The sequence below is a fragment of the Rattus norvegicus genome, chromosome 1 (assembly GCF_036323735.1).
Source record: "Rattus norvegicus strain BN/NHsdMcwi chromosome 1, GRCr8, whole genome shotgun sequence".
Taxonomy (NCBI): Eukaryota; Metazoa; Chordata; class Mammalia; order Rodentia; family Muridae; genus Rattus; species Rattus norvegicus.
Window position 1 is genome coordinate 32,894,719 of NC_086019.1, and position 72,089 is coordinate 32,966,807.

Genomic DNA, 72,089 nt, shown 5'->3' on the forward strand with positions numbered 1-72,089 from the left:
GAGCCGACCAGCAGAGCCACAGCAGGCCAGGGGTTTCCTGCAGCTGGAGTACTTGTTACTTTTTCTTCAGTGTGATATTAAACAAGTTCTAGAATAGAAACTTAACAAAGCCTAAACGTGTCTTTTGAAAACTTTGCTTACAGAGTCCAGGTAAAAAGAAACCACAGTTCTTCAAGTCTGGAGTCTGGCAAGGTAATCCTGGCCTGGCTGCAGATATAACTGAAAAAGGACTTCCCAGGAGGGATCCGCATCCATGAGTACTGTCTTCCTGTGTGTGTCCATGGGTGTAACATCCCAGGTGAGATGTCCCTGCTGGGTCTCTCCAGTCCTCACCCTCACCCCTGCAGAGGAAACTTCAGTTCTCTCTGTTGATTAGCTGGGGCTTCTTCCAGGGTGTGACCTGGACCAGGAGCAGAAGTGCTGATTCCTGCTGGAGGGTGAAGGAAAGGGAGGTGGAAGGCAGACACTGCAAGCAGTAATTACCATGTAATGAAGTTAATGTTTTGTAGGATTTACGGCCTGATAGCAACATGGCTGCACACCCTCCCTTCCTTTACTTCTTGTCATCCAGATTTAAAAAAAAACAAACCAACAACAACAAAGGAAACAGGACAATATGCAAAGGCTCATTAATTCTCTTCAGTCTTGATTTTGCCTTCTCTTTGGCTGTCTTCCTCTGGAGGTTAAATAAGAGGCTGTCACCAGGCCTTTCCATAAACTGCGGTTCATGGGAGGGTGAAAGTTACAGCAGCTTTCAGAAGCTATCTGAAGGGCTCCCCTTTCAATTTCCCAGGCCTTTCAACTGCCCGCAGTTTTATGGCCCTCAGATCACCGGTTACAGCACCAAGAACAATGGGCCCACTGCCGGAGTGACCAGGTCTCAAATTTGCCTTGATTTGCCTGTGTGTCTTAGCAACAGCTTCTTTTCAAATCCAGAGCCCAGTTGCACGAATGAAGATGGATGGGGGTGTGGATGGTCTCACTGCTGGGACAACACGCTCACTCGGCTCTCAGCCCTGTCCCGGATCATCTCATCCTGACCCTGCCGCCCTGCAGGCACTCCATCTAACCCTGGTGTCTGAAAGGAAGTGATGGTATCCTCCTCAAAACCTACTTGTCAGGGGGTGTGCTGAGTCATCAACTAGATTGCAATCTAGGAAACAAGGAATAAGACAGGACCCTGCTCCTGACTGAGCCCAGTTCGGACAAAGGTGGAGGTGGGGGTGGGGGTGGGGTAGGGGAGACAAGGCCATCACACTCCCCCTGTGCAAGTAGCTTTCAAACTACTCCTTTCCCACTGGGATACTGGAAGAGTGGAGGGAAAACAAATATTTTACTCCCAAAGCAAGGAGGCTCATTCACAAAGCAGGGACACAATGCACCCCACTGATTCAAGGAACATATCTTCCAGACACCACTCATGGGTTTGATTATTCTCCTTACTAAGCTGATGACTGGAAAGCTAAAGGTGGCTCGTCTTTAGGACACACTCCTTTTGGTTTAGGAAATGACAGTGATGTTCAGAAACAGGATGTGCCAGGCTGGGCAGCTGGTGCAGGATGGAAAGCAAATCCCCTCACCCCACCTTCAGCAGGAAAGAGGCAATTCAGTGCTTTGTCACCTCACAATACATGTTTCTGGAGCCCATCTCTAGGATGCTGGCACAATGACCAGGATCTTGATGGCTTAAAGCAAGACATATCTTCCTAAAGTTCTGGAAACAAGGTGTCCTGGACCTGGGGAGAAGCTCCTTCCATCATCATCTGCAACTGCCTATGGCCTCAGACCTCTTCAGTCCCCTCTGCCCCTCTGTCACACAGCATGCTCCCTATGTGGCTGTGTTGTTGTGTTCCCTTTACAAAGCCACCGGGCACAGAATTCAATTTTCAAGCAAAATCGTATCCTTGGTTCCAGGGACAGGATTAGAATAGATCTTTAGGGAGCATGTACTCCAGCACATAGCAAGTCCCAAACACGGATGCTAAATAATAGATTGTTTTTATGATGATAATAACTTCTATAGAGAGGTCTTCCCACACGAAGGCTAACTACCTGGGCCGGCCTCCAAGCCTGTGTTGTGCTGACAGTATGTCTGGGGTGCTGTCAATAAAATTCTATTCACCCCAGAAAGGGAATCAGTGCTAGAACACAGTGATAGTACTATTAAAATCCAAGCTCGTGTACACATGAGGAAGCATTATTTACAAGAATATGGGTAAAGGATTGCTGCAGGAACAGGGGCTGCTTTAAGACAAGGCTTGCAGAAAGCTGCATAGGTTGAAGAGTCTTTTCTGGGCAGCTCAGCCGGTGGGAGTCTCCTCATCAATCTTTACAGCTTATAGAATGGAGTGGACAGAGTGGTCAGCTTCGGTGACTCCTGAGACTATGAGCTATTCATTTCCTGTGTCTTAAGGAGCCTGCGGTTTTAACCTTCTATGGAGTATCCCCTGAGGGTGGAGTGTTTTGATGTACAGGAAACTCTTCAACATAAGACTTGCTATGGGAGCTCTACACTATGGAAGCTTCTTTCTGTCCTGTTTACCCTAATCCTTCAAATTAGGCCACTTGGAAGACCAGGGCCACTCTGTGTGAGCCCACACAGGCCTATAGCACTGTTCATGGCTGTCACCCATGGCTTAGGACACACACAGTGTTACAAGGGGATCTTTTCTTCTAAAGAAACTATCAGGGAGAAACTGATGGTGACCCCACACAGTTATAAATATTGGCAAGAAAGCTATGCCCCCTTACTTGTTTCCTCACTGTCTTTCTGCCTTGTGAAAGCAGAAGAAGCAACATGAATTGTGCTTTGACACCGAGAGAGCAGCAGGCTGACATAGTCATAGCTCACATGACCTAGCTGCATTCCTGAGTCCCATGGGGTACTCAAAATCTCCAAGCTTGGAAGAACACATCTAGTTGGCACGGTGAGGCAGTGATGGAAACAGAATAGGACATCTTTTTCTGTGATGGAAGCTTAGTGGCCCTGCAAGACAGGTTGATATCCATGAAGAAAAGCAAATGGGACAGAAACATAGTGGTAAGTACTCTGCTACCCTTTTGATAAGGTTTACTTGAGGACCCTGTTACTCTGTCCTCATAACCCAAGAACCAGGTGACATAAACTGGAATACATCCTATGTCCCATGGTCTATCGGAACCATTTACACTCACCACACCATTATACCTGCCCTGTCTCAATTATCCATTCCCATAGAAGCCCCCAAAAGGCTTTGTCTCACTTCCCCACTCCACCTGCTCCTGTTATTCCCCATGTCGCTTTGTGTGATATGCTAGATATGAGAATAAGGTCCTCTTATGTGATTGTTTGTATATGCTCAGCTTAGTGTGTGGCACTGTTAGAAGGTGTGGCCTTGTTGGATTAGGTGTGTCACTGTGAGTGTGGGCTTTAAGACCCTCGTCCTAGCTGCCTGGAAGTCAATATTCTGCTAGCAGCCTTTAGATGAAGATTTAGAACTCTCAACTCTTCCTACACCATGCCGGCCTGGATGTTGCCATTTCCTACCTTCATGACAATGGACTGAACCTATAAACCAGTCTCAATAAACGTTGTCCTTTTAAGAGTTGTCTTGGCCATGGTATCTCTTTACAACAGTAAAAACATAACCAAGACACCTTATGAGTGTCATTTCCAGTTCTGTGAATCTTAAGGAACCCAAACAGAAGTGGTTAATGGGAAATGGAGTGACCTCTTTAATGAGTCACACACAATTATCTGAAGACAAATTCCTTTGCTAGTTGTCTTAGTATGGGTTTTATTTCTGTGAGGAGGTACTGTGATCGAGGAAACTCTTCATTGGGGCTTGCTTCCAGTTTCAGAGGTTCAATTCATTATCATCATGGCAGGAGGCATGGCAGATTTGGTTCTGAAAGAGTTGAGAGTTCTGCATCTTCATATGAAGACAGCCAGAAGGAGACTATCTCTCACTATCTCTGGACAGAGTAGAGTTGTATATGAGACCCCAAAGCCCACCTCCAAAATGACACACTTCCTCCTACAAGGCCACCCCCACTCCAACGAAGTCATAATTCCTAATAGTGCCACTCTATATAGCCAAGCCTTTGAACATATAAATCTAAGGAGACAAAATCTTTCAAAACACTGCACCACTAACTATAGGATCTTAGGTTAAACCCTCTGTTCATCTCAGCCGAGCACAAGAGGTGATCCCAGAGGCAGGGGGGTGAGCACAGGTCCAAAACAGGCTTTCAATTATTGCCATTCTCACTTTTGGAAATAGGATTGGTCGTGTCTGGAGAGTACATCAGATAGACGTGACATTTGTACTCCTAGGGAACCAACAAACGAGGCTCACCATTCCTGAATGCAGAAAACTTTCCACGAGATTCCTGTTTCCTCTTCGGCTTTCACCTACCTTGGTGTAAAATAATGATTTCCATGAGGACCAGGATCAAGAAAATGATCTGTCAACCTCCTGAGTGTACTGAACAGAATCATGAAGGTAGGCCCCAAGTTCTTTGGTTGTAGATTCCAGAGTAAGCTAGCAGTCCCATGAACATCCTTGTCATACACAGACACCAGGCCAGGAAGTTGAGGCCTCACATACTACCACAGGTATAATTCTATCTCTGTGAATAGCTCTCTCAACCCTGAATAGTTCCATTCTACTCTGAGTCACCCTGTTGGTGAACAGGCTATGAGAAAGCAGTCAGGATAGAAAGGACAGACCACTAACTCTATGAACAGTTTCATGCAAACATTCAAGGCATCCTTAGCTCTGCTTGCGTTTAGTTTCTCTCAGACTTCAGTGGGATTAGAAGAGTTTTTTGTTTTTTTTTTTTAAATCTTGGAGGGATTCTGTCAACTAAAATGGGCTTGAATGATGTTTTAGGGGAAGGGGTTCCCATTTCATTTATGCATACTAGTTACCTTCTCTCTGTTTTTAGCATCTTTTGGACACCTGCTTCTGAGAGCTCCTCCCTGTCTTGCAAGCTGTGAGCTGGTCCCGTCTTTGTGAATAGGTAGGGAGTTGATTACTGAAGCTAAGAAAAATGTAACCTTATCAAGATAACAGTCTGGGGCCTCATTTGCTTGGAAGAGCAGCTAAAAATAAAAGACACTCGTTAAGCAGACAAAGTGTGGAACGGTGCACTCTCCAGCCCAACAATGCAAAGCACGCCAGTGAGTGGGTGTCTGCGCTGTTCTTTGAAACTTGAGCCCAGGTCTTTATTAAATAGCCCGCAGATTACTGCCTGGAATCATCGTACATGTCTAAGAACACCTCCAGGTCTTGTGTCACCAGGCAGGAATGCAAGCACCTCTCTGGGCAAATGTGCTCCATCTAAGCCCTACAAAAAAAAGACAAGGGGATAAGAATCATACCAGTAGTGATTTGGTGGGCATGGTTAATCATTTCTCATCTTTATGTACATATCAGGAGCTGGCGATGCCCGTTGGCAGCAGATCGGAAGGCAGCCTGCCATCAACAACAATAAATCATTTGTGAGCACATGTAGCAATTATCGTCTGAAATAAAGGTGTTCAGTCCCAGTCCTGGGGAGCACCTAGGATGGATCTTAACAAACTTGCTGAGGAGCCTCGAGCCTGAGGCTTCAGTGACTCACTCTGCTGAGTATCTGGCTCATGGTTAGACAACGGGATCAGAAGTGCCCACGTCCCACGCACCACATGAAAACAATGGGCATGTGAAACCCATGCTGTCAGCCCGCCTAGGAACAATAAAGCTCTTTATATCGCCCACCTTGGGGGAGATTTAGTAATGTTTTGATTTATGAAAGGCAAGCAGGAGCAGGCAGCAAGCAAGGCTGTGAATATCTAAGAAAGCCTTTTGGTATAGTTGTTGTGAAAGTAATGTAGCCTTCAGACAAATTGTCCTGGGGAGCAGGGACAGTCCCTGAGGACTGCTGCCCCCACCCCAAAATATTCAGTGCCCACACACTCAGTTCCAATAACTTTCTGTTAGAAATATACTGTCTTCTGCCAGTGACCACATAGCACCCTTTTCCCATAATGTGCTGTGCAGGAAGGCATTGTTTTTACTTGGTAGCTCTCCTAGTGGTGGTTACCATAAAAAAGGAGGAGCCCTGGAGATGTTTCCTCCTGATACTTCCTGTGCTGGGAATTGGTTGAGACAATGATGTCAACTTGAGCAAAAAGTGATATGTGGTCATGCTTGCTAGATTGCAAAGGAATGCAGAATTTGTGGGGTTCAACCTTGGTTTTCAATTGTTCAGTTGTCCCCAGGCCCCAGATACCTCTCTTCATCTCCCCGATCTCCCCATATATACAGAGCTTCAGACAAACCTAATTTGTAAAGATTGCTTTCAAACAGCTGTGCTCTGGGTCCCACTGTGTGTCCCTTCATTAATGGGTAACTCACATCTCACAATCATTTAGATTGGAAAAAAAGTTAGAAAGTGAAACAACTTCCATCACCATCTCTTTCACCTATTTCTCAATAGTGGCCCTAATAACTAACGTAGATAGATAGATAGATAGATAGATAGATAGATAGATAGATAGATAGATGATAGATAGGCAGGCAGATAGATACATGATAGATAGCAGATAAATAAATGATAGATGTATAGATGGAACATAGGTTATAAGTAGGTGATAGATAGGTACTTGATAAATAATAAATAAATAATAGAGAGATGATGCATAGATAGAAGATAGATGATAGATAGATAGATAGATAGATAGATAGATGATAGATAGGCAGGCAGATAGATACATGATAGATAGCTGATAAATAAATGATAGATGTATAGATGGAACATAGGTTATAAGTAGGTGATAGATAGGTACTTGATAAATAATAAATAAATAATAGAGAGATGATACATAGATAGAAGATAGATGATAGATAGATAGATAGATGATAGGTAGATGATACATCAAAGATAGTAAATAGATGATAGACAGATGACAGATATATGCATGATAGATACATGATAGATAGTAGACAAATGACAGATAGATAGATAGATAGATAGATAGATGATAGAAAGCTTCCTCTATTTCTAATCCACATTCTGCCTCTTTAGCACCATTGTGCTCTCTCTCTCTCTCTCTCTCTCTCTCTCTCTCTCTCTCTTTCTCTCTCTCCATCTCTCCCAACTTTGGGGAATCAGACCTAGAGGACAAGTTAATATAGATGACCATACCCATATTGTAGTGGATTGACACAATTTCATTTTGGTGGGAATCTAAGCAGATTGACTAACCCTAAGTTATCTTTATATTTTCCTTATCACTAAATACTTACATGTCCTAGAAGAAATCTTAGATGCTTACATAGACCTAGGACCTTGTGAAAAGCAAGGTCTGCCTGCACTTCTTCTACGAAGGTGGGGTATTCCATGCCCATGGTAGGTTTCTGGACAGTCACAAAAGCTGTCAAGGTGAAGACATATGGTCCTTGGTGGAACCCCTTTCCCCATAGCAGCTCCTCCCTCTACAATGTGCTAGCCTCAGAACAGATCTCTTGGGAAATTATTGATTTGTGACTTTCTCTCTATCACATTTAATTGATTTTGGACTCTTGACAGTCCCTCAGACATGCTTTTACCAAAGTTAACATTGTGTCAGAGTTCTGCTCAAACATGGATATTCCATAGTTAGTTTGCTCTCCCGCTCTCTTGGCCATTCATTGCAGCACTATTGATAGGGAAAATTATCTACCACTATGTGTCTTCTTGGAAAGAATTGAATTACAGTAACACTGGCCTTGACCACGGACCAGTGTATCCAAACAAAAGAACAGGTACACAGGGCAGAGCTGTGCTAGAGAAGGACATTGGGAACTACAGACAGCTGGGCCTAGATTGTAACTTTTATAGGACAAGGAGGCCAACCATAGCTCCGTTCCCCAAATGCTGCTCTGTTCACTCACAGCCAGTGTCTATGGCTTAGGGTAGTTGTGGTTTGGGCTTGTCTGATGAAATAAAAATCTGTTTGCCTGGGAAGAGAAAGTCACCAGTCAGGTCTATATCTGCCTTGCATTTGTCAGCAGATGGATACTGGTAGGATAAAGTCAAGCAGCCTCTCTTGAGTCATTAGGGCTTGAGCATCCCTTGTTTTCCAAAGAGATGATGAGATTCCCAAGGGTTGGAGTGGTTTGTTTACCTTAGCAGACTTAGCACATGGCAATCTACAGTGGTTGACATAGAGAACATCTATCTATCCCCCACAAGCAGTATGCATAGTCTCCACAAAGCTACATGCAATCTGCATACAGGTCACATGCAAGGTTCCCTGTGTTTACACTACTGAGCCACAAACTCAGCCCTCCCTGTTTAGTTTATTGGCCTCACCAGGACCTTTCCAAGGGATCTCAGAGTCAAGTTCCTGTCCACATAGTGGTGAAAAGGCTCTGCTCTCATGGGACTCCCTTCTGTTCCAGAAGGAGGTGACAGAACCCTATCTCCCAAGAACATTTTTCCTCCAGAAGTTTGCAAAGCCTTGTCTTACAGGACTTCTTATGTTGGAAGTGATTATCTCTGTACATTCAGGTGGTATGGTGGGCGGAGGAGGCAGTATCTGGCCATGTGGGGAAAGAAGTTCTGTTGTAGAGTATCAGAGTTGACTCCTAGAGAATTGGGATACAGCCTTACAAGGAACTGGAGAAGTGTTTCATGGACACAGAGGGGCTCTGGTTAGGAGCCTGGTGGGAACAACTCTCTTGTTGCTAGCACCAAGCCTATGGTAGGAGACACTACAGTGACCGTGGTGAAGGCTTCCTCTTGAGCATGAAAGCAGACTTTGGGAATCAGTTTTCTGTAATTCATAGACCACATTTGAGTGTTTAGATTCTAAAAAGCGAAGTTGGAAACAAAGACAATTTTTCTGTATTTCACCACATTATTTATCTCTTCATGCATGCAGTATTCCTAATAACAATGTCAGGGCTCCCCAATGATGTTGAAATAATATTAAATAAATGATGGATAGACATATAGACATACAAGTAGAAAGGTAGGTAGGGATATAAATTTATAAATAAACATAAAGACAGAAAGATAGAAATGGATAGATACATAATCAATAAATGTTACATTGATGATTACTTGATAGAAATATGACAAATAGTGACAGATGAATCATAGGTTGACAAGAAAATAGGTAATAGTATATCAGTTCTGGAGATATGATGTATTGGTGACAGTGATAGATTATTCATAGAAAAATTATCTAGAAAAATGATAGGGAGATTGATAGATAAATGACAAATCAATGTAAAATGGATAAGGTGCAAGTGGATAGATGATGGATAAAACTAGATAGATGGTATACATATGATAGATGGTTGTTTATAAATAGGTAATAGATGGTAGGTAGGTAGATGGCAGGTTATGGATGATAGATGATAGAGATAGAGGGATGGGTAGATAGATGTGAGATTGATAGATAGATAGATGACAGATAAATAGATAAACAAATAGATGATAGATAAATAGATAAATAGATGATAGATGATAAATAGATGATAGATAGTAGATAGATATTGTGGTAAATATTAAAAAATGGCTAAACCCTTTGACCCACTCCATCACTGGCACTCATAGGTCCACATGGCACTGTGGGATACTTTTATCTCAGTGGTTCTATGCTGACCCCAAGTACTTTCTGACCCAGGCAGTCCTTGAGCTGTTCCAGCATGGCATCTTGTCATGCTGGTCTCTGGAGTTAGTTCCATCACTTGTGGGGCCATATGGAACAAACCATAAATTATCTCTGTTAATAGCTCTCCTGGAGCTCTCTACTAGCCGTGAACTCTCAGGGTCCAGCTACCCGGTAAAATCGTGGCTCTAGAAGACCAGCGTGGGCTGGCCTATTATGGACACAGACTCTGCTCACATTCCCAATTACCTGGTGAAATCAGGACTTAATAAACTGTAATTTTTCAATCAGAGTTATATGTGAAATTATGTTAATTCTCGATCCGATACATCCACACAATAAACTCACAACCAATTGATAAAGATATAAATTGCCCACCTAGATGAGATACATTGACTTATAGAAATCCATCCCTTAAGAAATATACGTAACTACTTAGAGCGATTTAAGACCACCTGGATCTGGATTTTCCTTCTCCATCTCCATCTTGATTTTCCTTCTCCTTCCCCTTCTCTCCCTCCTTACAAAAGCTTGGTCCCTGCCTTTTTTTTTTTTTTTTTACTGTCTAATCATGACCTTGATCTAACTTGTTCCAGTCATCACCTGCATATAGACATCAACCTATAGATAGATAGATAGATAGATAGATAGATAGATAGATAGATAGATAGACAGACAAATGGATTTATTAGTATAATTAACTCGTGGTTTGGAGGCCACGATGCCTCAGAGTCTACCACTTGTACTTTGGAGAATGAGGAGAGCTGAGAATGTGGTTAAATCCAGGGTTATTGCTGGTGTGAAAAACAAGGAACTGTGGAACCTCTCTCAGCACTAGGCCAATGATCTTGTAGTGGGTTAGGAGCAAGGGAGTGATCTGAAGTAGGTGCCAAATCAAGGGCACCCAAAAATGCTGAGACCCCAGTATAGCCCAAGAATAATCAAAGAGATATGTCCCTCCCAGCTACTAGCTCATTGGGTCCTCCGTGGATTGGTTAGTTCTCACTCACAAAGTTGAGGGCAGATATTTACCTTATACATTGAGTTGTATTCTTCCAGATATTCCCTCCTCCATACTCAATGAGCACTTCATCTCAATTCAGATATCATAACTGGCTACCATGTACTGACATTGTCACTGAGCCGTACTTACACTTTATACTAGGGTTTCATCTGTGTGGTACCCTTTATGGGTTTTAAAAAAACCTAGTAATATATCCACTACTGCAGAACTCATGGAGGTGTTTTCTGGTTCAAATTTGTTTTCTACCTTCTTATCCACTGTTCTCCCAACCATTAGCTATGATTATTTTTCTCCTGGTTTTTCCAGAGCCTCATTTTTCTGGAACCACACAATTTGCAGCATTTGTAGACTAGTACCTCCCACCCAGCCACACTCACCTTTGATTCCTTTACATCTTCTGTTTTGCCAGCATATTTCTGACGAATGTTCCACTACATGGATGCACTTCAGTGTATTTGCCAAGTCTCTCTCTGGAGGGCATCTTACTCTTCCACAGTGTGACATTAGAATGAAGATTTTTTTTGGCATTCATGCAAGGAGGAGGCTCAGTCAGCCATGTGATTGCCCGTCAAGTGTGAAGCCATGAACTCATTCCCCAGAACCCATGGGTAGGTAGTGCAGTTGGTAATCTCAGTAACAATAAAGTCAAAGTGATCAGATCCTGGAACTCACCAGCTAGTTAGCCTACTGTGTGAGCTCCAAGACAGTGAGGCACTGTGCTTCAGTTTTAAAATTTTGGATGGTACCTGAGGAAAAAACACCTGAGGTTGTACTCTGGCTTCTACACATATGTATACATCCACATATATATTTGCTTTTGCATACACATAAACATGCATAAGTACACACAAAACATTGAAGCATATGCATAAATGCACATGCACATATATATACATCAAGCATACATGACTCACACATGCAAAGTAGAATAAACACATAGCACACGTACATACCGGTACATATATACACATACACACATGCATGCTCATACATATGCATGTACATGAATGTACATACCTACACATACATACATGTACACACAAACCCCACATTTAGATGTAGGTCTTGGATAACCACAGTTGTTCTGCTCATTTAATAACTGCAGGGAGCTCATTCTTCCACTGTAAATCTGTTTATAGAATTACTGTGTTCTAGTCTCTCAGAAACTGCCTGTTTTCTGTATAACACTAGTGGCTCATGTATTTGTTGGTGTCCACTGTGGTCAGCATTCTGAACTTTGGCCATTCAGATGGGTGTGTGGTGGCCTATGAGGCTATTTAATCATCAGAGTTACACAGATTGATTGACACTTGAAAAGATGATGATCTATTCAGAGGGCTCGTGAATGATAAAAACAAAAAATGCCTTATAACCAGCCAGGTAGTGTGAGCAAGGACAGAACATGGAGTAGGAAGTCACATGATCTGTGCAAGGAGAGAAATCAGCAGCACTTAATACTTCCGGAGACACAGAACATGGAAGTCTGTCCTATCATGTTGAGCTTCAGTCTTCTTTAGGAAATCAGGAAGGTGTCATGAAAGGTTAGTGACTTTCCACTTAAAAGAGAGCGAGAATAATTTGTCCCAGGAATCTGGGGTCATTTTGATGCGTCTTCCACCTTGCTTTGACTTTCTCAGGGAGCCCTCCTCTCTCCCTGTGTTCATGCAGGCACACACACCCTCTCCTCTGGTGTCCTCTGGATCTCACTGATTTGACTGCACAGTGTGCATATACATAGTATGCATTGCAACATTTATTTTTTCAAAGCTTATTTTTAATGATGGTTCTTAAATGCTTTAACCTCCCTTTAAGCCCACTACCAACCAGAGGTAGTAGGAAAGAAGGGGTACAGGGGGGAAAATGGATCTGTTTAGAAAGGTTCTTTGGAGCACCCCCATATTTGTTGTCTGGAAATTGGCAGTTCAGTTTACAGGTTAACAGTGCCAGCTGGATCTACTTGAAAACATTTCACAGATACACTAGCAGTCCACTTCAGTAAAGTTGGGATAGAGTCAGTAACATGACCTAGCAAAGACATCTAGGCCTTGGCACAAGTCAGCAGAGTCAGCCAGGAGGAATGCCAAGAGCTCTCAGCTGTGCCTCTCTGAGGGAAGCAACGATCAGAAACGACTCGACACCCACAAGCACTGCACAGCTAGCTCTATAAGCAACTAAATGAGAAATCTAGCTCAATCTCCATCACTGTCTGTTGTTTACACCCTCCACACCTCAGGTCCCCTCACCTGTTTTGCCTCAGCTGACATCACTAAGTTTGCCTAAGAACCAGCCTAAGTTTGCAGAAGCAACAGGAAACTGTAGCACAGTTTTTTTGGTGTATTTCTATGAAGTCCCAGCAAGTGCAGCTCAGCTATGCAAAGTAAGGCAGGCCAATACATGGATGTTGTTAGCAAAGACTCCTTTATTTTATGTTCTTTCATGTGCTTGCTTTAGCAGAACATCCTTTCTCCTGTGTCTGCTTCAGCTAAATGTTCCTTCACGAGTCTGCCTTAGTCTTTCACCTGTATTTACTTCAAGAAAATATTCCCTCACATGTTTGCTCCAGCAAAACACCATCCAACCAACTTTCCAAAGAAAGTTTCTACTTCAATGCATAGCCTTTTGTGCTGTGAGGGTCCCTGGCAGGTCTTTCATACACCTCTCATGTTGTTTCTAGAGCCTGTTTATATTTTGTCATTCCAAGAAAATGCGTCAATAAACAAAGCCACTGGGGTGTCACCAGGGTAATCATTTTTCCTATAAGCACTAGTGGGTTTTATGTTGCAACCGCCCTAATAATTGTCACTGAGCAGTAGACGAGTACCTCAGTTCCACCCCCACTTCTTGTTCTCTAAGCAGATGTGTTTGAGGGAAGTTCAGGTTCCAAAAACACTCAGTTTTCCTCTTCACTTGAATGTCAGGAAAAGAGACTCAGCAGAACTCAAACAGTGGGAATAGAAGTTGGAAAGGTGACCCCAGAGCAGAAGACACTGTTAAGCGTCTTTAATGGATGCTTTCAAGTTTAAAACCCCAGCATCATGATAACCTGCTAACTAAAAGTGTGCCTGAAACACATGCCCATTGCTTTACCCCATGAAAGCCATCTGCAGAATCCAGTCTGAGCTCCTACAGACCTGAGATCTGGTTCTGCAGCAGAAGGCAGATGTGCCAGGCTTCTTACACAATCCCTGCTCCTCGTGGATCTGGCCTTACACCGCCAGGATCATGAAGATAAGCCTCTGAATGGCATCCTCACCACGTGGCTCCCTTCCTGGGTCCAGTGTGTTTATAAGACTGTTTCTATTGTACTCCCAAACCTATCTCAATACAAACATCAATTAGCTCGTGCTGGCCTAATGCTAATGATCTTGATGCATATTAGAGTCAGCTGATATGTCCCTAATTAGAGGCGCCTATAATTACATCTAAACCAGAGGTCAGATTCTTGGCCTGCAGGGCAAGGGCGTTATTGGCACTGGTGTGCGGTGTCCTGGTGAGACCTCTGCCGCTAAAGGCACTGCTGGGAGAGAAACTTTGCATTTTCTACCGGAACTTCCAGATCCTGGGTGGGATTCTGGGCTTGCTCTCTACCTGGTAGCGGAAGACATTTCTTCTCTACCTACTTCTCAGAAGCCACACCATTTTTTCCTTCCTCCATGCATATGAGCAGCATTACTCTCAGTAAATTGTTTTGCAAAGCTGTTTCCCAAAATGCTGTAGCAAGTAGGAAACCTCAATGAATTAGTTATAAATATTTTTATAATTATAGAATGTTCCCGATTCCAATTTGTTGAATGTGACTTCCTGCTTTGTGGGTCTATCTGTGATGAGCTAATCTACTCATCTACTCATTTCCTTTCTCCACCAGCTGGCACACCATTCTGTCAGAAACATCTACTGAGACTAGACCACCAAGGACATGTATTATGCAAAAGTTCCCTTGACCCTCAAGGTGGGCAGTTACAAGCCATGCCAGTAGTGTCCAGTCTCTGTGAAATACATTTTGGTCATACACACACACACACACACACACACACACACACACACACACAATGCTGAACAACTGTATTAGAAATGGGGATGAGAGAGCACGTTATAAAACTATACACTCCTTCTCTGATAGGAACATTGTATTTTGCTAATAGGACTGTGGCTGGGTACTGGGAATCAATCCCTCTCTCCCTCCTTATCTCTCTATCCCTGTCTCTCCCTTCCCTCCCTCACTGTTGCTGTGTGCACACATGCACATACATGTGCACACATTGAAAATAAAACTAACGTGGGTGTGACTGGAATTTTCAAGTTCTTCTGCCCAGAGAGTTTTGTTCTAGAAGCATTTCCACCTGGTAAGTTTGTGTCCCAAAGTTCAGAGTTTCTCAACAGGTGGTACAATTTTTGGACTTAGGAGAGAGTGTAGCACAAAGTTTCTCCAAAGCTAAAAGTCTCTATCATGAAAACGCCTGACCACAGAGTGTCTCTGTGCCAAATATGCTTCATATAGTCCAGGAGTATTGGCAAGTGCGCTTACTGTGAGCCTGTCCTCAAATGCCAGTTAGATGATTCTGATAGTAAAAACAATCTGTCTGAGAACTCATCTACAAATGCCACTTGAATCTCAGCTCTGAGCAGTGCCCTGGCTTCGGGCAGGCCTCTTCCATTGCTGATCTGTTACTGGGACTGTTTTTGCTTCAAGAGGACTTCCACCTAAGAAACAAGGTAACAGCTTATGGAGAAAATACTCAAGGGATTATAGAGGTGGAGAAAAATGGAGCTATGCTGCAATGTGGTCAACAGAAACCCAAGCTACTGGTAGAGGTTCTAAACCGTCTATTAACACCAAATGACCCTGAAAGGCCCTGTGGACCATTCATCCTTGAGGTTATTGAAATCATTGCCCATCAAAATTATTTGTGTACATGTGCCCCAGTTAGTCCATTGCTTATGATCTGTTAAAACACCCAGAAGAATCATGGGTAAGTCAAGATCTTAAAAAATCCATCTATCAATCATCAATCCATATCTTCCCCAACCCCAAATCTGATGCTTTTGCCTCTGTGTTTCATCTAGACTTGGACATGCAGTATGACTGGATGAAAGTTTTTATCTTTTTGAAAATATTGATGGTAAGTCTCTATTTTTCTTATTGAACAGGAAACCCCAGAGAGACAAACCTAATATGTTTTGTGTCAAGCTCATAGACTGTTCTTGAGGAGTTTCAAGGCAAGAATGATGGTAAGCACTAATGTAGGTGGTAAATTCCAAGATTCATGATTATTTCCAGATGTTTTCCAGCGTACACAGGATCCAGAAAGGGGTCTATATGAGTGACAAGCTTGATCTATAGAGGGAAGGAATGGCTCTTTATGTTGGTTTTCACTGACTGGATGATTCAACCATAATTAATGCTTGCAGCATGAGCTTTCTTCAGCTATGGAAAGGTTGGCTTCTAAGACATCATTGTCCAGTTTTAAACTGTGACCTTTGTATACAACCATGTTTTGAGAAGACAGGCTTCATGTGATGGAACCAGTTTGCTTTCCTCAATATAAGTGAAGAGAACTAGACCACTGACAGGATTCTGCATTCAAAACACAGCAGGTCTGCCTCCTCCTTTCTCCAAATTCTTGTGTCTGTCTGTCCTTTCCAGAGGATGACATCATGCTCAGACATGGACACCACTGAGTCTTTCTGGGCATACGGGTGAGCCTTGCACAGCAAACCAGCGACTTGAGCATCAGGTTGGCACACAGAATGTCACTCTCTCAGGGTGAGATGATGGCTAGCAGCTGCTTTGGTTATCTTAGCAGCAAATGGAGCAACACAGATCATAAGCTAATCTACTGAGGAGCTTCTTCAGGACCTCAGCCCCACAGGAGCCTGTAATTTTGAAAGAAGCACAAAAATCTGCTCACCCTCTCCCAGAATGAATAGAGAAATTGGTTTACTTGAGAAGGTGAGTACCTGACAGCAGTTCGCAGACACACGTGTTGGCCACGTGCTCTAACACTTCTCAGGGTTCCCTTGTGAGGTTGTGAGATGTAAGGGAGCCTGGGCACCATTTGATGCTTGAGATGCACTGTCCCTTGACTCTTGTCTTGTTTTCACTGAGGCTTGCAGTAATTGTCATGCCCAGGTGCAGCCAAGGAGGCTCTCCTGATTTACACTTCCGGTGCTACTGTGTATCAGCTCACCTGTTTCATGCATACAGAACTACTCAGTCTTCAGAAGCCCACTCCAGGTAAGTACTCAATAAAGCATGTGGGTTCCGAAGAGTCGTGTCTTTGTAGACACATGAAAGACATGGACAGAGATTTCTGTTGAGAAAGATAAAATGAATGTTTCAAGACTTGGAGGGATGGAATTTTTTTGCAAACCAGGAGACTCCTCTGAGTCAGCGCCTGTCTTGCTGATGAGTGTAATACCACAAACCTGAGACGCAAAGAGAGGAGGCACAACAAACCCCTCCTCTGTGTTTTGTGACACTCTTAACTCCACTGATTTTAAGTCTTTGATGGGATCAACGTGTAGGGCCAGTAGCTCCACTTAGAGATGCAACTTCCCGGTTGGTTATCAGTGCAGTCAATGGTTTAAAGATTGCATGTTATTGCTGGTTTAATAAATTCTCCAGTAAGTAAAACATTGTTCATAACAAAACTGGAGCTGTCTCTTCCATGTGCTTTATAGCCAGTCACTATCTTTTAAAATTAGTAGCTAAAGATCAAGGGAGACTCGGGAGCAGTAGCAGCCAGGAGGGTCTCATGATGAGCACTGACTGGCTACCTGCAAATCACACCATCTGTTGGCTCTCACTTTGGGTTCTGCCATCTGCAAGCTGCACCCGCATCATGTACTGATGACTTACATGAGTTGTGAGCAGAATGGTGAGACATACTCTATTTGTGAAGCAAGGCACAAGCCCCTGTGTCTTACAGAGCCTGTCATAGGCCATCATGATGGACAGCAAGGACAGGAAAACTGATGAAGCTGAAGTACAAGAAGACAGATCAAGCTGACCACACACATTCCTGGCAAGAACGGAACAATTGCAAGGAGAGGGTGGCGAACTCTGGAGCAAGACTGTTTCTTCAGAGCAGAGCTAACTCCCTGCGACAGCTTGAAGGGGACCAGCACAAGAGGCACCGGGATTTCACCCACCTAGACAGTATGGTGGTTTTGTACTTTCTCTTTGTGGTGTGAATGATGTGTGAACATAATTTGAGGAATGGAGTGTAGCTGGTTGCTTACATGTGGTGTGTATATGTAGATGGCATTGTGCTCAGGTAATTGGACCAGGAAGCCTTCCTGAGCACACGAATGCCACATAGACTAAACCAACCCCTGAGACCAATAATGTAGCAAGCAAAATGTCACTCTGAGGGGTGAGATGACAGCCCACAGCTTTGGTTATCTTGTTAGCACATGGACTAACACTGATCAGAAGCCAATCCTCTGAGTGTTACATATGATGTACACATGATACATATGGGATTTGTGTTGTGTTAGTGTGTATGTAATTCATATGCTACATGTATATATGATGTATGAATAGGAATACAGGGATAAGTTGCAAGTTCTGGTATGTCCGGGCTATGTACACTGTATAATACATGTGGAATCTACAGTAAGTGTGGTATGAATGTGACATGTTCTGTGTATGAATATATGCTGTATACATGATACATATATGTTTTGTATAGTATGTGTTCTATAAGTCTGTCTTACAGTGTGTATGTGAGGCTGCTATGGTCTGAGAAGTATATTGTATGCATTGTGTGTGTGCCAGTTGTGCTATTTATACGGTGTGTAAGCCACATGGTCTGTGCAGTGTGTGGTAATATTTTGGGTAGGGCCTCAGGGAGACTGTTCTCAGCTTCTGTATCTCCATATTTGGGATATGGATATGACATATGGCTATTTTCCTTGGAGAAACATTTGTCCTGCCATGATGTTTCACTGACAGAACATTCATTTTAGTTTTTTCCACCCACTACCCTCAATGGGTTGCTCTCCTGGGTTCAAGTCTACAATTGTACCTGCCTCCCCTGCAATATCAGGAGGACATCCCCTGACCTGTCTCAGACTCACCTTACAGGAACAGGGTTAGGGTTAGGGTTAGAGTCTCTATGAAGCCTCAGGGAGGGGAGGTCAGGAGGAGCTGGGGAGAGGAGCAGGGACAGCTCTGGCACCAGCTAGCATCTTGCTGAGCATCACCCTGGTGCTGAGGGTGGCTTCCCCTTGCAACAGTACAGTTCCTGTACTTGTCAGTGTTTCTCACAGAGATGCCACAGTAACCCAGGTCGTATGTCTCTGGGGACCTTTCCACAGGTCCTAGTCTGCTCCACACTGAGGCCTTAGGAGGTGAATCTAAGATCAAAGGGGGAGACTTCCAGACATGAGTCAACACTAGACTTCTTTCTTTGCTTGTAGATTGTGTAGATAGAAGCCAAGAACCCAATCCTCTTTGTCCCTAGCTCCTTTGGTCCACCGTTTGGTGCTAACAGGTAGCTAGGCTTTGCCTTTGTCTAGCACTCTTCTAGGCTGGATGTCCTTAGCTGAGCCTGTTGTGAACCAGGATATCACCCGAATCTCCTTAGGCTATGAGTATCAAGTGCGCTTTCTATATCCACCCAAGTGCCCTTTCACCCAGTGAAGAGCCACAGCTCTCCCATCACACGTGTCAGTGGGATTCTTATGGATGTCTGTGATTCTATAACTCTTGAAAAAATAAAGCCAGCAGGTCTTCGTGTGGTGACAAGGGTCACAGGTCAGCAACAACACAGAATGAAATCTTTCCCAATCTCTTGGAAAGGCTCCGGACAGTGTTACATAACACACAGAGGTCAACCCTCCCTATCAGAGGCTCAGGGGTGTGTGCGTTGAGTAACAAAGACTGCTGTCCTTCTTCAGACCCCCTCCCCCACACAGAGCCAGCAAGGTACGTGAAGGAATTTCCATATTTCTGTGAATGCACAAAGGACTAGACACTCGCCTTCATATTTAATAAAGATCTCTGCCGTCAGCTGCAGCCTGAGATAAGTGTAATATCCTTAAATGGTTAATCCAGGGCTCAGGGCTCAAGTGTTTTCTGCGGGTTGAGGCAGGAGGCTGTTGGAGCTGCCGTGTGCATTTCATAAACCCACAGGAAAAAAAAATGTCTTTGCTCTGGCTTTTTACTCTATCTTAAATGCTTTATTTTTTTCCTGGGCTAGATAAGGACTGGTTCTTCACAGAACACCAGAGCTTAGCTGCTGCTCCGTCTCTCTCCGTTAAGGAAAAGGTCCTGTCTGCGCCCAGATGTCTCAGATTAAATTGTATCTCAGCGTCCTCACAGTGCTCAGCTCTAGATGAACTGCCAAAAAGGCCGTAGGCAAGAACTAAATTGCTTTGGTTTCAGTACACAGAGAATTTGGCTCAGACAAGCTGAATCAGTACATTAAATGCGAATCCCTCACAGATTTGAAAGCAGCCCTTAGCACAATTATTGACTGTGAGTGATGATTATGTCTAATTGAAGGAGACTTGAGCTACCTGTAGCTCTGCTGGAGTCCACCCGAGCCGAGGCAAGCGCTGCCTCTTAATTCAATGTTCCGTCTTGGTAGCCTCAATTGAAGTGGGATCCTGAAGTGTCCACACATGGTCGATAAACTTTAATAAACTTCACAGGCCCAGTAACTAGGCAGAGTGTATAATTCAATTTTTTAATTCGGGAGAGGAAAATGGCTAACTAGTATGTTGGGCTACAATAATGCGTGCATCTCCTGCACACTGTGACCCCCCCCCCCCCAGAAAGGGAAGAATGTGTCCTTGGGTCCTGAAGGTCTGATGTCACCCTGGAATCTGCCTCTTTATTCAGGGCTGTCCCCGTTTCTTGGGACAGAACAAGCTTCTGGCAAATTTAGGACGACGACAAAATTGTGTGACTATTCTATTTTATACCTTTGCCTGAGGAGATGACACAAACAAAAGGAGATGTGCACCGGGTCTCCTAATGGATCCCTTATGCCTGTCCGGTCAGCCAACTCTGACTCATTCCACAGCCCAGGGGCAGTCACTCATGGCTATGAGGAAGTTCCTCCCTGCAATAGACCTAGAGACTTTCTTCTCTAAAGGAAGGGTCTTTTTCTCAATAGCCTATGTTCAGAATCTGATTTTTCAAGTGTTCTTTGAATAGGACACAAGGTCATATAGCCACATATGCCTTCAGTGCACTCCTCCCACACACACACACACTTAACTCATTGACCATTTTCCTACCATTGTAAATTCGTTCTAAATGAGCTTTTGGGCCACTTGTAATTACTGGAGGGTGTTTTATGACAGGATTTGTGACTAAAGTGCTTCCCTTTGCTATGCACTCGGCTCATCCACATTCCCCCAAATTGTTCCTTATCTGTTGCACAGTCCTAGTCACCAGACACATTTCTTTGTGAGGAACGATGTGTGCTCTGACTTTTTGTGACTTGGATCATGTGCAAAACAAAGACCACACCTTAGCAGTCCTAGCTGATGCAAATCGATGAAGTGGGAGTTCACATTCTTAGCACAGATGGGATGTTGAGAGAATCTGATGGATACCCAGCACAGCTATATGGCTGCATCATTAGCTAGGATCCTGTCTGTCTCTCAGAACATGCAGGTGACACAGTTCTTGGCTACAGGCATAGCCCACACACCTTTCCCTGGGCCTCAGAAAAATGCAACATGAAGCCATGTGCCAGTTCTACTGAAATCCCTAACATTTTGTTCAGTGTGCAAGTTGAGGCCAAAATGCCAATGGGAGCATCTGGATATTGGCCTTTCTTGTCCCTGCAGGTCTTGTTAAAAACTCACCTTGGAGACAACATGGAATCACTGTTGGCATCTGCAAGTCACCATGGCACTGAGAACAGCGCGAGTGTCTGACATCTTCATGTACTTTATCTCTGTATCCCAGGTGATTCCTTGAAAGACACCACTGACATCTTTTAAAGATTATCATGAACACTGCTTCTCAAGAGGCTGAGGCAGGGGGATCATTTTAAGCCCTGGAGCTTGAGGACAGCTGGAGCAATATAGCAAAACCTTGTCTCAAAAAAAAGTTTATCAAATACAGTAAGAATAAAAAAAGATTCTCTTTATGACTTCAAAACTCCAATAGCAACAAAACCAGAAGACTTACAAGCCACTGCCCACTGCCTCCTTTTGTGACTGTCACATGGCATTAGGATTCCAAGGATTGTTCCTAGACATGTTAATGTGTCCAGATCTTCCAAATGGCCTATGGATATGATAAAGTTTGAGGCTGAGGCTCTAATGATAAATTAGTGCATTTGTGAGAGAAAAGACTAGAGAGTTTGTCCCTCTTGTTGTCACAGAGGACGCAGAGAAGGTGGCATACAGCACAACACGAAGACAGGCCCTTTTAGGTCCTGGCTGCACTACCTTTTGCTCATGGACTTTGAGTACCCAGGTCCCATGAGGATAAATAATCTGGTGACCACATCCCCAAGAAAAGGAATGCTTGCTGGACTAGCCTGAGTTATCAAATTCAATATTGCTAGTACTACAGAGGCTGTGGAGAAACAGAGAGAATCACAGACTTCTCTCACATGTTCTGGATTGCCAAGATGAGGTGCTGGTGATGTTAACTCATAGCTAGATAATCTACTGTTCTTTTCATAAATCACTGTCATGTCCTAAAGGACAAGCTTTACCGTAACAAGGCCCAACCCTGTAATATGCCTGTTTACAGGAATAGGAAGTGTTCTGGAACTGTGGACATCCAGTACTCACATCAGTCCCATGGTGACTGTTAACTGCAAAAGCATGTGTCTGTAGAAAATATGGCTTTTCTTGTTCAAAATGCTGTGGACATGAAGCCATGATCCTTGTAACTTACGTCTTGACATTCAAACAATTCCAGTAATATACTCTCTAGATCTTCTGACTATCCACCTGCTCTTCTGACCCTCCACCTACTCATCTGCTCACCCACCTGCTCTTCCAAATACCCACTTGCTCATCCAATCACCTGTCTGCTCAACTCATCAGGCACCTGTACACCCCCTTGTCACTGAGAAGCAAAGGTGAAATGGCACCCATGTAGGAAGAAATGCTGCCTAGTCTGAGTTCTAGGCCATGTGGCTGCTTGCCGAGCTTCCCACAGAGCCATGTACCTACAGCTGCTTACTATCAGGTACTTTAATAAGTTTTATCTTATTGCATTTTTGGGGCTACAAAACCTCAAGCAAACAAACAACTGAAAAGACAACTGGAATGACATGCAAACACTCAGCAAGAAAAAACAAATGACAGCCATTAAGTTTAGGAAAGAGTAGATAAGTAAAGGATATAGTAGGTCATGTGACAGAAAGTTTGTCTTCCTATGTCATGCAGGGACTCTTACTACTGCCTCGAGTCGTCCTCAATATCTTCAGAAGATTGACACTTTGGTGTGACATCCTGATTTCTTTTGCCAGAGACCTTAATGGGCATTGAGTCACATCATTTTTAAAACCAGTAACTGTAAAAACTGGGCTATTGAAATATGCCCAAATATCTCTGGTTCCAGAGGGTATTGTGAATCCTTCCCCTAAGCATAAACAAACATCACCGAGTCTGAAATTTGATATCCTGCCTTCAGCAGGTTTATAGAAGCTGAAGGGTGAACAAGGTTTGGACTACATCTTGTCATCTTGGTGCTCAATGTACCCTCCCACTCTTTGTCTTGTTGGCGTGTAGCCAAGAGAGAATCAGTAAACCAGTTCATTCTGTACTCAACATCAAGATTCACCAATCCTCTCTCTGACTTTCACAGAGTCAGAGAACCCAGAATATCCCAATAGAGTCTGAAGAAAAGAAAGTCCAAACAAATCAACTTCAACAGATTCATAAAACATGACAAAGCAATACACACACACACAGACACACACACACACAGACACACACACACACACACACACACACACACATTATTAACTAAAAAACATAGATGATATTTCCAAGAGATTTGGACACATTCAAGGAGCCAACCTTATGGGAATTTATAGAATAGCAGCAACAACAGGAGTAAAATCAATTATAAAAAATGATAATTTAGTGAAATTATAGCAGAAAACTTTCTAAACACATAAAAAGAAGTAGGCTTCAAGACACAAGGGACATATAGAATTCCAAATAGGCATATCTAGAGAACTAACTCTCCAGAACATATTATAATCAGCAAGAGTGCAAAGTTAAGAACTCAGCCTAGAGTTGGCCTTTCCTTGTCCAACATCTTAGCATGGCTATGGTGAAGTTACCACTTGCTGAGGTTCACTAACCATCCTGTCTTAGTTAGGGTTTTACTGCTGTGAACAGACACCATGACCAAGGCAACTCTTACAAGCACAACATTTAGTTGGGGCTGGCTTACAGGTGCAGAGGTTCAGTCCAGTATCATCAAGGTGGGAACATGGCAACATCCAGGCAGGCATGGTGCAGGAAGAGTTGAGAGAGTTCTACATCTTCGTCTGATGGCTTCTAGCAGAATACTAGCTTCCAGGCAGCTAGTATGAGGATCTTAAAGCCCACACCCACAGTGACACACCTATTCCAACAAGGCCACACCTACTCTAACAGGCCCACACCTTCCAATAGTGCCACTCCCAGGGCTGAGCATATACAAACCATCGCATTCCACTCTCTGGTCCCCATAGGCTTGTTCAAACATATGAGTCTATGGGGGTCATATCTAAATATAGTATAATTCAACATATATTTAGTTCAACTTCCAAAGTTTCCATAGTTTATAGGAGTCTCAATAATGTTAAAAGTACAAAGTTCAAAGTGTCTTCTGAGATTCATCCAATCACTGAACTGTAATCCCCAAAGCAAAACAGGAAACCAGCTGGGCAAACTTCAAACTCTGCATCTCCATATCTGATGTCAAAGCTGTCTTCAGATCTCTTACTTCTTTTTCATCTTTGTTGACTGCAACAAACTTCTTTCTCTTGGGCTGGTTTCACTTCCTGTTAGCAGCATTTCTCAGCAGTTAGTCCATGGCTCTGGTATCTCAGACTTCTTGGGGTCTTCAAGGCAACTTTAATGTTATAGCTTCTTGTTTCAATGTCTGGATCCACATATGACCTTCTAGTCTCCTCCAAAGAGCTGGCATCATTTCTCAAGCTCTGCCCTCTGTAGCACTGTAAGCTCAAGTTGATCCACTTCACTGCCACTGCAGTTCTTGTTGATCATTTCCAATACACTGGGGTCTTCTGCTGTGGCTAGGCTTCACCAATAGGCTGTCATAGGCTCTCCTCAGGGTGTCAAGCTTCAACTCCTTTTCATGACCCCATCTGTCCTGGGCCATCAACTGCAATTGAGGATGCACCTTTACCAATGGCTTTCCAGGGCCTCTAATAGTGCCCAGCCTCGGGTGCTCTTCATAACCCCTTCATTTCTTCAAAATCAACACCATTTGGGTGGGGTGACTCTCAGACATTACCAAGGACAGCTGCAGCATGAGGCTCTGGCTCATGAAACACAGCCTCTTTCTACTCCCAGAAAACACTTCCCAGAAGATTTCACCTCAGTGATGCTGGTCTCAATCACCACTAATTTTTTAGATCCAACTAACCAGCATCAATTGTCCCAGTAGTCCCTTGTGTCATTTACTCTAAAGCCAGAGCCACATGGCCAAAGCTGCATGGCCCCCTTGTTCTATTACATTGTCACTAGCTTTCTGATTTTCCAACTGCTTCACTGCCTAAGTTTGGATGTCCTGGATCTTGCCCTGTAGATGGATCTTGAACTCAGATATCTGCAAGTCTGTCTCCTGGGATTAAAGGTGCATGCCACCACACCTGGACTTGAAGCATTTCTTCACCTAGAACTTTCTCTGTCCCAGGATTTTACTGCTGTGAACAGACACCATGACCAAGGCAACTCATAAGGACAACATTTAATTGGGGGTGGCTTACATGTTCAGTCCATTGTCATCAATGCTGTCATACGTCAGCATCCAGACAGACATGGTGCAAGAGGAGTTAAGAGTTCTACATCTTCCTCTGAAGGTTTTTAGCAGAATACTGGCTTCCAGGCAGCTAGAATGAGGGTCTTAAAGCTCACACCCACAATGACACACCTACTCTAACAGGGCCACAACTTCTAATAGTGCCACTCCCTGGGCTTAGTACATATAAACCATCACACGCTTGATGATGATGTTGATGTTGATGATGTTGTTGTTGTTGTTGTTGTTGTTGTTGTTGTTGATGATGATGATGATGATGACGACGACAACAATCATGACAATGGTGACAGAAAGTCAGCCAAAGAAGGAAAAATTAATAAGGTTGGAAATAAGATAAAAAAGAAGTGGCCCAAAAGCAAAGTCCAGGACAAGTTCATCCGTCTTTTATTGTTTGAGAAAGCTACATAGGACAAACTCTGTAAGAAGTTTGAGAATATAAGCTTAACACTTCGGCTGTGGTCTCTGAGAGATTCACTGTTCCTTAGCTATGGCATCCCTTCAGGAGCTACTTAGCCAAGAATTTATCAAGCTGGTTCCAGAGCAGTCTTAAGTAATTTACAGGACAAGATAAAGAGTAGAGATACCCCAGTTGCTGATGAAAATGCAAGAACAGGTTCAATTGACTGTACATTTGGAAAAATAAGTTTATTAAGTTGGGAAGAAATAAAAAAGAAAGAAGCTTAAAACTAGCAAGAGAACAATAGCAACTCACATACAAAGGCAAAAACACCACAATTACTCAGTTTTCACCAACAGCCATAAAAGCCAGGAGACATCGGAACATAACATTTGAATCTTTAAAAGCAAATAACTGTGAACCAGGCCTTTTATTCCCTGCAAAAATATTGATGGAGAAATAAAAATATTCAGAGACAGAAACAAGGTAAGGAACTTATGACAATCAAGCCAGAGCTGTAGAAATTCTTAATGAAATACTTTATGGAAGGAAGAGGAAAGCTAGCCTAATGACAGACAGGCAAACTAGACATGAAAAAGAAATAGCACATCATGTTGGAGCACAGCAACTCATCAAACCCTCAAAACTACTATGGGAGCAAAAAATATAATAATAATAATAAAGATAAAATAGCACCCCAGTTCAAATAGATAAAATAGAACATCACCCAACAAATGTACAGGAAGTAGCAACTTTCATTTTATAACACCCTTGACTGTAAATGGCCTCCACTCACCACTCAAAAGATAAGGAGTAATGGACTGGATTAAACGAATGAGGACCAACTGTATTTTGAAGCACACTTAACCAGAAAAGTTACAAAAACTTAATATCGAAGATGGAGAAGGAACTTCAGTGCAAGCTGGAAACGTAAACAAGGTTTACTATCCTCACATTAGACAAAGTAAACTCCAAACTAAGCTGATTAAAAGAGAGAAAAAGAAATAATACACTTTAATAGAAGAATGTTTCATTAAAAAATATATCAAATGTAAACATTTCTTTGCCAACTATTGGAACCCTAGACCTCATAATGAAAATATTAAAAGACATAAAGACCATATAGGTCCTGACACAATAATAATGGGGAACTTCAATACTCTACTCTCAAATTCAGGTACATTTTTCAAACTGTTGTGGTTGGAATAGGTATGGTCCCTATAGATTTATGTTATTGAATGTTTGGCCACAGGGAATGGCACTATTGGGAGGGTGGCCTTTTTAGAGGAAGTGTGTCACTGTGGAGGCGGGGATTTGAAGTCTGAAATGCTCAAGCTATATGTCCAGTGTGATGCACACATCCAACTGCCGTCCATCAGATCTAGATGTAGAACTCCCAGCTCCCCCAGCACCTTGTCTGCCTGAGGGCTGACATACTTTCCACCATGACAGTAATGGACTGAGCCTCCGAAACTGTAAGCCATCCCCATTTAAATGTCTTCCTTTATAAGAGTTGTCTTGGTCATGGTGTTTCTTCGCAGTAATTAACACAAACTAAGACACAAAATAAAAGAAATTAAAGATATTTAAGAACTAAAAATATTGAAAGGCTGAGCTGAGTTTAACAGGTAATTACAGAGGAACAGATACTTTTCCCTCCATAATGCATGGGACTTTCTTTCTCCAAAATTCATCACATACTAAATAAGCCAAATCTACATAAATGGTACATACAAAAAATAATTCCTTACCTTCAACCATACCATAATAAAATAAAACTAGAAATCGATTATAAGATAAAATACAGAAATCACAAAATACTTAGTAAACAGTATACTTTACAGAGAACATGGAGTCATGGAAGAAACCAGGGAGAATATTTAAAAATTCCTATGGACAAAGAAATACAAAAACACATCTTATCAGATGCTCCTGTATGCAGACAGGTCAGTTCTAAGAGGAAAGTTTATAGTAAGTTTTCCTATTAAAAATCTGAGTTATGAAATAACCTAATGATGCACCTCTATACTCTCAAAAATAGCAACCAGCTAATTCCAAACACAGTAGATGATGACAAAAATAAAAATTTGGAAAGAAATGAAAGAACTGAAAGAACAGCAAGCAAATTCAAAGAGCTGGGTTTTCTTTTAAGTTAATAAAAGTTAGAAACCCATAACTTATTTGACAAAAAGAATGGGTAAGATTGTACAACTTATTAAATTAGATACCAAAAAGATGCCGCAGAAACTGTTTCCCTTGAAATTCAGAAGACATCATTAGAAATTACTATGAAAACATATACACCAAGAAGCTGGGTAATACATAAAAACTGGAATTACAAAAGCATGCCATGGCCTTCTCCTTCTAAGAGGACTGGGGGAATGACTTATGTGAGGGGTACTGTGAGACAAGGAAGGTGTTGTAAGTGAATAAATAAATTAATTTAATTTAAAAAAGAAAAGGGACATGACAAAAGATACTAGAGATGGTAAAATATTCCACGTTCACCGATAGGATGAATTAACCTTGTGAAAATATCTATAATATCCTATTTAGTATACAGACTCCATGTAATACCTATCAAAAAGCATTTCTTTCCAGTTTAGAGAAAACAGTAAGAGAATTTATATTAAACCTCAAATGACCATGCCTAGCCAACGAAATCCTCAGGGGTAAGAGCAGAGTTGGACGTGTTCTAACTCCCCGACTTTAAAGTATACTAGATAGCAATAGGGATAAAGGCAGCCTGCTGCTGACACAGAAATAGAATAGACAATGGAATGGAATATGGTAGCCATAAAACATCAGAGCTATACTCACTTAATTTTTGACAAAGGAGACAAAACAATTTGGGAGCAAAAGGTAGCTGACTTGACAAATGGTGCTGGCAAAGCTAGATTCCACCTACAGAAGAATGGAATTTGATTCTTTTCTTCATCTTGTACAAAAAATCAATTCAAAATGGGTCAAAAGTTTAAATTCTAAATTTCAAATGTGAAACTTTTAGACGGAAAACAAGGGTATTGGACTGGAAAGACCTTTTTAAGTAGAACACCAGTAGAACAGAAACCAACTCCAAGTATCAGATGGGATGACATAAATGTGAGTTTCTGTACAGCAAAGGAAGCAACTGGAAGAGGAAATAGATAACCTAGAGAATGGGGGAAATCTTTACCAGCTACACTTCAGAAAAATGGCAAATATCCAGGATTTATAAAGACTTGCAGACGTGAAATACTAAGCAAATGCAACTGGTGATCAACCAATGGGCAAAAAACCCTGAATAGACAGATTTAAGAAAAAAAAAAGAAACAAAAATGGCAAAAACTACTCTCAAAAGTGTGAATATCCTTCACCATCAGAAAATATAATTTTAAACTACTCTGAGATACAGCATCATCGAAGTAAGAATAGTTATCAAGAAATCTGATAATTAAGTGTTCAAGAAGACGTGCAGAGGAAGGTACCCTTAGTCACTGTTCATAGGGGCTCCAGTAAAGTGCTGTTGTGGAAATCAGTTTGGATATTGTTCAAAAACTTAAAAATAAAACTACCATATGACTGGGATCTTTCACTCTTGGGCACGTATCCAGAAAATTCCATGCTCTACTATAGAGACCTGTGCATTCCACATTTACTGCTGCTTTATTCACCATAGTACAAACTGGAGTTCTTACTAATTATCAACAGTTAAGTGGATAATTAAATGTCCATGCATACAATTTTATATGCACTCACATACACATACATATGCATTAATGCACACACATATATATACACCTACGCACTGATGCACACACACAGACACACATGCACAACTTTATATGTACATATACACATATACAAGTACACAATATGCACTAATACATATACATTCACATGCATACACATACACATCTAGACACACACACAACTTTATATGTACATTCACATATACACACACACATATGCACTAGGCACATACATTATATACACATGCACACACATACATATACACACATACACAACTTTATATGTGTACATACACACACATACACACATACATACATACACACACAGTAATATACATATACACATGCACAAATAAATAGTATTTAGCTCTAAAGACAAATGAAGCTCAAAAACCTGCAGGGAAATAGATGGACTTAGAATATAAATATTAAACCAAGATCACACAATCTTATTTAATTTAGAAAGCATCATTTGCTTTCCCTCATATGCAGAATCAGCCAATAATATATGTCTATCTGTAAGAACACATATATGGTGTAGTATAGCAGTAGAATGGGGAATAAGAAGGTAGAAACATTAAAGGAGGAAGGAAGGAGCAACTATGGGTGACAGGCAAGAGCTGATTAGGAGAATATGAAGCTAATGGCTTTCCTAGTTTTTATTGTGCATATTTTTTTGTTTTTATGGATAATTACATAAAATGTATCTAATACTGAAAGTGTAAGATTTTATGTAATGGTCCACAGCTTCCACTGAGACTGTATAGAAGGTTCATTGAGGTATACAGACTTTGGGTATGGTTAATTTTGGTGTATGCTGTTTTTATTTATTTGTAATTTTTAATAATAAAGCTTATTTAAGAAAAGAGTTGGAGAGAGAGATAGAAAAGCTGCTTTGATAGAAATTGTAAATTTTTACTTTTGAAGAAATTTGAATAACTAAAAAAACTGTTTCTTTCATGAGATCATAGTTTGGGCCACTTCTGGCCTTCTGGGGCAGTTGTGTGGTCGTTGGGGCCAAAAGGTCGAAAAAGATCAGACAGGGTCATGTGTCCCATTCCCATCTGCCCCCTTAGAAATTTCTCAGGAAGGCTGAAGGTCAGCCTTAGAATATTCCCATGTCTCTTCATTAGTATGTGAGACTTCCCACTTAAGACCTCTGCTGGCTTCTAAATCAAACCTTCTGGCCTCTGGCCGTGAAGTCCAGAGTGATCTGTCACAGCATGCTTTCCTGCATGGGCTCAGGAGTGGGCCGTTTGGGAGGCTGCAGGGATCCACTTTGTTGTTCAGGATCAGGACCTGTCTCAGGATTCCATTCACGATCTTCTTAGATCCAGGGCTAAGTCAGACAATGTACAGAAGAGCAGGTTTCATCACATGCTTGAAAATATTTGCTGAATGCATTGTCAGAAGCTGTGTCTTCTTGGGAAAGCAGCTAGCAGGGCCCTGTTAAACAGGAAGAATCAGATGCTAAAATGTTGTGGTTCAGGCCCATGAGGATTGACGGTTGCATGAAGTTGATCGACAAAGCCTGTGCAGACAGACACACTTGCATATTTGTGCATTGGGCCAGGGTTAACCTGTTCTGATGTGATGGACTTGAGGCTGAGGTGCCTGAAGTGGGATGGGGGTGGGAAGCCATACTTGAATGGGTGAGAACCATAAAGGCTCTACACAGGGAACTGCTTAGGACAACTTGCTGTCAACCACTGTGTTGTAGACTGTTGTTTTTTTCTGTTCCCCCAAAAGGGGTGACTGTACTCAGATAAGGTCACATGAAATCTTAACTGGCCACTTAAGGCTAGAGCCTATGATTGGGTAGTGGAAGGAAAAGGCAGGGCTGAAAGTTTTAGAGAGAGACGGAGAGACAAGAAGATGGAGGACCGAAGAAGATGGAAAGAGAAGAAGATAAACCAGAACCACGTGGTCTGGACAAGTCATAAGTCACCAGGAATTTAATAGATAGACAATAGGGTAGTATAGAGAGCATTTGCCCAGTCTAGATGTACAGCTTGTATTTATATCAATTGAGTTTTGTGTTCTTTGCACTGGCATTTTGGGGCTGGAGATTTACTGTTTATAAATATGGTTGACACATTGCAAGTCTCTAGTGTTATCATTTTATGGGGCTAAGGGAATCTGAGTGGGTGGTAACTGTCTTTCACAGGCTAGCCACAGTGGGTGGATGACCTGGGAAGTGTGAGCAGCTCAACAGCAGGCTGGCCTCAGGCACCATCGAGGTGGGTGAGACCTCCCATGCCAGTATATAGCCGGTTTACCATGGTTTGTTTTTTAAAACTACATGTTACACCATCACAAGCCCATCAGCCACACCACGTTCCAGAGATGGTAGTAAGTGCCACCAAGTGCCTGCATGTTGCTTCTGAAAACAGTCCATGGAACCTTCCATCTTCCTTCTTTCATTTGGTCCTAGGGCTTATCCTAAGAAGAAAACATTTCCTTATTGAATGTCTGTTTATTTTGTTGTTTCACTTTTAGAAAAAAGTTATTGAGGATTGAAAAAGTTAGTACACACCATTTTCTTATAATACCTGTGTTACATTTTGTGTATAATCACGTAATCGCTGTGGTACCTGGTGAGTGTAGATATGTACACAAATCCTTGGTCTTATCACGAGAGGAGAAACTTTCATCACCTCCAGGACTCTGCTGCTACCTTAGTCATATTGTCTAAATAGAACTTTGCATATATTGAATATGGATGGATCTTTAGTCATGATGGGGCTGTATTTCTGTAATCTGAAAATATAAGTCAAAATGCATTTTATGCACTAAAGTGACTTAATAGCCTCTGAATTTTAAGGGGTCATTTGGATCAGGCAATGCTTTCATCTAAGAGAGTCTGGCATGGAATTCAGGAGCTGGCTTCTGTGTGGAAAGAAAGTCACCCACGTTCCAGCCTTGTGCTAATGACGTTTAATTGAAGGTTCTCTCATGGTAGCTGTGTCTAGGGGTGGGGGGGCGTTGTCTATTGCCACTGGGTGAGTATATTAAAATGTCTCTATTTGTAAAGTTCTGCTGACTAGTTGCATGAAGTTTACAGAGGAGTTCCCCCAAACAGTACTTGAACATCTCAAAGCTATCACACGTTGAGATTAGGATCTGGCTGGTCCATGTCACAAGCATGCACAGGGCAGACATTCAGATTGCCCTCCATAGTGGAATGGCTTGACAGTGTAAGCAAAGCGCTTGCTCCCTTCAGGCCAGTAGCTATGAAAATGTCATCTAATGGTTAAAAGCATAACACACAGGGACTGAAGTGGGGCCACCAGCCACACAGTGTTAACACACTAGTGAGGCCTCTCACCTGCATGTCTGTCTGTCTGTCCATCTGACTGTCCATCTTCACCTAGGAAGCAGGTAACTTCCCACTATGGTCTCCACAGGAAACTCTCTAGAGCAAACCCTGAGGTGCCACAAACAAAAGAAAACAAAGCCATGCTGTGCGGTGGTTGTGCCTTTGTTCAGAAGCCAAATCAATATGCTTCATGATGGCAGCCTTAGTCCCATTCAGGACACTTTCCTCACTGCCTACAGATGCAAAAGCCCAGAAGCCATAATGTGTTGCTGACAAGAAATGTCCCAGTATTCCACAGGCCTCTCTATTTTGCTGAACTCTCAGACATCAGCCAGTTGAAGAATACCTGAACAAACATGTACTCATCCATAAATTATACTCTTTAACATATACTACGTATCCCACATTATACCAACATTGTATATATTTACATAGATATGTAAATATTCTATATAAAACCATGCACACATATATTTGCATATTAATCTTTGCCATATCTATAGTATGTTGGGTATATACACTTACTATAAAAATTATATCTGTATGTATATGTGTATATATATATCATATATATTTCATATTCACATGCACACACATATATATGTAGATTTCATACAAGCTACACACCAACTACTGTATATTGTCCTATAGCCACCCAATTGCATACAATGTGTATATTTTCCTAACCTTTGAGAGGGTGAACTGCTATGCTTCTTCCAGTGTAAATAATGCATGGGAGTAAAATATGGACTGCCAAACTCAGGCAACAATTAATTATACAGAGGATAAATCCTTCCTTCCAAATGACTAATGCCTAGTCCTTTGTGCATAAATGTTTCTCTGGATTCTGTTTGAACTGCTAGCCTCATAACATCAGATGGCGCAGTCAGAATAATTTTCATTAGAAAAATAATTATAGGTTAAATATGGTTAATAAAACATTAACTATAAATTTGAATATTTTAAAAGCATGTCCACCTAGAAGCAGGTTCTAATGAATTTTGATGAAAATACCATGATTACTTAAGAAAAAATAAACAGCCCCGGTTATTACACACAATTGTGAGATGGACGAATTACAGAAAACAATTTTAACTCAGAAATAATTATTCTGGGAAATCGGCTTGGTAAAAATGAATGATAATAGGAAAAAATGTGGGAGGGAAATCTTCAGGGATGATGGAACATTCTAGGCCCATGAATCTGTAGGTCCCTCAGGACGGAAAGTTCAAAATCATATGAAAACGCACACTTTTGTTCAGCCTTGCTGTTAGGCTCCCGCTGACTCAGAGTAATGCATCCGATGGTGCAGAGGCTCCAGTCCAACACCAAGGCTGGCCTGGCTGTAGAGGGAACTCCCTCTTGTCTTTTCTCCACCTACATGCTTGCTCTCCACATTGGCTGAGGGCTTACCATTGAGACTTCTCCAGTTTACATTGTCTGTCTTTCACTTCTTTCATGAAGCCTCAACTCTGACCCTCAGGTCGGCTTCTGATTTCCATCACTTTGGAGACTTGGTGTTGGAGTCTCCATGATGGCAGCTAGCTTCCTGGATACGCTGACCTAGGCTGCTTTCCATGCTGACTCTCCTCAGTAGTATGTCCTCTTCCCCCTTACTCTCCTGTCAATCACAAAGCCAGTGAGGGCATTAGCACTCCTAGGTGTGTCAGAAGTATCTTACAAGGTGTGTGTGTGTGTGTGTGTGTGTGTGTGTGTGTGTGTGTGTGTACGCGTAGAGAGGTGGCTTGCTTATCTCTCATAATTTCTTAGTTTTCCAAGTCTCCTTTTGAGCTCTTGCCTGTGCTTAAAGCAGACCACAGGACTCCTCCTTGGGAAACAGAACTTTCTTTCACACAATGGCCTGTCTTCAAACTCTGCTCCCCCTTTCCTGTCTGTCTTAAATCCCCCCCCCCATCACTTCACACTCTAGTGGGAAAGACTTCCTTTCTCCAAGGCCTTTTACTAGGCTGTCTGGAACATTTTCCTCGTTTGGACTTTTACTATCCTTTCAAGGCAATTTAAAACGAATAGCTATTTCATTTTACTTTATTCTTTATTTGGTGTGTCAAGATGTGCCCGCTGGTCCAACAGGGGTATAGGCATTCTGTAGCAACCAACCACTTTCTGACTGGATTGAAAGCCCACTCTTCTAACCACCTTGGGTTTTTATTCTATTTACTTTAAAAAAAATTCATGACTAGTCATGGGTATCCAAAGTCTGTATCTTGTCAAGGTCAACGGTGTTTGACCACCATGGCAAGGACTCTGTGTTTGCCACATCCATCTGTACTTATGGATGCCACACTGCACCTGAGATCAGCCAGCTGTGCAGGGAGAAGGTGTTCATGCTGAGGTGGGTGGACACCAAGCTGTGAGAGGCAGCTTCCTTCATGATCAACTGACCCTCACAAGTCTTCCTGTGCAAACCCTACTGCAAAAAACAAACAAACAAACAAAACAAAACAAAAAACCAAAACAACCTTTGACCTGTGTCCCATGCAGCACCTGTGCTCCCCAGCTCTGCCATCACGCAAGCCTCAGGAAGTACCTACATGGAGAGACACACACACTCCCAAGTACCACACAAGACCCTAAAGGATGCAAGTCCGTTAAAAAGTAAAGTCACCCAGCCAAAGTCTCTGAGAACAGGAAAAGGATGGATTCTTCCTGTGCCTCCTGTTCTGTGAGGTAGAAAAAGGACGAGACTCATGCTTTCCCCTATTTCTGGGCAAGAAACAAAGTCAAGAGTCAGGACATTCCTGCACAGGAGGAAGCAGCAGGCTGGTAGGGATGTCTACTGCAATGGAACCCAGGGTCTTGCACAGAATGCCTCTTATCCCACAGAGTGCCAGAATTATCTGTCCAAGAATGCTGAATTCAGGGCTTGCAAATCCTGAATCCGATCTTCAATCCGATTGCTTTAGGGATGCCCGTTTTCAATGGGAATGCCTTACCCAATTCCCGCAGAACGAGAGACTTAAACTTAGGTGACGAAAGCTCTTTGTTTTGCAAGATCAGGCCAAGGAAGATGGTAGGTGACCTTAAACAGGCCAAGGAACTCTCGGGTGTGGTTAGGTGGGTTCATAACTACAGATCTAACTCAGTGCTCATCTGTTCCACAGCTCCCCAAGATGAACCTGCAAACAACAACTGCCCCACCCATGTCTCCTAGAGTAAGTGAAAACAGCGGCAGACTTGGCAGTGGAGAAGACTTATTGGGCAAGACTTGCACACAGACTCCTGCCTCCTAAAACATCTCACCAAGCGTGGGTGTGCAGGTGAGGGTGTGGGTGGGTAGGTGGGGTGTGGGTGTGCAGGTTGGGGTGAGGATAGATAGGTCAGGTTGTTTAATAGACTAGTTGGGGTGGTGGGTCATTAGATGAAAGTTTGAGAAGGCAAGGAAGTTAGTACCCATATTCTCATGGTCTTAGCCTATATCAGTGGTTCTCAACTAGTGGTTCTTGGTCCCTTGGGGAGTTGTATATCAGATATCCTGCATATCAGATATTTACATTACAGTTCATAACAGTAACAAAATTGCAGTTATGACATAGCAAGGAAAAAAGGTTATGGTTGCAGTCACCACAGCATGAGGAATTGTGTTAAAGGATCACAGCATTAGGGATGTTGAGAACTACTGGTCTACATACTTTTAAATAGGAGTTAGATGTGAGAATTCATTTTGGTCATCTAGCAACTCTGGTTCATTAACCCATCCCTACTCAGACTTCTAATAGTCACAAACACCGTCCAGGAGACAGTGCTTCCGTAACTTTACAGTGCTGTACTGGGATGTGGGAGCGAGCTTCTGGGCCATGCCTTTGTTTCAGGATCATCCTGGCAGGAGAACTGAGAAGGAAACATGTTCAGAAAGTTCATGGCAGGGAGCAGGGCACAAACAAGATACAGAGCCTCATCATACTGGTCTTAAAAGTACACTGAGTATCATGTTTTGCATTTGTGTGTTTTCTTCTGTGTGTTTGTGTATCTGAATGTCTGGGTCTGAAACAGTAGATGCTGAAGACACTTAGAGAGGCATGGAAATATCCACAGTTTAGTTGCCAATTTTTTTTTTTTTGGTTATTTTATTGTCAGGCAATCAGAAGCATATGACTTAAATTACCATAAAATTCATGTTTAGAATTTAATGAAAACTGTCTTTGGCAAGGATTTGCTTGGTGCAATCAGAGAGGAGGCTGGATGCAGACCTACAAGAGACAAGCATGCAGCCCCCAAATGCTGGCAGCAGGAGGCATAGCTCAGCTGCCTGTCTGCCCCATGCTTCCAGTCTCCTGCCCAGTGACAGGGCTTTACCTGGCTGGGCTCCCACTTACCATCATCAAGAATTTCTGCTCTGCTGCCCCCTTCTGGGAGCCTCCAGCCCCAAACATTCATTTGTGGGTCCCACAGGAGAGATGTATATAGTGACCACACACCCTCATTCGTGGGATCTTAGTAGAACACACTGATAAGTCCTTCTGGGTTGCCATAGTTCCCTATTTTTCTGGACACTGTTTGTGGTAGCTGTGTATTCTAGAACTCTGTATAGCTCCCAAGAGCCTATATTCTCCCTAGGGGATCACAAAGCCTGTATCCTATTGTACTTCCCTTATATCTAATGAAGATACAATGGGAGGCCAACTGCTGTGCCTATCTCAGTCCAAACCCCATCATTCAGAGTGGTCACTATATAAACAAGAATCAAAAGACCTCACTCCATGGATTAAAAAAATAAATGAGGCCCAAACATGTCATCCAAACCTTCACAGAGATGCTTGCTTATAGCACCCAGGTACATTTCGATGCTCACAGATGTTCAATTTCCCTCTCACCTGCTGTTTTAAGTTGTCCCCTCCCATAGCACAAGCTCTCTGAGACCTTGTGGGAGCTGCCCAGAGCATGGAGTCTTTATGCTGCCCAATCTCCTTGTTCTCATAAGTTAAGCCTGGCCTGCACACCGCATCATCTATTTTCCTGTACTGTTCAGCAGGATCATGGGCAGGCTCCATTGCTACCATGGTGACTTGCTATGTTGAATTAAGCTTTCACCTCTAATCAGGAGTTGCCTTATGACATAGGTGCTCTACCTGTTCCCGCCTAGGCAGGAGGTGCTCTGTCAGGGATTGGCAGCACTCACTCCAATGAAGCATATCTAGAAACGCAGGACTACTCCCACAGGCAAGCTACATGGACAAACAGATCTCACTAAACCCTTCTCTATTCATTGCTGGTAACATCATAAGAAGGTCCCACGGGGTGAGCTCATTTCAGTTCCAGTGACAAACACTAAGGCTGGACCCTGACTGCAGAAGACTTACTGAAAGAGAATAGAGATGATGGCCAAGTCATCAAGTCATCCCAGTCAGCTGACTAAACAAGGAAACTCTTCAACAACCAGCTCTTGCTCCTACAGTGTTTGCTATTTGTGGTTCTGGAAGTGTTAGCAAGAGTGACCTTGACATTGTCAGCAACCGCATGTGGCCACCAAGGAGTGTGATATTGTATGGATCCTACTTAGTTTGGAACATGGGTAAGGAAGAGGATCTTCAGTTTGCTTAAATCTTCTCTACATGTGACGTCTTGATCTTCACAGTAAAATTAATGAATTTGCTAAAGGCAAGAACAGGTTGTTTTTATGAAATGGACTAATTGTTTGTTCACATAATTCTGCCAGGTGGTTCACAGTCCACCTAGATATGCATGATATATCAATAATGGGGATACACAGAGGGCATGATAACTCATAATAACAAACATTTTATTTTACTTTGTAATATTATTATTTAAGATCAGGATACATTAGTTATCATTACAATGCCATAAGGAATTCCTGGCTGAAACTTATGGATTAAATGTATATTTCAGCTAATGGCTTGAGAGAGTTAAAGTCTATTGTGACAAGAAGTAAAGAGAAGACTGGCTTAGCCTCCAACAGCAAGATTTCCTTGACATGGCTGTTCACATAATAGAAGACCAGGAGACCCGCAGCAACCACATGGCAAGTATAAGCCCCAAAACCTTTTCCTGGCAGCCTGCTTTAACTGCTTTATTAAATGCCACAGGGATGCAGTCGGGATACATGCGGCACACACACTCAGTGCAAACAAACTGCAATAAAGTCCTACAGTCAGGTGCCATGCCAGGCTCTATGGATTGTTGTGTGAGAGTGTGGGTGAGACTAGAAGAGTGGCACTTAGGAGAGGAGGCTAGGACTCCAGCATCCCCTAGTACACACAATCTTTGCTTGACTGTCAGTGTCCTCCAGAGGACTCTGGGGCTGACCTAACCAGGCTACAGAGTTCTTCATGATTTCAGAGATGGAAGGGGATAGCCCAATGGAGTGACAACCTCTGCCTTTGGCACTCTCAGTTTGCAGCCTGAATGTAGCTCTCTAGTCCCCTTGTAAGGTGGCCCCTCTAGAAGAAAGGCCACCTGGAAGCCACATCAGGCTGTTTTTCTGGTTGGCTGTTACAAGCTCTGCAGTTACACTTTAATATGCCACATGCCATAAACATGTGATAATAATGTAAAGGACCACATGTATTGTAATTAGTGGCAAACCAAAACTTACCACTAAATTGCTCTCCTTTTAACTTGTTGTTTAGAATGATCCTTTCTTTCTTCCCTGTTGGAAAGCCATTTTCTGAGTGAAAGTTGCCTCTTCCCATCAAGTTTATCCATTTCACTCTTCTTAATTCAGAGAGTTCTCTCTACAGAACAGAGAATCCTTGTCTGGGTCTTCAATCACATTTGCAAGCCCTGAAGTTCTAGTGGAATTATCTAACATCTTGCCCTGGCCAGAGCATAAGACCTTCAGGAGTGTGGAGTATCTGCGTGGCTGGTTCTCAGCGTTCTCCATATATTCGCTCTCAGCGTGGAGTTTCACTGAATTCAACGAAGACACCTGAAACACCTGCCCTGTGCCATGTGTGGACATGATGCCTCTGCATGATCTGAAGAGGTAAGCAGGTGAGCTTCAGCAACGCTGTGAACAGAGCTTCCTGTGTAGGCTGAAAGGGCCATCCTACGACAAAGCAATGATACCCCACCCCAAAATACAAACAAGCATGTCTCATGACTCCCTGAGCTACCATTCACATTTTTTCTGTAGGGAAAGCGATGACTTGACTGTGCCCCTTCCTGCTTGTAACATCCATACTCTGTCCCACAACCTAGGGCCCTGTGTGCCTTGCACCTTGAAGCTTCTGGAAAGAGGGTGAAGGATGAGTGAGCACTGTGAAGATGGTATGAGTGAAACCAAGCCAGATTCTTACCCATCTGACACAGCTAGACTCTTGCTGGCTCATTGCTAAATAGATGGTGGCATTGTCTTCTCTGCAAGCTTCCTTTCAGCTTTGTAAGAGAAGCCCCAGGAGGCTGAGCATCTTAAAGAGACTGAGGGGAAAACAAAAAACAATGGAAGGTGCCTTGCTTTATAAATGGCCATATTATTCTTAGTGTGAGCCTCTGTCCTGGAGCCCTGGAAGGTGCTGATTTGACACAACTTAATGAGGCAAGATCAATGGCCCTTGGAGTTACCAAGTGCTGGACAGATGTTCCTGGTGGCCTTACCGTGAGTCAGAGTCCAGGTGGGACTTGCTACTGCTTGGGGCTTGACTGAAAAATTTCCTTAACAATAGCTGAGAGTGAAGAAAAACCCTGAAGTAGGAAATGAAAATAGTGGTAAACAAAGGAACCATGGTTTTAAAGAAAGGGAGACAGTCTGCTAAGTGTGGTCTGGGTCAATCTGTTTCTATTTCCAAAGGGAGGATGGTATGTATGATGTCATCTCCATCACCTTATAGGAGTTGACACTCAAATCGCAAGTGATTCCAATTGAGAAGCTAATTTCTAAATAAGCATGCCAAACAAAACATCCTTCCCATCCACTCACTGAGCAGACTAAACACGGGACACTTCAGATAGCCAAGCCCGGTAACGAAGGCCCTTATAACCAGGGAGGGTCTTTAGCTTCTGATGAAGTTCTATAGTGAGCGCCAACAGACACATTGGCCCTCAAGACTTGTGTCTCAGATCTGCTGTTGTGTGAATCCCAGAATGTCAGGTCTCATTGCCAAGGCCCCAGGAAAGGTGCACTGTGTCATCATAATGATGTTGGAATCATGATGATGTGGCCATTATCGTCAGTTCCTCAGACAGATGCAGGAAGGTAGAGTACTAAGGTCTGTAAATCTGTCCGATGAAGCTGTTTATCCTCATGGTGATGATCCACAAAGAGACCATCTATCATGAGAGGTGTTCCCTGTACCTACCTCCTGGAGTACAATGAAGAAATGTATGTAGCCTTCTCTGTGGTTCAGAGTGCATGTGTGATCTTGACCTCTAGCCAGTGTGTCTGACAGACAGTAACCCTCATCCCAAACATTTTCATTCTATCAACCCAGCGCCCTCAGTTTTGAGAGACATATGGAGTACCCCTTCACCAGGCGCACACAGCTCTATGCATGTATGTCTGCATACAGGCCTCTGCATGTACTCTACATGTCAAGTGTAAACATGGGTCTCTGCACAGAGACATTTGCACACAACCCATGCACAGAACCCAACACATACATCCCTGCCTATACATATTCGCATATAACCATATACATTTAACATACATACTTGGACACAAAGCTCCCAAAACAGCCCTGGACACACTCGGGTAAAACTCGTCTTCATATAAACCTCATCACACATCTCTTGCCACTCACAACATCACAGATTCTGCTCTTTGTGACTTCCCCAGGACTCCTAACCGCCACACACTTAGGCAGGTAGAGATAGTCTCATGGCTCATTCTCTCAGGAAGCAAGGTAACTTGGCATCAGACATATGCTCCTGAAGTTCAACAATGGCCACATCACCATGATTCCAACATCATTATGAGGACACAGTGCACCTTTCCCGGGTCCTTGACAATGAGACCTGACATTCTGGATGCACCCAACAGCAGATCTGAGACACAAGCCTTGAAGGCCCAGCTGAGATGTCTCTGGCTGAAGCGTGAGGGTAGTATCATCTGACAAGTCCAGTAAACACAGTTTCAGTGATACCTCGAGAGGTGAATGGGAGACTTCCCAGAACTCAGGCATTTAGAGTGACCTTTTCATCCCCAAGCCATTCACTCAAATGTCTAGACTCATGGCACCAGTTTCAGCTGGCAAAATCGATTACTAGTAAGTCTCTTTCCGTACAGTCACTGTCAGGGCTGCTCCGATACCACTAGCAAGTGGTTAGGGGCCTCTCCATACAAGCTTCAACAGAGTTCAGGGATTGGGAGGAAAATCAGTTCCAGATGATCTTGGACAGAACTCAAAAGCAGACCCAGGTCTCCTAAAGTGCCCTGCGTGTGCCTTCACCTGATTTTCCCTGTGGCTTCATCTATCAGCTTCTAAAGTCCCTTGGTCCTATACAGAACTCTCTCAAGAGCCTTGCTCCAGTAACAGAGGCTATCTGAATACTAGCAGCTTCTAAGAAAGCAAAAGTATGTCTCTCTTTTAGTCTCTCAGATCCGGAACAAACCTGTCGCCCCTGGGGCGTGAGAAATCTTTATTGGTGACTTATATTTCTCACACCTCCTGCCATCTCCTCCTGTATTTTCTCCCCAGAGCAAGACCAAGGTGTGAAAAGCATAGAGGCCCCGTGCCATTCTCTCAAGAGTGAGCCAGCCTGCTAATGTGTCAGACAGGCCTGTCTCTGATGTGGCTGCTGGATTAGGAGAGGGCTCACCTGACTGGTGTCACAACAGTGGTCAGTCTGTGGAGTAGACAACACTACTCTATGCTTGGAATAGGGCAGCCCAGTATTCAGGCTGCTTCTTCCTGGGTTCAGGGTCTGAGGCCCTCATAGCAGGTAATAAGGACTCACTCCTCAGAGCAGGACATTCTTAGCACAGAATCAGTTGTTCTAGATAGTTCCCTTAATGTATAGATCATTGTGAGGCAGGAATGGTCACTAACCAGGGACGAAACATCAAATGCCACCTGTCTCAACATCCTATGTACACAGGCTAACAGATGTAATCTGCCTGATGTTTACCCAGATGTTGGCCAAGGTGTGTGTGTGTGTGTGTGTGTGTGTGTGTGTGTGTGTGTGTGTGTGTATTCTGTAGGGTGTGGCTCTGAAGGAAAATTTAAACTGAATTCTGGGAACAGTTCTCCAGGGATTATCTCCTTGGAGACCCCAGCCAGTTTCTTTGAAAACAGCAATGTACAAAGCCCAGGGGCACCTTGAATAAAAGCCAAGCCTCTCTATCTGTGAGTTCCAAGCCTCTCTATCTGTGAGTTCCATCTTCACATAAAGTTTCCAAGATAGTTCTCAAAGCTTCTCATTAAGTACAGCATTAACAGGGACTTACATCAAGAGATACTGTATGTAAAGAGCTAATTTTCACTGAACCCATATTCCCAGTGACAAAGGTTACCTGGCAGTGGGTCCCAGAATGTCACTTAACTGTGTATAACTGTGCTGTTTCCATGTCCTTGGCTACCATGGAAAGTCATCAGAAGCCTTGAAGCTCAAAGCGACCAGATATAGTCTTTCATGGTCACAGAAGTCCAGACTCATGGTTTCTGCAGGACTATACCTCCATAGGCACCTTCTTTATCTCTGTTTAACTCTGGTGGCTCCAAGTGCTCCTGGGCTTACGTTGATCATACTTCAGTCTCTGCTACTGCAATTCCCCAGCATCTATTCTGTGTGTCTGTCTGTTATATGTCTTCTTACCTGTCAGTTTGGAGGCTATGTAGGCTATCTCCCCTCCTTTTCACAATATACCTATTTCTGACTGCTGGACAAGTTGAGTCCCCCTCTAGCTCTATTTGTGACATGAAGGTAAGAAGCCATTGATGTTGGATGCCCTCAGATCAAGTTCTTTGATAATTAGTGTCCTCTGGAAGAGGCTTTCTCAAAATTGAGTCCAAAGGATTCTGTCACCATCTCTCTGAGGTCACAATTCAGCCACCAGGTCTGTACACATAAGGACCAACATAGTGTACATGCCATGATATGTCCAAAACATCTTCAGTATTGTCCCTTTCTTTGTCCCCTCTATAGGATAGCACCTTCTTTGGAATGCACAGTTGGGGAAGTGAGGCAAGCACAAGTGTATTGGGACTGCTAGGGAAAAACAGCCTCCTCTGTAGTTTTCGCTGTTTTCAAATACTTATCAATTATACAACAAGGTTGTCTATGCTTGACACATGAATGCCTGACTGTTAAAGACGGAGGGTGTCTGGAACTCCCAGAGTAAAAGAGGGTCTGAGCTGGAAGAGGGGCTGAAGACCCCTGTGTGTGGAGAGTAAACATGGATGGCTGTTCTCGGGCAGCCACTGCTAAACTGGACATCAGATTCTCCAGCCTCATGAAGGGAGTTTTACACCTGGGATGCTACATGCCAGGTATGCCCCTGGTTATTCATGACTATCAAGAACCACTGGGGACAGATGTGGGGTATACCCCACATTACCTTTCAACAGCAACTCAGATTCTTCTGGGAAACCAGAAGTGGAAGAGTGTGACAGACAGAAGAGCCCAGAATCCCCTGGGAGCATGAAAAACAAGCTGGGAGAAGTATGAGTAATTAGGACTTGGAGTTGGCAGAAAGATGCTGCCAAGCAATTCATTAATATCCTGAGTCTGAACAGTGTCTTTTCTCAGTACCTGGAAAGACCCATGGGGCTGGAGGAGGGATAAGAAAAGACATCAGGCTGAGGGACTGAAGGTGGTCTTGCTGTTGACTTTTATTCTCGCAACTGAACACAAGCTCTGGAGCACTGTCAAGGTGAGAATGAGGGTGTGAAGTCTAGTTCTGCCTACCTCATAGCTTCAGCATACGGAGATGTCTGTCGATCACAAGGAGTCACAGGGAAGTCTGTGGCAAAACTGGATGGCCATAATTAAAATACTTGTAGTTAAGCCTTGAGATCTCAGAATGAGCCCTTCATCTGCCCTAAACTGAAAGGCTAGGGAACCTGGAACTCTACCTTACTGATGTGAATGCTGTTTGATTGCAGACCTTTCCAGACACTGAGGTTCAGAGACACTTGGAGGTCAGTGGGAGTGCCTTTTCACCTCTCATGTTATATATAAATGTTTCACTATTGATATTTAAACCTCCCAGAATTTGAAAGTATCTTAGAATACAAGAGGGTCTTTTGTTGTTGTTGTTGTCGTTGTTGTGTTGTTGTTGTTGTATTTGTTTTATTCACATTTCAAATGTTGTCCCCCTTCCCAATCTCCTCTCTGCAAAGCCCCCATCCCATCCTCTCTCCCCTTTCCCTCTATGATGGTGCTCCCCTCCCCACCCACCCACTCCCACCTCACTGCTTTAGCATCTTCCTTCATTGGGGCATCATTCCTTCACAGGACCAAGGCCCCTGCCCTGTCCCATTGATGCTAGATAAGGCAATCTTCTGCTACATCTGTAGCTGGAGCCATGGACCCATCCATGCATACTCTTGGGTTGGAGCTCTGGGGAGTCTAGTTAGTTTATATCGCTCTTTCTATGGGGTTGCAATCCCCTTCAGTTCCTTCAGTCCTTCTCCTAACACTTCCATTGGGGTCCCATCTTTATAAAAGGCATGAGTAAGTTGAATAATGTTCTTGATGAACAGCCACCCCTCCAAGGAGCTATGCTGGCATGTGTGAAGATGTATTGGCTCTGCCCATCTGGGTCTCAGCTGCTTCTCTGCAGGACTTCTGTGACTCCGGCAGGCTTGGGTGTCCAACACCACTGAGCAGGACACCTGTAGGTCAGTCTCTAAAGACAACAAGATTTACCTGACACGTTCTGGGACTGAGCTACTGTAGGAGTGGGGCTGCTACATCTGCAAGAACCCAGCTGACAAGTGAACTGGAGGGCTCACTCACTGTCTAGTGGTGTTAGTGTATGCTTGCTATTTTGAGATAAACTATCTCTCAGTAGACTAGCTGGCCTAGATTTGATGTGTAGCCTTAGCTATAACATTCTCTAGCCTCAGCCTGTAGTGTTCTAGTATCACAGATATGCATCATTCTACCCTTCTGGCTTCCAGATGATTTTGTGAGTGAGTAGTGAGTGTGAGCCACAATGGAGGTGCGAGCTTCCCACCTGAGTCTACTAAGGAGTGGCTTCAGTCCTCATGACTGTTTGCCTTTCTGCTTTCCTTAAAGTAAATGCTACAGGTAGACATTCTTCTTAGGTGATGGTTAATTTGGAAGAAATTGAAATTTGTATTCAGTCACAATCCGGCTAGAGCTATTAGGATCCAGAAATTGCACCCTCAAGTGCACACAGAACACTCCTGATGTGCACTTCATGGGCCATGTCAGGCTTCCTTCAGGGTTGAGTCTCAGCCAGAGCTGTCTGATCAGCCACATTGCTGCTGGCTGGATTTTGGGTTTGAGTAAAATGAGTTTCCAAGAAAGACAAACTTTCACTAGTGCATGAAAGCTACTTCTCTGCTTGGCACCTCCATAAGTCTTGCTTCAGAGGGAGGCAGCTCTATAAGGGTTGAATTTCTCCTGATGTCTACACTGTCTCTGACAAGGACTCTGGGCTTAGACCCATCCCTAATTCCACCATGGAGCCACAATGGAGGTGCGAGCTTCCCACATGAATCTATGTTCCCTGTCCACAAAAGTGTACATTTGGGTAGCACAACACACTAGAACTTTTCCAATTGCCATGAGAAACATCTAACAGAAGCAACTAAGGAAAGGAAGGGTTTGATATAGCTTAGTCTATGGGCAGTCCATCATGGAGGAAAGTAATAATAGTGGAGGCAGGAGACAACTGGTGACATTACATCTAAAATCAGGAAACAGAGAGATGAATGCTGATAGATGAAGCTTGCTTGCTTGTCTCCTCTTCCCCCTCTTCCTCTTCTTCCTCCTCTTTCTCCTCCTTCTCTTCCCCCTACTTTCCCTCTTCCTCCTCCTCTTCCTCCTTTCTCCTCCTCTTCCTCCTACTTTCCCTCTTCCTACTCCTCTTTCTCCTTTCTCCTCCTCCTTCCTCTTCCTCCTTCTCCTCTTCCCCCTACTTTTCATCTTCCTCCTCCACTTCCTCCTCCCCTTCCTCATTTTTCCTCCTCCTCTTCCTCCTCTTCCTCCTCTTTCTCCTCCTTTCTCCTTCTGCTGCTCTTCCTCCTCCTTTCCCTCCTCCTTTTCTTCTTCCTCTTCCTTCTATTTCTCCTCTTCCTCCTCCTCTTCCTCCTTCTCCACCTCTTATTTCTCCTTCTACTCCTACTTCTGGAACTCCAGGCCAGAGAATGGTGCCAACACATTTAGAATAAATCTAGAAACTCCTTCCTAGACATATCCAGAGGTTTATCTCCTAGGTAACTCTAGATGCTATGGAGTTGTTAACATTCACCATCACAGATGGGTTCAGAAATGATCTGCATATATTTCAAGGAGTGTCCAAGTATTCATATAAGATAAAGGACCATAAGTTTTCTGTACATAAGATAAGGCCTGTGGTGGTTTGAATAGATATGGCCCCCATAGACTCATGTGTTTAAATATGTGGCTCAGAGTGAGTAGGTGCTATTAAGAGGTGTGGTGCTGTTGAGTAGGTATGGTCTTGTTGGAGGAAGTGTGCCATTGTGAGGTCTCCTATGTGCAAGATACACCCAGTGTAACTAACACAAAGTCTCCTGCTGTCTGCGGGTCAAGATACTGAACTCTCAGCTCCTTCTCAGCACCATGTCTATCTGTGTGCTGTTATTGCTTCCTGCCATGATGTGATAATGATGGATGAACCCTCTGAAATTGTAAGGCAGCCCCAATTCAGTGTTTTCCTTTATAAGAGTTGCCATGTTCATGGTGTCTCTTCACAGCAGTAAAACCCTAACTAAGACAAGGCCTCAGAAGCTCTAAGTTATGTCTTAATTTTGAATGCAACGTAGCAATCTCCATCTAAAGATGAGAGAGCATAGTGATGTCTTTGAATATTGAGTACTTCCCAAAAGCATACTTGGCTCTCTAAAGGTGGTGAGGCACAATGGAATGTCTTTAGGCCTTTAATGATATGTTAACCAGTTAGTTCTTATGGTTATACTTACATGACAGGGCCACCAGGTAACAGAGAAGTGGCTTTAAATAGTCTATGTATGTTCATGACAGTGCTTGTAAGTAAGATTAATGTTTGAAGCAGCAGAACAGTAAAGCAAGGGGTTTTCCCTATGGTTCTCACCTCACCTAGTTGTTGAGGGACTGAGTCTCATGAAAGGCTAGAGCTATGTTATGAATTCTCCAGTTGTGACTATCTTTGAATTGGGATATTGTCTTTTATTGCCTACTTAAACTGGGACTAGAACTTAGGTCATCAGCTTTTTTGGATTTCCAGTTTTCTAACTGCATGACTAGGGACCTCCCTCCCAACATTCAAGGGTAGGTAAATTGGTTGGTCTTACTAAGATTCTTCATATGGGTTTATCATATACAGAGTTTGGCTCCCCAGTGCACTTGTGTGTGGAGGTAACCTTTCCCTGACAGGAGAGGAAATGGGTGAGCTCCCATATCTCTGTGTGTATGTCTCTCTGCTTTTGTCTCTCTGTCTGTCTATGACTCTCTCTCTTCTCTATCTCCCCCTCTCATTCAATTTCTCCTGGTCTTGGAACTCCTGCCCTTGTTGAAAAAGCAGGGCAATGGACCTGAAAGTATATATATATATATATATATATATATATATATATATATATATATATATATATATATATATATGCTTTGCTCCTCAAGGAGGAGACTATGTATATCAGCCAGATTTTTGTCACTATAAAGTTACCTATAAAGACATATACCTAAAAAGTTATCTGTAAAGACACATACCTACAAAGAAACTATAAAGTCATAAGTAAAGTTGGAAAGAAGCAAGGTTTATTTTGGCACATGGACTTGGAGGTCTGTGTCTGATATTGAGGCCCTGGTGTTTATCATGCCATAGTGGGAATACATGGCTTGAGTAATGCTCATCTCATAGTCTAGAAAAGAAAATGGAAAAGAAGAGAGCAGTGTCTTGTAACCTGCTTCAGTTCATGCCTCTAATGACTCAAATGACCCCCACTGTGGCCTGTCAAAGGTTCTATCACCCTCTCCTAAGTTCTGTCACATTTAGGATATTCTTCCCACCCTACTTCTACGTAGAAATTCCTTCTCTTTGGAGAACATTCCAGATGCAAGCAACAGTTTCAGAAATTCCTATCTTTAAGATGGATATGACATTTTTATAGGAAAATTCAACTGTAAGGAACAACTTAAAAGGTATTCTGGCTGCTAAATGTGCATCTGTACACTACAGCAAAGATAGAGTCACGGCCATTGTGCTTCTATCACTGAGGCTAGGGAACCATCCCAAACATTGACACTTGACATGCACATTCAGAAGAGGTCCTGACCTCTTGGAAGTTATCTTTTCCAGTGTCTTCCAAATTACCAACTTTTAACATTAATCAGACCACCCCCTTATAAAGAAGAGACGATGATTTTTCATATGACTTTATGTCCTTTCAACAGAAAGATTCTAGACTTCCAAAAATCTCCATTCCTGTTTGATAGTACTCAGGCCTTCCAATCTACACAGGGTTATTAATATGTGGTTTCAGATAATTGTATAAAACAGGAGCTTGCCGGCTTTTAATTTCTGAAAAAGAAACTGGGCGAGGCTGCCTTTCTGCAGAGATCCTGTCTGCCTAGAGCTTTGCATCATGCAGACTTCAAAGAAGCCCCATATGAAGGAGTTCTTGGGTGGCTCAGGCACCTCAATGTCTTTAGCACCAGAGCGGCTGTATTAGCATTGTGCTGGCTGTGAATTCCTAATTGTATAAATTGCAATGCAGAGTGGACAAGTGCTAGGGAAAATTGGGATTTTTGCATTCTTCGAAGAACCCAAATATGTAAACAGCCCATCATGTAGAAGGAAGTGTGTGTGCCTCTTATTGAAAAGGGAAAAATAATTTAGAGAGATGAGAGGATCGCACGAGGGAAAGCTGATATTCTTCTGCTATAACGGATAGCCCCCAAGTTGTAGAGGCCATTATTTCATGCATTTTCAGAGCAAATGAACTTGACAGATGGCCGTGTCACCCAAACCCCCACCTACCAACTTGATTATGCAGAAAACAATACAATAGAAAAGAAATCATTACTGAAGGAACCTGGTTAGTCCACAGAGGGCCGGGGAATGCAGAAGAACAGAATTACAGTGGTGGAATTGAACAGCAAGAATGCATTTAACATAAAGTGGGTTACTGCAAGGCAATCAGTCATGGCTGAAGCTATTGTCTGGGCTTGCTTGCATGGTATATGAAGTAATCCGTCATCTCCCACAGAATTTATGCTTAGTTTATAGGAGAGAACTACAAAGGTTGCACCAGGACATGTCTGGGTAGTCGTAAGTGCCTCAAGTGTGGGCCCCAGAAGTGAAACAGTGAGCCCTTTAGGATGTTCTAGTGTCTCCTGTGTCACAAGATGTTTCTAGCTGACATCTGCATGACAGTGCTGCTTGGGAGAGTGCAGGAATCAGCTCCAGCCTGTGTGCAGCCAACAAGCACATCGAAGTACCAATGGAGGAAATGGGGTCAGGGTCAGGGCTTTCCAGAGGTTAAAAAACAAGACTGCTGTAAATTTAGGGTAATCACATTGTCTGTGCCAGTATATGTTCTTAGAATGGTTGACTATAAATACACAAGGATTGTCCCTGAGTAACAATCACAGGTAAATTGCTCAATTGTGTTATGCTGCACAAAGGGCAATATTACCTAGTGTATAAGATAGTCCAGAAAGCCTATTGACGGAGCTGTTGGCAGTTGGTGACTCCCAAGGGAGGAAGATTCTTTTTCCTTTGGAGGAATAGCCACTGCTAGGACTATGTCCCACTAAAGAACCAACACTGACTTTTTAAGAACTTTTTATTTCTCCTGCTGCCTTCCTGAAAACTGGTGGAATTTAACCACATTTATTCCCTTCAGAATGGTTTCTCTCCCATTTCAAATACCCTCACTGATGCTCCTTAGAGGAAGCCAGCAACATTGATGCAGTTTGTGCATAGCTCCGGAAAACAAAAGGCCACCTATGCACTTTGCATTTCCGCTGTTCCAGAACCCTCTCCTAGTGGAGATGGAGTCAAGTCAGTCAGTCTGAGGTCTCCTAGGAGATGATATACTTCCATAGCAAGAGACTGGGTTAGTCTCTCATATGTTGATATTTAATACAGTTAACAGTTTGGTATGTTCAGCTAAGTATCAATTATTATTATTATTGGGCTTTTTAATCAGTCTCACATAGCTCAGGCTGACTTAGAATCTGCTGTGTGGCTGAGGATGGCCTTGAACTCCTGATCTTCCTGTCTCATCTTTTCAGGTGGAATTCCAGTGAAATTACAGATGTTCACTGCTATGGGCAAGTCTTAGGAATTATTTACAATCTGGAGAACATTAAAAGAATTTTTTTTCTTTTCTTTTTTTCGTAGCTGGGGATCGAACCCAGGCCTTGCGCTTGCTAGGCAAGCGCTCTACCGCTGAGCTAAATCCCCAACCCCTAAAAGAATTTTTGAAAGCATTATGAACCTTCCATTTGTGTCTCTTCTTTCAGAGGCAATCAGTGGTACTGGTTTCCTCCCACACTTATCTAAGGAGAGATCTCTTGATCCTATGATGACAGCCATTAATATCCATGTCACAGTAAAGAGAACAAAATTTGTTCTAGATTTTTTTCTGTCACCGAAATAGCCCTGTTTTGAAATGCTAGTCATCCAGGCATCTGTAAGAGGTATCTCCAGATCCAGAGCTCAATACAGAGTAGAGTCAGTGTTCTCCTCAGCAGCCCACAGGAAACTGCATTTGCTATTCATTCTGAACTGTGTGTATGTGCATGCGCATTTGCAAAGTGGAAACGCTGCCTGCTGTGCCAACAAAATAGTAGGACCTGGAGACACGGGATCCTAAGGCTGTCTGATACTAGAGAGATCTCCCTAAACTCTGGCAACTGATGGTTTCACAGACATTCCATATACATGGCTCTGAGACCATGTAGGAACAGCATCTTCATGCAGAGAAACACTGGAACTTCGGACCAGGTGGAAAGGGACCCAAACCCTACATGGAGAGTCATCTGGGTGGACTTCCACTATTGAGAACAACCTTAGATCTTCAACGGGGCTGAAACTCCAGTCCTCCTGTTTTAGCCTTCAGGATGGTAGACTATCCTGATATACCACTCCTGGTTATCAGGGAGTTTATCCATGGTTCCCAGAGTAAACATTCTTTACTTCCATACAGGCCAGATGCTGAGTTCATCAGCCTGATTTCTGGGGGACTATGGGAAACACAGCTTCACTGCCTACTTACTGCATGCCCCACGTTTACCACAGACCTCACCCCGAAGTCCATGGCTCCTGTCCATAGTCTCCAACTTCCTCTAGCCAAACCTCTCAACCTGCTTGCTTTAAGTCTACTAATCCCAGAATTTGCATCTTAAATGCCTCCAAGTACCATTCATAGAAACATTGGTCCCTAGAATGTGGAGTCAGGATATGGAGGAATGTTTAGGGAGTCAGGCTCAGTGGAGGGAAGAAAATCACTGAGGAACTTACTTGACTGGGAAGTTTATATTCTCAATTATATATCAAATTATATATTCCTAATGCCATAATCTGCCACAAGGTCAAAACAAATAGAACCAATGGATGAGGGGATTTACACTCCAAGATGATGGGCCACAATAAACCCCTTCCCCTTTTAAGTTGATTAGCTGAAGGCTGGCCCATTGCCTGCCTGTGACTCTTGTCTCTGGTTAGTGCTTTCCTATCTTTCCTATACACAGCTCCTGAATTTTCCTCTTCCTTGAGTCACAGGACTTGAGGTCCAAGGACTGTTTGTTTCACTTTTTTCTAGCTCTAATATGGACCCATCTTGGTTAGACATGAGCAGAAGGCTGACACACTCTAACTACACATTAAACCCCACAGCATCTCCTACAACATGGTGAATGAATCCCAAGCCTGCCGTTCAACTCTGAGAACCCTTGGCCATGGAGGGCCCTGAGTCACAAATAATAGTCAGTGGTCAACTTCAAGGGGGCTATATGGCCCAAGCATTTCCCCAAATGTCTGTATGTTGACACCTTTCCTTGAGAACGTGCCAAATTCACCTGAAATTCAAAACATAAATAAGTCTGTGTTGAAGAATGAAGACTGCTTTTCCAGGTCCAGAGCACAGTGCCAGTAGTTAGCGATGCCACAATGACTGTGGAAGAGAGACAAGGGTGTTTTCCTGATGGTTGTCTGTCTGTGATGGAATAGAAGCAGGGACTCATCTTGCTGGTGGTCTGTCTGTTATAGACAATGGTAGAGTAACCATTATCAGGATCTCAGAAGTTACCAGAAAGATGGTCTGCCAAGCATGTCTTGCTCAAAGAGCGCTTCTTTATATCCCTTCCAACAGTCTACACTCAGTCTACACTTCTAGATTGGACTGTGAGTGGCCTCAGGGACACATTCTGTCTCTTGCAAAGGATGTCAAGCAATTGCTAATTGAAGGAGAAAGAATACCAAGAGGACAGAGCTCAGAGACTGGAGCAGGTGGTTTTTGCTCATCATGAGTCATTGTGTGGGGTCTATACACCAGTGAACTCCTGTCTGGTGAGTTGGGGACAGTAGGTGCAGGTCATTGGAATGCATACCTTCCTTTAACAGATAAAGGGGAAGCTTATTCACTGAGTCAGAAGCAGAGTTTCTCTTATGGGTTCCAAACCTGACTTCTCTGGTGGTAATGGCTAGTCTTATTCCAGGTACTGCACCTTCAGTCAGATTAAACAGACAGTGTGGCCACAGTGTTAACTGCACTGTGGATTAATGATATTTTATTTCAATTGTCAGCCTGATGCCATTCATGAGGCTCAGCTTGGATATATTTCCAGACAGATTTAACTGAAGAGAGAAGACTTATCCTAAATATGGGCTGTCAGCATGCCATGGCTGGAGTCCCAGACTGAAAAGCAGAAGAAAGCCAGTTGAAAGAGAGAGCAGGCATTCCCCTTCCTTTGATTCCTGGCCAGCTGTGATGTGAGGAGTCGAAGGAACATGACCTCACCACCATGAACTCTGCCATCCTCATTCACCAAGATGAACTGTACCTCTTCAGACTGTGAGCCAACTCAACTTTCCTCCTGTGCTTCTTATCATAGTGTTTTCACCACAGCAATGAGAAACATAACTAATACAGGAGTCAATGTTTACAGTCATTAGTCTGAGTTGTATATATTTAGAGGAAACCTGGTGGGCGGGTTTCATATGGTTTTCATAACAAACCATTAAACACCAGGCAGCACAAATGATACTGACACGTTTATTCTCCTTTAGCCCAGGAGGCTGTCAGTCAGGAATGCTTTATTTCCTCCACAGGCTCCAGATGACACTGGTCCTGGCTCATCCTACCTCTAGACTCTTGTGCTGTCTGGTCCATAATATATCACTACATGTTTCTCTCATCCAAAGCCATTTAGGCATCTTCTCTAAACTTTTCTCTGGACCTCTAAGATGTGTTCCACAAGACACGCATGTTGAGGTCTAAACCTCACTGTCACCGTGTCAAGAAAGAATAAATAAGATTAAAAGATGCCATAGGTGTGTGTTAATCCTCAACTTAGAACTATAAAGTCCCTTTGACTAAGACAGCTATCTCAGAAGACTGTAGGAGCTACGGAGAACAGTTCTCAGTCACATATCTCTGATGGGAAGTGCTTAAGCACTGGGAGAAAGTAGAGATTGTCTCCTGTCAGGGTTCAGGTGTGGGTTCATCCAGCCTAAGGGGTTCTCCCCAGCTCCATCCACATCTGTATATTCCCTATCCCTCTTCTCTCTCTCTCCCCTCACTCTCTCTTTCTGTGTATGTGTCTCTCCAACCCCCTCTGTTCTCCCCTCTCTTGTGTTTTTCTGTCTCTATGCAGCATGTCTTTTGATCTGAGGTTAGTAACTTTCGGGTGAGCTTTTAGCTGTAGGCTCTCATCAAAGTCTTGTGTTTTTTGGTAATCTAGAAATCTCTCTACATGTCTGTGAAGCCAGAGCACCTCGTGCTTCAACTTGCAGGAACTGAGGCTGTTCTCATCAGAATGCCAGAGCAGCTCTGAGCGCTGCAGAAGGCAGGAGTCTAAATTCCTTACTTCACATTTTCATTTCTCTTCCACTCAGCCCAGAATCCATGATGAAGCCCCAGGTGTCCTGCTGAAACCACACAAGCAAACAGACCTCTGAAGGTGTTTCTGGAAGGACATCTTGGGGTTGAAGTTAAGGTTCCTCCTATCTCCTCTGAAGCCCACATTCTGCTGAGCATCCCCAAGGTTTCCCAGAATGGCTTGACATCACTCCTTTATTAGGTTATGTGACCACCCAATGACTTTGGAAACTTGAAGTGAATGCCCAACATGTCCTCTAGTTGGGCAGGCTGCAGGGTACACACTTGGACCTTCAGTGCAGTATTTATACTTAAATGCAAATTAATTCAATTCATCCTGAATTTCCTGATGATAGCCACATAAGAGCACTCTATCAGAGTAATAGTCACACTCTGTGTGCCACTTTTCTGGAGTAAACAAGTGTTCAAACCCTGCCTGGGCTTTTTGAACAATAGAATCCACTCATTGGGGAGAGGTAGACACAAAGTTCCTTTTTACTTAAGCACGTGTCAAAACTTATCTATCTGTGTGACTGTCTGTCTTCTATCATCTATCTATATATCTTCTATCATCTATTTATCATCTACCTATCTAATCATCATCTACCTACCTTTGTGTGTGTGTGTGTGTGTGTGTGTGTGTGTGTGTGTGTGTGTGTGTGTGTGTGTATGAATGAGATGTACATGAGCTATGGTACAGGTGTGGAAATCAGGGGCTAACCTTGGCTGTTGGTTCCCACCTGCCGTGTGTTGGAAGAAGGATATCCTTTTTGGGTTCGCTGTTGTGTGTGCCAGGTTAGCTGTCCTGTCATGAAAGCTTCAGTGGATTCTGATATCTCAGCTTCCCATCATGCCCTAGGAACACTGGCATTATGGGCTAATATTTACAGGTCTGTTTTCACATTTGTTATTGGGATTTGACCTGTAGTCTTTACATTTGTGTGGCAAGCACCTTACTGAGCGATCTCCTAGGCCCCAAGTTTCTACTAGAGAAGTCAGTGCTCAGTGAATAGGGCACAGATGTTACTGAGTAGATGCACTAATTCTTTCCAATGAGGAATGGAAATATAAAAGAGAGCTTGAGGCTCCACACAATTATCAAAAAGCCAGAGCTCTTAATTTAGTAGAAGAATGCATACATGCACAGCTAAGTCATTTCCATAAGCTTGGAGACTAAGCCATCCTAGGACCCTGGTCCACAGGCTCAGCCTAGGTAGCCTGTTTATTTGAGAGCTGAGGCTTACACACAAATTCATATCAAGGTTTCATGGAAGAATAGATATCAAAGGTTAGATGTCTCAGATAGGAGGGACTAGGCCTGCCTAGTCTCCAGGCAGATTTAGAATCTTGGACCAGCACCCTTACCAGTAGGTTCCTAGATGAAGCAGGTAGGCTCCCCAGAAGAAGTGGATGGAACCCCAGCAGAAGGAGACGTATGAAGCTCGACACTCAGCAACCAGCTGCTGTAAGGAGTCTGCTTTGTCCCTGAGGTTCTGTAGTAGGGATCATAAGAAAGTGTCATGGTATTAGCAGAGCTTGACTTTCTCATGGTAACCTCTAGATGCCTGTGTCCCCTTCAGCCTGCCAGAAGGCACTAGGAGCCCAGTCCTTAAAATGTGGCCTCACAGTCCCCAATCCTCTTTTCTGCTCTGGCCTGTACTCACGTCTTCATCTCCAGGCCAACCATTCAGTCATACAACAGTTCATGACCATGATTAATGGCATCAGAATTGTACATGTTCAGAATATGTTCAGACATGTCACCTCTTCTTGTTGGGCCTATAAGCTACAGGGTGGCAATCTGCACAATGGTGTATAATTGTAGAGAGAAACAAGCAGGCAGAGACAGTCCCTGGGAAGAGGTTAGCAGCTAGTGCTGAAGGTCAGAGGTGTTTGAATAGCAAGGGCAGAGAGGGAGCACAGAAATGCGTCACCCAGACAAGGGTGACAGGTGGCATTTGGGACTGAGTGTTGAATAGTTGATAGTAGCCTGCCATCTGTACCCACAGGCCAGGAAGACTAGGGGTGACAAGAGTAACAAAGAGAAATAATCACATGTACCTTGTGTGTGGAGGGGATCTCAGGAGCCCACTTCAGCTGGCAACAGAGAGAATGTAGCTTGGGTGGAAAGAGGTTCAGGAGAGGGTGGTGTTAATAGCACCTGTCCCTTGGTGCATAAAGGAGAGGAGTCATAGTCTGTAGAGGAGCAGAATACCATGAAGGTTTCAGGAAGGGGTGACCTGTGCTTGTTCAGAAGCAACCTCCTCCATGTGGTGATCCTACCAGCCCCTCACCAGAGCAAAGTTGTAAGGATCCTCAGTGTAGAAATGTCTACTTAGACTCACTTTCAAATTCATTGTTCATTTCAGAATGTTGTGTGAAGGAAAGCACTCATCAGTGTCCTATCACCACCACATAGGCATTCCCACCAGGACACTCTGAACGTACAGCTTCCCTACAACCACGTACATAAACACTGGTGGAGAAGCATTGAAGCCATCACCCACAGGACAGCAGCACCATGGACTCCCTCAACAAAAATGTTTTCTTTTCCCAAGGATGAATACTGAGAGAGAAAATAACTACCGGTAAGAGTGTCACAGGACAGCCAGAGCCCCTGCTGATCCTCAACGCACATGAGGCAGGCTGCAGGACAGCCAAACAACTATCAGACGTGTGCTCTGTTGTGGCAATAGCACAGGGTTAACTGCATCGGAAGCAGGGCTAGCTGACCCCTGCCCTGCCATCACCTGTGACAGTCATCCCTACCCTAGAGCATTCCATTACTCTATTCTTCCCCCCTTTGCAAGGCAGCTGAGGTACAGGGCTACAGAGAGTCCAGAAGAGATTCATCTCTGCCCAGGGCATGCGTTTGCCCGACAGTAGGTCAATAAAGCCATCTTCATATATCCAGAAAGTGTGTCCTTGTGGAGGAGCCGGGGACAGCTCGATCAGAATAACTTTTTAAAAATAGTGACATAAGTATCTATCATTTCACTATATATGAATTTTTTAATATTTCCAATATAGACGGTGCTGAATGTGGAATTTCAGAAGATAAGGCTCCACTTAGCCTGGGGGCCTTTTGATTCGACTAAAGTGTTTTTTATCAGGTTTCATCAGCCTTATTGGAAGATGGGGACAGGGCCTTATTGGAAGACGAGTGGAAATTTGTCAAGCGTTTACCCATGCTATCTGTCTCAAGCACAATTCACTGAAGACTTAATTACGGCAGTGGGGCTTGCATGTCAAGAGCCCTGGGATGCTGTCTCCTTGAAAAGAATGTGTGGGTGAGTGCAGGTTCAAACGGCTTCACCATATGGAGAGATGGGGGGCTTAGAGCAAGCAAGAGAGATTATCATCATTCTCATAGGAATCTGCTTGGAATCTTCCCTGGGGAAGGATGAAACCCACCAGTGTTTGCACTGTGGTCCTAGAGAGATTGAAGTCAAGGCTGAAAACAAGTCTACCAGTGTGAGAAAGTAGCAGAGGCAACTGCTTTCCTCAAGGATAAAAGGAACCTTCCAGAACGGGTCTGTGCTTAGGAGTAGGATAAAGAAAAATGCATACAAACACACTTTGGGCAGCCTTCTTTGGAACTGAGCAGGAGATTCAAATATTACAGGAGTCCCAGTGGGCAAGGGAGACAATTTCTGCATCTGACCTTTAATAGGAGCATTCCAAGTGTGTCTAGTCATGCCTACATGCAGCCAGAGATAGCTATAACTGTGACCCAACACAGTATTGTGAACTTAATAAGAACACTGTGAGATAATTTTGCTAATTAGACTGCAATATGAACTTTGTAGAAGATGTCATGTCACAATGCCATAGGGTGATATATCAGGACCTTTAGCCCATGGACCACAGACTAGAAGCTTCTCTAACACCTCAAGCTTGTTAGAAAATACTGGTTTTCATAACTCCCAGAATGCAGTTGGCACTAATGAAAGCTCCTATTATAGACTAGTATTCTGGACTGTGGCCTTACCTGCCTGGAAAAGAAATGCTGAGTTTAAGATAGTAAAAAATGAAACAGGAAGTATTACTTTGGTGTTGGCTTTGAGAGGGGAGCAAGAACAGTTGGAAGAGATGGGCAGGTGCCATACATATCATGGAAAATAGGTAGAGATGGAGGTTCAGAGGAACTGTATCGGAAAGGGAAACCTGAGGGAAGCTGCAGGTACAGGGAAAGAGGTCACTGAGTATCGAGGCTGAGTTCTCCTCTGATATCGTAGTACATTTTTCAAGGTTGGACTCGCAAATATGTTTACATATGTGCGAATGCTTCAGGATTTGGTCACATGAGACCCATGGAAACACAGATAGACTGCTCAGGGCTCATATCCTTCTTTAATGATTCAGATGTGGACACTCTATAACAAGTTGAAGAAATGGAATGGTCCCAGTCTTAGAACCTAGGAAGCCGGCTCTTCCTGGAGCCAAATTGCTAGCCATGTGCCTCATGCTATATTAAGAAGACACAAAAAAGATGCCTGAACTTAATGGATAAGCCCGTCTATCTGAGATTCAGGTTCAATAAGAGATCCTATCTGAAGAAGAAGGAGAGGAGGAGGAGGAGGAGGAGGAGGAGGAAGAGGAGGAGGAGGAGGAGAAAGATGAGGAGGAGAAGAAGATGCACACACACACACACACACACACACACACACACACACACCCTGCTGCTGTTGGAACCTCCAGTCTTGTTACAAGCATCAGCATTCTGCATCCAGAGAGCTTAACAACCTCCATGAAAGGCTGAGCAAAGGAATTTTAGCTATTGATTTCTCTGCAGCATGAAGATGTGATGTATAATCCCCACAGAGTGAAGACACAGCTGCATGTAGACCACATTTTCCCAGCAAACACTGCATCTATGACTGTGGGACTTGGAGAACCTTGTGAACATCTGTCTATCAGATCTGAACTCATGGGACGTGTCAACAGTCTTTATGGATGTGGACAGACATTCAGCCACCACAGCAGGGCTCAAATATAGGCACTGGTCACTGTAAGTGAAACAGTGCAGACTCCACATGGACTCCAGTGCATGCCATTCCTCGACCCCAGTGTTCAAGCATGCCTGTGTTCTATATTTCTGAACAAACTCTGGTTTGGTGGAAATGTGTACCATCTGACCTGTCATCTCTGATGCAGTCACCATTCTGTAAGGTGATGAGCCCATGTCGGAGCTTCTGTAGAAACTAGATGAGCTAGAGCATAAAGAGACAAGGAGTTGGCAAGCTCAGGTAGACTGGGTGGGCACAGGATGTTGCTATACAAGTAAACCAAATTATTCATACCTCTCCAGTAAGTCAACAATTGAAGTAACGACAGAGGGACAATAGAGGAAGAATTCTCCGGCCAGGAAACTACAGGTGGGCAGTTGTAGGCAGTGAAGATCAGGAAGTGAAGTCCACAACCCAGATATCTTTAGCCTTACTGGGTTGAATACATTCAACATGAATTTTTCTCACCGTGTGTGCTATAGAATGAGGCAAAAACAGAGGCTGGGCAGTGTGAGAGACAGATGTTCCTTCAGGGCTAAAGGGGGCCCGTTACATGCCACTGTCCAAATGAGGCACAAAAAGAGTCAAGGTATAGAGGGTTTTGGGAAATGCACTTGGTGATCTTTCCACTGAGGCACTCCAGGTAGAACAATACCATACCTGAAATATCTCCAATCTTAAATATCCTCCTCTGTGGAAAAATCTTTACCATTCAACACTCTCCAGAGAAATAAAACAGAATCTAGAATTTTACAACATTATGTCACCAATCAGACATTACTTGTCATGGAAAGAAGAAAAAAAAATCCGTCATAGTTAAGAAAAATAAATGAGTTGGCAGAGTAGACCTTGAGAAGATATGGACCAGATGTCCATTTACAGCAGAGATTATGAACATACTCAAAGAACGTGTGGTCTGATGAAGGGGCAAGGAGTGCCAGGCAAGAAACTGCTATGGACTTCAACTATTTGGAAGTGGAAAGAGGTGCTGCTTGGCTGCTTAGCTCCGCAGCTCAGAGGAGACAGGCATAAGAAACAGGGAGGAGGCTGATGGATTGGTAGAATGCTACTTATTCCTCAGACAACATTGGATCTGAATTTGTCTCCTCAGAAAAGTTACCAGAAGTGCTCAAAGGTGTCCCTTGCTCAGGACAATATTTATAGATGCTCATTCAGCTCTACATCAGACAAAAAGGGCACTAAGAATAGGAGCCACCAAAGCAGCCAGGATTGGGACATCCTGTTATCCCGTGCATGTGTTTTTGAAGTTGTCTGTATTGTTTACCTCTCCAAAGCCAGACCATGGTCTGTTTAGCTGTAAACAGGAAGCAATCAAGATCGCTGAGCCTAATACCTTGTGAGAAAAATCAGATGTCAGACTTTCCAGTCACCCACACAAGTGAAAATACTGTAAACTCTAGCTTCTTTTGGGCATAGGACACATGCCTGACTATGGGGGCTTTCCTAACATGACACCGTGTGAAGGAGTCCTGCTTACAGGAGGGACAACAGGCCTTAACACTGCCCCATGGGACTTATGGGAGCTCTTGCCCACAAACTCTTATCAGACTTCAAAAGGATGGTCAAGAGCTGCCCAATACATGATGTCGAAACACATGCCGAAACTCCATGCCACCGGGCTGCAGCTGCCATTCTTACATTTATGTACTGATGCATTCTTCATTCGTCAGACTTGCACCGACCAAGCACATACTATATGGTGACATTATCTGTGGCAGGAATAAAGACACTGGTTCATTAGCCAGGCAGAGATTTGCCCGCAGAGTTCTAAGTGATTTGGAGGCTGCTCAGGTTACCTCAACCCATTCAAACTCTTAATCAGATCTTCCCTATGCTGCCAGGGTTGTCAGAGGTGTAACACGTGTTTCTCCAGCATCAAGCTGCAGAGAAGAACATAGAAGGCAACATGAACCTCTCCTACTGTGGCCAACATTGACTTTGTGCCACTGAAGTCAATGCTGTTGATGTCCCATCTCTGCTCCCCAGCCCTTAGAGTTTCTGAGATTCGAGGGCTTTGTTCTACAGGTCACTAGTCAACTAGCGTCCTTTGTTCCTCAGGAACAAGCTCAGCTAGCCTTCATATGTATAGCCTCCCATCAAAGATGAGCAAGGAGTGATGGGTAAACACTGAGGCTTCCTATAATGATGATCAGGGCACCTCTGAGCTGGTGTTCTTGGGCCCTAAAGGAGGGACTAGTCTCTTTTCACTGTGGCCTGACCTCCAAGATGTCTTTCCCGGACTCCTTCCCCTCGCCATGAGATCCTCACCCAGCTGGTTGGTTTCATGTTCCCAAACCTCTCCCTGGGCCTAAGGGTCTGCTCTTGGGGCTCCACACGGAGGTACACGCCATAATTTTAGATACGGGATGAACTCCTGTATTTATTGCAGTTTGAGTGCTACTGTGAGCTCATTATTAGCTGTCACAGTCTTGTCCCCATTTTCTCCTTCCTTACAAGTTGGAGCCAGGTCCACATTCCAGGAGTCTGTAATGCCTCCTCTCTTGATTCTCGGGCTTGCTGAGCCCAGCCCAAGCTCAAGAGCCTATCTGATCACTTGTTTCTGTTGCTGGTCCATGGAGTCCTAGCTGTGGCTGCATTGCCAGGGTTCTAGAAAAGGGACCTTGCTTCTTGTCTGCTTAGAGTCCCTCTGGCAAATTCAGGTGCCCAGTCATAAAGCATCCCCTCTCTCCCTAGGTTTGCTTATTTACATCTGACTGAGAACCACTAAAACCAGAAACATCCTACTGTCAGGCCAAGCCCTTGATCTTCTGCCCAGAATCCTCTGCACACCTTTTGATCAGATGATCTCAACCCTGTGAAGTTAACCATGTGACTGCAAATAGATTTGCATTTGCATATTTGTCAAGCTCAGCCCAGCAGCAAATGGCAAAGTGAACCACAGGAGGTGGAGATGTTTGCTTTAATTTAACAGGATTTGTGTGTATTTATTTCAATGATTGCAAGAACTCTTTAATTCAGAAAGGACCTCTGGATGAGAATTCTCCTTCCTTACAGGCTAAGAGCAGTCAGACTGGAATCTGCCTGGCCAATCGAATCAGCCTATGAGTTACATATATGTAGTGAGTATGTGAGGTGCTGTGCGGCTGTGTGAGCTGCCACTCAGCAGCTATTCCTTGCACTGCACTTCTACTGTGCCTCAGTCTTCATGAGCCATGCTGTACGATTGAACCCTTAGCTGTGCTGTAGCAAGTCTGTGCTGTACACTGTCTGTTTTATGCTTTGTGTGCCATATTGGGTGTGATGTTGATGGCTTAGAGTTGTGGCACAGTAAATCTGGCTGCAAGCAGCTCACGGGAATCCTGGATCCCAGCCTCACTTTGCTTTTAGCTGGTGCCTCTCTATAGTGCTATTATTGCACAGCTCCCTCTGGTTCCAAACAAGAAGGGCATGAATGTTCTGGACCCTTCTATAGCCAACAGCTCATGATCCCAAAGCACAGTTCTCTTCCTTAGAAGATGTCTGATCAGGGGTGTACAACCCAGGAGGATGCTAGCCCCAGTCATGGAGCCCCAGAACACAGGGAGAGCCTGACACTGGCACCCCTGCCCTGACCCCACGATGTTGTTTGTGGTCTCCGTGCTTCAGTCTTGGTCCGGTCTTCACCCATTCCTCTGCAGGAGAAGGAATGGGATGAGAACAAGTGCCCAGCTCAAGCTTGTATCACATGTTTGCAAGGCAAGCACTTCTGGGTCCTCAGAGACTTGCAGGGACTCCAAAGCAGTCCTCTTCACACTCATATGGGCACTACAATCACCCAGGAGGATGAAAGCACTTTGTCCATAACTGCTTGATCCAAAAACTGTGGGGACCAAGCTAGCCCTTCCCCAAGGACACCCTTGCGTTGTCTCATTGAGTCAAAAACCACTGCAAACTTCTCAATTTCCAAGTGAAATGCAGTAGCCCTCGAGGCCTGACCAAACACCTCTCCACTCCCTGCTCAGCACAGGCACCAACTGCTGCCCTCAGTCAGGCCAAGAGACACAGAGACTGACTGGTCACTGCTGAGGTAGTACCTTATTGTATGTTGGCACTCACATCAACAATAAACTATTTTAACCTGACAGAGACATACAGATGGTGCAGGGTGGCAGCTGCTCACTTCCTAATTGTGTTTTTCCTGCATTTGCTTCAGGGCTTTGAAAGAAATAAAATTCCTGAAAGATTATGTTGGAGCTGTTCTGTCTTCCGTCCTGTTTCCCAGGCTCAGTTTCTCCTATGTTTGGTATCTGATACCCATTTCCTACACATTTAACCTGTGTATCACTGTGTGCCATGCATCCTAGTGGAACATGTACTGTAGTGTAACGTGTGTTATAAAGGCACACACACGCATACATACATACACACACATTCACACATACATATGAGCACATACACACATATGAACACACATTCACATTCTGCTAGATATTATTGCTTACATATGGTTTAAATTCTTTAGGTTGTTCTTTCCTTTGTGTGTTGGTTTTTAACTCACACTCGTCATTCTCCTCCTCCCCTCCTCTCATTCCTCTTTCTTCTCCTTCCCAAATCCCTTATCTTCCCACTCCTCCTCCGTATCTCCTCTCCCTTTTCCTCCATCCCCTTCCCTCCTTTCTTTTCCCTCTCCCTCCCCTCCCCTTTCTTTCCCCTCTCTTCTCTTTACTTCTACTATGGATGGACAGGTCATGCAAAATTACCATATGCTGGCAATACCAACTTGGCCTTGTCCCCTGTATTACATGCCCAGTTACACAGCCCCTGAGCTCAGTGGTCTCCTCTGCTCTCAAGTGCAGTCATCCCCATACCACCACAGTGAGTCTCAAGCATCCACCATAGTCACCTCTACAGCATTGCTGGTTCAAAATGTTGCATTTCTCCCGATAGGTTCATGTGTTATGAATCTGGATCTGTGTCTACAAGACTAATTTTTGGTGGCCAATATTTTTCTTTCCCATCTTTCTGTGTGAAAGAGTGTGTGTCTGTGTCTGTGTGTGCGTGCCAATGTGTCTGAGTGTAATGCGTGTGTGCCCTGCTCTGCAGATAGAGGTCAAAGGGCAACCTCATGCTCTCACCTCCTACTTTGTTAAAGATAGGGTCTCTTATTCTCCCTGTACATACCAGGCTAGCTGCTCTGTGAGATTCTGGACATTTTCTTGTTTCTTCTGTCTGTGCCTCCCATCTTGCCTTCAAAATGCTGGGATTGCAAGTGCATCCTGCCATGCCTACCTTGACATAGGTATGAGGTACTGAAACTCAGCTCTCAGGCTTGTCCGTCAAATGCTTTACCCACTGTGACATCTTCCCGGCTCTGCTGATTAATTTGGCACATTAATCAGTATAATACATTGTCTTTAGTCTGTTTCATGGTGCATTGTGGTGACCTACTTCAGAATACCGAAGCAGCCTTATACTCCTAGAATGGGCCCACTTTTCATGGGTATGTAATTATTGTACATATTGCTGGCTTCCATTTGACAGCATTATTTAGGGGGGTTGTGTCTGAGTTAATAAGATATGTTGGTCTGTGGCCTGTAGTGTACACACATTCCCAAGAGTAATATATGACCTCATTTTAAACGTCCATGTCCTGGTGATATTGGCATCAGAGAGTACTGAATTACCAGTGTCCCTCACTGTTTCCTGATGTGAATAGTGTCCTATTCACTCTGATAACAATTTTAATCTCTCTCTCTCTCTCTCTCTCTCTCTCTCTCTCTCTCTCTCTCTCTCTCTCTCTGCTGTACAGTACAATTGTCTACCATGTCTAAGTTTGCCCAGTGTCACTGCCCATGGGGGATCCTGGGGCACTAGCAAATCAAACTGGGTGAACCTCAGAAGGGTAGGTTCCATGTTGACAAAACTTACTCTCTCTAAGCTCTCACTAAAGTCCAGGATCAAGGTGTAATTGGCTCCTTCTAATGCTCTATAAGAGAATCTGTGTTCATCCCCACCCCCCTGATGCTGGCAATGCTAGCATCCCTTCCACTTTGTTTCTCCCCGTCTTCAGCATACTGTCCTCTGTCTGTCTTTTTCTTCTTTTCTTTACTGCTCCTTTTATAAAGATACTAGATTTATAAGTTGCTAATAGGGCAGCACCATCTGAATAATTGCATCATAAGGACTCAGTATTGACCTGACATCACATACTTAGGTCCCTAGACTATATTTCAGCATACGCATTTGGGGCACAGTCCAGCCTGCAGCATACCAGGCTGAATTCCTGCCCATACTCTGACTCTCTCCATATCACAGCAGTCTCAAGTGCCTTCTGGACCGGACAGCCACTGTATCCTGCTGCCGGATTCTAACATTGAAGCAAACTTCTATACAAGTCACTCATTCCTCACAAGCAGGCATCCAACAAATATGTTAACTGTTACATCAAACAGACACAAGTCAGATGTTCACCCTAACTCTAGTGGTGTGAAAATTGGCAGGTCTGAGATGTTCATTCACCAGGGGAGCTCTGTCTTTGTAGAGATAGACATTCCAATGAAGCCAAGAGGAAGGTTTACAAGTGAAATAGTCTATGTCCTGGTAAAAGCGATATCAGAAAGACAGGGTTCTCCATGTATGGAGCCCCGAGTGTTTTTTTACAAGGTCCTAGGACTGGTCTGCATTGTTTATTTAAAGGCAGGGAATTAATATAGGCCCCTAACCATCACGGTTCCCTTACTGCAAGGCTTATGGGCACTGCAAGATCAGCACACAGGATGAGCAATCGCCATGATTCATGTGAACCCTATGTTAAACTCACAAAATAAAGACAAGGCTTGGTAGACTGCACAATGGGCTTTGTGTGGGAATTAAATAAATCACAAAGCCTTTGTGAAGGATTCACCTGCCTTCTTTCTCCCTCCTGGCTCCTGGCTCCTGATAATGCACTTTATAGAGTCAAGTGGGAACAAATTGCCTGTGCCCCCTTAACTCCCTGAAGAGAAGTTTGCTCAATTTTACCCCATTCCTTAAATGGTTTTAAAGTCGAATTGAGCAGTAGCTTCAAAAAGATGTATCTGTCCAGGTCTGAACACATAGAACTAGAGCATGTGGCTTATTTAGAAAAGTCATCTCTGACGGTATACCTCTTAAAATCTTCAGTGAAGTTATATTGAACTTTTGCACATGTAATCTAAATCCAACTCCAGAAAGACACTGAAGAAGACACACAGCACAGAAGGCCATAAGAGAATGTAGCAGAGACAGAGGAACATAGCCACATTGACAGGACCACCATAGTTTATTTGAGCCAGCCAGGCAGGGGCAAACAATCTTTCCCAGGATGTTGTGGAGATAGAATGGCCTGTGAATACCTTACTTGGAAAGTCCTGATCTCCAAAAGCAGAAGAAGCTTTCTCTTGACCCTTGTCACCACACTGTAACACTGGGTGATAGGGACATACCTATAGCAGCTCAGTAACATGAGCCAAGAAGGTACTAAGACCAATGACAAAGGACGTGAGTGAAGGATCAGATCACCTCAAGTGGTCAGCTCTCTTGACTGCTTAGAAAAAGTAAGAGAAAAGCCCTTGCCATACCCCCTCTGGCACTAGAAAGCATCCTGAGTATCATATGGACTTCATGCCCAGGAGACAGTGCTGTGAATAGCCGTGCCTCTCTTTAAGCACAAACTCGTGTTAACAGGTACTGTTTCTGCAGGGGCAAACTGGAGGTGGCTTTCTCAGTAACTACACACCACACATCTAGTGAACAAGGGCAAGCATCTTGTGCTTGACTTTAAAATGATTGGTCAGGTAATCTCCAAATGCATCTGCTGATGGCTGGGTACCACGCTCAGACACTGTGAGTCTGAGTGCTTTGAACAGCAGAAGTGATGCAGGGAGAAGTGATGTAGATAAGTCATTTCCACATGTTGGGGTAAGCCAACCCGGGCATGGTCTTCTAGCACAAAAACTCAGCATGAAGAAGACAAGGAGGCGTACAGGCATTCACTTTGTTCCTCCTGGGCCATGAGCAGAACTGATGTACCCACCATGGCAGAAAGTGCATATAGCTCCAAGTCCCAGACTATTCCCAGCCTGAGATGAGCCTGAAGCCACAACATTGCCTGCATCTTCTGAAGTACACCTTCCAGGGGACCAGGTAGGTGTCCTCTCCATTCCCAGCATCCCACTGTCCATTTGGTTGGAGTTAAAGCAGAGAGGTGACTGGACTGGACTAATACCACACACTTGAAAAAAAGAATAAGGCACCACAGGGTGTAAATGCATGCATTCATGTTTGCCATGGGTCTAAGGACATTACCAATTACAGTTATGTATAGGAAGACCCTAAGCAGCAACTACTCTGAAACACCCAGTGTTGAGCCAGTGCTGAAGCACAGGCCTTGGCTCAGATCCTTCCATACCTTAGGGCTAGGGCAATAGTACACTGATTTAGGTCCAGGGAAAATAGTGGCCAGCGCCCAAAATAAGCAAAAACAAGGATGGAGAAGGCCTGGGAGTAAGGGGGTAGAGGGGGAATGCATGAGCCAGCCTACAAGCATGTGTCAGAAGTGTGTGGTGCAGAAAGGAGGTGTTGAGTCTCTACTTTGATACCCTCATTCCTCATTGAGTCCTCCCTCAGTGTGTACAGTGGACCTAGGTTTCATCAGGGGAATCTGTGATCATCATTGCTATTTGAGGCTCTTGGGAGGGTAGTAAGCACATCAAGGTCAAAGTGACCATGCTGGGGCCAGCATCAGAAGCCGTGCTATCTAGGAGGGGAGCTCTCTTTTCCCTGTCTGCTGACAACCAATGGAGCTGTTCCCTTCCCTGTACTGGTACTTCCCTTCTTGACTTTCAGAGGCAAGGTCGAGAGATCAAGTTCCCAGTAATGGATACAGGGATCTGTTTTCCCACCGCAGGATGGTGAGCCCTCAGCAGTTTGAAGTGCGGCCTGCTAAGCACTTGTTGTCCTAAGTGACACAGACGCTGAGCAGCCTAACATCATGTAAGGCTCGGGGAGGGGCACAGTCAGAGGCCTCCCCCCTCCCCCAGGTCTCCCAGATGCAGGAAATCTGATCCGGCTGGGCCCTGTGTGATGGGGATAGAATTCTTCCAGCTCAGAGCAGGGACATGAGATGACCACAGGACACTCTAATTGGAGTACATGTGAAAAGATAAGCACCCCATTTGTGGGGTGCTTTTGTTTGGCTGAGAGGAGGAAATGGTTCACAAATCCAAATAAAGGGGATTTGAAAAAAATACATCCTCTGTCTAAAATAGGACCAGGAATTTTGAAGTATTGAGAGAAACAAGGTTTCAGAGCTCTTGGTTTTGGTCTCCCCCAGTGAACAGCTGGCAAATGTCCTGGAATGCTCATTACTAGGGGCCACAAAGCATTGAGGATCCTTGAGGCACAGAGGGACAGTTGAGTGAGAAGATTTGAGCCGATGGATGCTGACTCTGAAGGTGCTTCTGCTGTGACTGGACTACCAACCAGAACAGAATTTACAGGGGATGATTTTCAGAAATGGACAAACTGAGAGTGATTCGGCCTAAAGATCTCTTTCATTCCTCAGAGAATGTGAGCACTTTGTAAGTAAGGCATAGCATCACTGTGCTAAACCAAAATTGGATATCATTGATTCTATAATTAATAGAATACCCAGGGCCTCCCTGAACAACATATGGAGCCATCTATGGAACCGCACTCCCGTCCTCTCCACCTGGCTCCTTGGCTCTTTGCTTTGCAGTCACTGGGAGGGACATTCCTCTTTAGTGCCTCTCTTAGCCCAAACTGAGGTACACTTTTAGTGAACTCAACAAGCACCCCAAAGCAGGTCTTCTCAGTTCCCCACTGTCCTGATAGAAAAAGGCCATGGGACTGGAGCTACACCCCTGAAAACACAGTGCAGACTCCAATGTTCTCAGCTTCACTAAGAGCTGTGCCACAGCCAGCCTGGAAGGCATGTGCCATCCCCTTTCCCATCCTCCTCTTCCTCCTCCACCCATGCAACAGCATTCCTTCCTCTGCTAGGCTTCATCTGTGGCATTTCCCTCCTCTTCCTCCCCTTCAGGTCTCCTTGCTCTCTGATTCCTTCCCTTTGTTCCTTCTCTACTGCCAAGAAGGATCTTTGCAGCCATCAAGTCATTACCAAAGCATGGACTGTCAGCATCCAAACCTTAGAGCCAATGTGTGAAATTAGTCATAGGCCTTTCTGGGGATGAGGGAGGTGAAGGTTTGCTTGTGTTGGAGCAAGCTGCCCCTGTTGCTTCATTGTCCTGGCACATGGAATCTGTGGGTCCAGGCAAGGCTCAAGATGGATACCACAGGTTTCTTGCTGTAGGCTCTCCTGGAGTTCCCAAGCACAGCCATCAGCAGAGGGCCTTAAACTGACTACCTCTCATGTCATCAGATCCAGGACTCTGTTATGATGTGGAAAAGATGATGCATTTGAATTCACCAGAGGTATTGTGAGCAGTTTTCTTAGGTGTGATGCTATCTGTACTCCTAAAAAAGCTTTTCGTTTCAACCTACACACACACACACACACACACACACACACACACACACACACACACATGCACTCGCACACTTAAAAAGATATGTGCGTTTAGTTATATATTCCAATTAAGATTAATAGACTGTAAGCTCACTGTCTTAGTAAGAGTTTGTATTCCTACACAAACCGTCATGACCAAGAAGCAAGTTGGGGAGGAAAGGGTTTATTCAGCTTACACTTCCACATTGCTGTTCATCACCAAAGGAAGTCAGGACAGGAACTCACACAGGGCAGAAACTTGGAGGCAGAAGCTGATCCAGAGGCCATGGAGGGTGCTGCTTACTGGCTTGCTTCCCCTGACTTGCTCAGCTTGCTTTCTTATAGAACCCAGGACTGCCAGCCCAGGGATGGCACCACCTACAGTGAGCTGGGCCCTCCCCACTTGATCACTAACTGAGAAAATGCCTTACAGCTGGGTCTCATGGAGGCATTTCCTCAAGGGAGGCTCCTTTCTCTGTGATAACTCCAGCTGTGTTAAGTTAGCACACAAAGCAGCCAGCACACTCCCTATCTGTTTTTCTAACATATGAGTGACAGGAAGAGTACCAGGAAACTTCCTCTGAGAGCCTGCTCAAAGCATATGCTCTTGATCTGAGCTCTCCTCTCAGTACATGCCTAGAGATCAATACCCCATGGTCCACATTCTCCATGAGAAGGACAAATTATGAGTACATTTAAGAGAAACAGTTGTGGGGCATCAGAGCAGGCCCTGCTCTAGAGTTTAGTCTCTAGCACCCACAGTGGGGAGGTCTGATGTCATCTTCTGGCCTCCACACGCACCTGCACTTAAATTTTAATATATACAGAGATAAATAAATAAAACATAATAACATTTTTACTTTAAGAAGAATTAAAAAGTATAGGAGCTACAGCATGTTGGAACAATGGACCACTGAAGAGTCTTTAAATCTGTGAACCAGGGTTCTCTGTGTACACTGGATAGTGAGGACAGGAAATATCTCATACCACATTTTCAAGTAAACATGTCACCCATGCTGGGTGACAAGTACTGACTACACTGTGTTAGTTCACCTCAGATAGGGCAGCAGAATTGCAGGATCTGATGCCCGTGTGTGTGTGTGTGTGTGTGTGTGTGTGTGTGTGTGTGTGTTCATGTGTAAGGATGAATGCAGAACACAGGTTAACCTTGGGTGCCCTCCTCTATCTCTTTCAATCTTACCTTTTGAGATAGGGTCTCCCAATGAATAAGAGCTTAAAATTGCAGCTAGTCAGGAAGGCAGCAAGCGCCAGGCATTCCCTGTCTCGGGCCTATGGGCACTCATTGGCATACACAGCTCTTTTCTTGAGTGCTG

At 43.8% G+C, this 72,089-nt stretch overlaps 2 long non-coding RNA genes across 4 annotated transcripts; one reads left to right on the forward strand and one right to left on the reverse strand.

The window, feature by feature from the left end:
* Nucleotides 1-32,053: 32,053 nt before the first annotated feature.
* LOC102553527 (uncharacterized) lies at nucleotides 32,054-42,564 on the reverse strand. 2 transcript variants are annotated; one of them, XR_589904.4, is made up of 4 exons: nucleotides 39,660-42,564; nucleotides 34,502-34,709; nucleotides 33,098-33,196; nucleotides 32,054-32,211 (listed from the first exon to the last, which is right to left on the reverse strand). It is a non-coding gene; the product is annotated as an uncharacterized LOC102553527 (long non-coding RNA). The 2 variants fall into 2 exon arrangements; XR_005497826.2 differs by lacking the exon at nucleotides 39,660-42,564 and adding an exon at nucleotides 37,423-38,230.
* Nucleotides 39,106-58,156, forward strand: LOC134484981 (uncharacterized). 2 transcript variants are annotated; one of them, XR_010062847.1, is made up of 2 exons: nucleotides 39,106-40,057; nucleotides 57,609-58,156. It is a non-coding gene; the product is annotated as an uncharacterized LOC134484981 (long non-coding RNA). The 2 variants fall into 2 exon arrangements; XR_010062846.1 differs by having other exon boundaries at nucleotides 39,106-40,049.
* Nucleotides 58,157-72,089: the final 13,933 nt, after the last annotated feature.